The sequence below is a fragment of the Macaca fascicularis genome, chromosome 13 (genome assembly GCF_037993035.2).
Source record: "Macaca fascicularis isolate 582-1 chromosome 13, T2T-MFA8v1.1".
Lineage (NCBI taxonomy): Eukaryota > Metazoa > Chordata > Mammalia > Primates > Cercopithecidae > Macaca > Macaca fascicularis.
Genome location: NC_088387.1, coordinates 13,889,926 through 13,957,907, shown reverse-complemented (window position 1 = coordinate 13,957,907; position 67,982 = coordinate 13,889,926). Strand labels below are relative to the sequence as shown.

The following is a 67,982-nucleotide window of genomic DNA, read 5'->3' as shown; positions in this document are numbered from 1 at the left end:
ACCACCATTATGTTTACTCCCCTTTTTTCCATCCTGGGTCTGAGTGGATTTCATTTTGCATTTCTTTCCAATGCATTTTCCCTCTGTCCTTTCTGCTTGCGCCTCATGCCTCATTTGAACCGTTGTAAGAGCCACCGAATTGTTTCTCTGACTCATCATGGAATCCTTTCTACACTTCATGCCCCGCATTGCCATTGGAGCAATCTTTCCAAAACATGAACAAACTAACTTAAAAGAAATATCCCAGGTAGCCTTCCAAATAAGTATAAGCTTTCTGTTAGAAGTTTGACTTCTTGTCTATAGGGAACCCCAGGACTGTAGAGAGACGGATTTGCTGTCTGCATTTTAAGATCAGGCAGAAATCCCTGGAGGGGCCCATGTGGAATAGTGGCACAAATACCAGTTCTAGAATCAGAAGCCCTCATATCCTGGTTCTAACACTAGCTGGATGTTCTTGGGAAAGTTTTGATTTCATAACCTCAGAAACTCCATTTCTTAAGAAATGGAGATGGGAAAACATACTCAAGGGATCACACAAGGCTACTGGGAGGAGCAGATGAGGGGCATGGTGAACATGCTGTGTAATCCGTGAAGTACGTCGTATGTGTGAGAAGTGGAACTGTGTGGATAACGGTTCTGGAATCATTGTATGAAAACGATGGAAAGCACATTCGTAGTTCTGCCTGATGATACCACTGGGCACCTGTGTTGTACGTGACTGCAACATGGGTGAGGCCCGGGTCAGTACAGCTCACAGTTTGGTTTTCATGCAGTTAGAAAGGCCCGAGAGGACCCTTCCCCCCACCAGCTGTAGGAAGGAGGAGGCTGTCTCCTGCCTCTATTTGGTGGGATTGTCTGTGGCTCCTTAGGGACAGGAATGCAGGGAGTGGGGGAAGAAAGGCGGCCTGACTGCTAACTAGTCAGCCTTCCCCCAGGAAGGAGTGGAGGGGTCATTTCGTGGTAACTTGCCAAGTCTTTCTTAACCCATCTGCTCTTTGAAATGACGAGCATGACAAGTAAAAGACCCGTTAGAGACAGATGGGCTGTGTGTCCCGTGCGTTTATGGCTTTGTGGCCTCAGAGCTGCCAGAACGCGATAGCTTTCTGGGGAACGGTGGGTCAGCCAAGGGGCTGAAAATAGTAAGAGGAAGAAAATTCTCCCTCACTGCTCTGGTCTGGGAGTGATTACTGAGGAGAGCGGCATGGAGGGCCCAGCCGTGGGGTCCCTCTCAAACACACCCTCACCGCAGTGGGAATGCGGGTCTCAACCTCCCTAGGCCTCCGTGATTTTCGTCTGTCACATACTCACCTCCAGCAGGGATGTCTATGGTGATGAGATGAGGGAGCATCCTAGCACATGTGGCACTTAGTAGGCTTGTGGTGAGTGGACGCTGGCGTCAGTGGGACAGGAGACTGGGAGCTGCATGTGGACGCACTCACGTGCTGGTTGCATGAGTGGACAGAGGAGAGAGGGACGCTGTGCCATTCTCCTTTTGGTCTGTCACCCCCGCTGTTGTGAACAGAATCCGTGAGTGTATTCTGTTGCCCCAGTCAACTTGGTAGGCTGATTGCTCAATTTTTTGCTTCCACTTTTGATTTCTTAAGAATGGGAAAAGGAATACTTCAGTTACTTTTCTGGTTGATGGCATACATTCCTTGATATCACCTTAATGCTTTTTAATTTCTATGTATTTTGGATGCTGGAGCTTGCCTGACTTCTGTGTTTTTATGCCTCACCCTCGTGCATAACTGTTGGCCACACCAGGACCAGAGAGAAGTGACCAGACCGATTGGTAGCAGGGCTAGGACTGGAATTCTCCAGCCTTTTGATGCCCAGCAGGCTCTGTTTTCTGTATTGCACTGCTCTTCCCTATTTCGACCCCTGTTAGGACAGTGGATGTGAAATGTAGCTGGGCGCTTTTGGGGGTGTGCTAGGAGTGTGGCAGATGCCTCAAACTGGCATTTTCCCCTGATTCTGAATTCTCGTGGCTCAGAGTCAGTCTCTAGGCTACTGACCGGGAAGATACAGGAAGTTGTTTTGTATGACAAACTATGCCAGGGCATTTTTTTCACCCGGCAATTTATTTGGTTTGGACTGGAATAAATCTCTGATATTGGTTTCTTTGCCAATATTATTAGGGAGTGGAGCAACTTAGTCCGATTCATAGTGCTTAGAATCTCAGTGAGTGTGTGTTGAACGGAGCGGAAGTGTGAGAGCATCTTGGACAGTGGTTTGCAAACCTAGCTGCATCTGGGGGGCTGTGAAAAACACATGCGTGCTTACTCCAGACCAGTTGAAATAGAATCTGCAGGAATGGAGCCTGGGCAGCTCTAGTGCGGTTAAAAACCCCCAGGTGGTTCTGATATACCCTAAAGGTTGAGTAAAGGTTGAGATCCACTGATCCACAGTGAATTGGAGTCCGGGATCATAGACATGCCTTACGCTTTCACCAGCTTAGAATGGCTCTTGTGCTTTAGAACTGTGAAAAAGTGTTATGCAAACAAGTGTGGAAATAGCCTAAATGCCACATCCTGTTACTACCTGTCATGAAGTACATTGACCAGTTATTCACTCTATTCTGATCTCTACCCATTCCACCTTTTCTTCATGGAACAATAATTTGACAGTTGGTTATGCAGAAGCATTGTAAGTCCAGTTTGATTGGCAGGAAACGATTTTGGGTATGAAGTACTCTTTAGGCATTTATTGAACTCTTGTTTGTACCACCGCTGTGCTGGACAGTTTATAAATATTACTTCTTCAAACAAGGCCTATGGAGTCAGGCTGCCTGGGTTTTGCTAACTAGCTGTGTCATTTGGGACAAGTTTTTAAGCATATATAAACCTGACTTTCATCTATGAAATGGGATGACAAGGGGTCATTATCATCTCACAGGATCGTGCAAATGTGTGTGTAAAGTGCTTAGTTTGGTGCCTAACACATAGTAACTACTCAGTAAAGTTATTATTACACCATCATCATCATATTTAAATGTAAATATTAAGAGCTAATAAATTTGTAAAAGGTACTATACCTTTACCCCTTGAACCAAAGACTACTTTAGTTTTAAGCGGTTGGGTGAATTTATCACTTAAATATTGGCCTCTTGAATACCTTGAATTTCAATTGAACGTAGCCAGAGGATTTCATAATTGGACCGTTGCCTCTGGAAGTTGGAGTTTTGTTTGTTTGTTTGGTTTCACTTCCTACACTAAGCATGGGGCTGTACGCACCTTTATGATGACTTCTGGTACTGGGGAATCAAAGCTTCATTCGCTTCTTTGGAGGAGATGATCTTATGCTATATGAAGCACTCAGACTTTGTTAACTGTGTACCATCCAGACAAGAGCAGGTGCTTCCCATGGCAGCCTGTCCTTTTCTTAGCTCTCTCATCAATCTAGCCTGTTCCTTCTATTCCTCTTTATACTAGAACTTCTCTTTGAACAAGGAATGTTGTTTTGTCACTACTAGGTCCCCAGCAATTAGTAATGCCTAGCACATACTAGGTGCTTCCTGAATGTTAATAGGTGATAATCTAGCAGAACACAAGATAAATCCGCAGGTTGAGATTTAAGCTGAGTGGTACGAGCGCTGCATTAGCAAACTTATTAAATCAATTTTGTTAATACAAGTTTAACATATCTTAGTAACTGACTTAGTTCAGGAGTCATTTACTGAGTGTCTTCTAGGGCAGACATTGGGGACAGAAAGGTAATAATATATGATCCCTGCCTCATGCGCAGGAAGTCTAGTGTGATGGACAGACACGTGCCAATGGCTGCCATGGAATATGGTGAGCATTAAGATAAAGGGGCACCCTGTGTGCCCTTGGAGCATACAGCAGGGCTTGTGTTCTGGGAACATGGGCTCCATGTGAAAACACAATTTAAAATTTTTTTTTTTTTTTTTTTTTTTTTTTTTTTGAGATAGAGTCTTGCTCTGTGGTCCAGGCTGGAGTACAGTGGTGTGATCTCGGCTCACTGCAACGTGCTCCCCCGAGGTTCAAGCGATTCTCGTGCCTCAGCCTCCCGAGTAGCTGGGATAACAGGTGTGCACCACCATGCCCGGCTAATTTTTGCATTTATAGTAGAGATGGAGTTTCACCGTGCTGGCCGGGTTGGTCTTGGACTCCTGACATCAGGTGATCCTCCCGCCTCGGCCTTCCAAAGTTCTGGGATTATAGGCATGTAAGTATTCGTCCTTTTAAATATCTGCGGGTAGCACTTAACTTTAAATGGGTACTAATTAAACTATTGAATGACTTTAGTATGGATTGAATGACTTTGCTCAGGCCTCGTTTTTAATTTCCTTCATTAGAGAAAAAAAAAAAAATGCAGGTTGAATATCCCTCATTCAAACTGCTTGGAACCAGAAGTGTCTCAGATTTTTTTACATTTTTGGATTTTTGAATATTTGTATTATACTTGCTGGTTGAGCCTCCTGAATTCAAAAATCGAGTCTGAGCTGTTCCAATGAACATTTCGTTGAGCGTCACGTCGGCACTCAAAAGTTGTGGATTTTGGAGTTTCTGGTTAGGGAGACTCATCCTGTATGGGTGCTGGATTGTCGCAGGAGTTCCGGACCAGAGGTTGGGTGACTAGGGTTTGGTTTTCACTTTGTTACTAAACAGGTTGTTTTCTTCCATATGCTCAGCTTTAGATCCCCCGGTTGTCAAAGAAGGGAATGGGCCATCTCATGTTTAAGGCCTCTGTTAGTTCTGACTTGGAGACACCTGGCTTCAGTTCATCTTCCTTAGGAGTGGACAAAGAATGTGGGAATTTTGAAATTGTTAGTCAACATCTACAGGGTCGTTGCAGCCTGGTTTTGGGTAAAGGTCATCTTTAGTGAGCCCAGGGAGAAACAGTGGTTTAGCTGTCAGCTGAGAGGGGTAAGTGGTCCTATTAATTTTCCTCTGTGGTAGTGGAAGCATTGTTTAGGGTCACAGCGTCAGTGGAGCTGGCTGGAAAGAGGAGGGGAACTCACTCTTACAGGTTATATTGAATGTGTTTTCAGTCACTAAATGCTTTTTATGATATGTTTTTCAGGATTTACGTGTTGTATGATTTCTCTGTGTTAAGCACAGGAAATTTAACATCAGCAAAAAAGAATGCTCTTTTTTTCTTTTTTTTTTTTTTTGAGATGGGGTTTCCCTCTTGTCATCCAGTCTGGAGGGCAGTGGCGTGACCTCAGCTCACTGCTACCTCGGCCTCCTGAGTTCAAGCGATTTTCCTGCCTCAGCCTCCCGAGTAGCTGGGATTACAGGTGCCCGCCAGCATGCCCGGCTAATTTTTGTAGTTTTAGTACAGATGGGGCTTTGCCATATTGGCCAGGGTGTTCTTGAACTTCTGACCTCAGGTGATCCTCCTGCCTCGGCTTCCCAAATTGCTGGGATTACAGGCATGAGCTGCCATGCCTGGCCTTGAATGTTCTTTCTATGGGAATCTACAAAAGCCAGGTTTTGAGTCTAGTGGCAGAAAACCTCTTCTTCATTGTTGAGCTGTGCTGTGAGCTTGGAGGGCTTCAAGGCCAGCTGGAAAAGCTGTAGTATTTTATGTCAGTTGGCTGTCTTGGAGAACTTAATGAGCACTGGGCTGGAGTGATACTGTCAGAGTTCATGAGCGGTTTGAGGCTCTCAAAGCCTAGATACTGGGGTCGCCCAAATACATCGGCTGGACTCACTATTTCTCTCGGGAGTCGGGGGTTGGAAAATGCTGTGGTCTTAACTCTGCTCTTAATTTGATGGTGCTGTTATGAATGGTAAGAATGATTTCATACGTTTGCATTTTGCTTTGTAATTCACAGAGAATTTAAAAATCCATTATCTGATTTTATTCCCTCAGCAGTTCTGTGAAAAAGGCAGAGCAGTTTTCCTATCTTCTGTTTTCCCGTGATTCTCTTGTGGCTCACAGAAGCTAAGAGCCTTCACCAAGGTCACAGGGTGAATGAGTCGCAGAGCTGGGAGTAGAGGCTCAGGCTTCTAGGGACCCTGTTTCTTCCTCGAATAGCTCGCTCCCGTGGCGCTATGCTCAGGTAACGGCACATGCTCGGTTTGGTCTTTTGTAAATCCCTGCCCCATTTCGGGGGAGGTTCTTGGGAGGCTTCTGTTCATTTTGGAGCATTTAAGTATCTTGTCCTCTCTCCCTCTTCCCAGATGCATGAGCATTTCTGCAGGCCCCCAGGCTGGCCCTTGTGCGTGGGGGCGTCTCCTACCTCCACATTGCTTGCATGCCCTCTTCTGAAGGTGCTTTTCCCCGCATGGAACCCCCTCGTGCTGCCTCCACACTGCAGGCTGTTCGGTAAATGTTACTGACTGAGCATCGTTGTTTTCTAGAAACGGGACGGGGTACGGATGCCAAGTTCTTTTCTGTGTGAAGGCTGCGATTGTATCATCTTGCCTTCCCCGTGTGTGCTCCTTGAGGGTGTCGCTGTGCTGCGGTCATCTGTGTTCCCTAGGGTGCTTCCCTTGGAGTCCCGGCCATAGCAGACATGCAGTCAGTGTTCATGGCCTAAATGAGAGGAAGGCCAACAGAGCCATTAAATCTGGAAAAGGGAAAGGAATTTTTATTGAAGGCATGTGAAAAAGAAATCTTTTTAGAAAAGTTGACCTGTTTCTCAACTGGAGTTGAATTTCAGCTCAGAAAAGCAGCTGTGTGCCCAGAGGGCTTTGGGATTTCAGTTTGTGACAGATGAATTGAATTCGTTGTTGTATGAATGTATTATCCTTTTGTGGTTTTATTAGGCCTTTCTCCCAAATGGAATCGATTTTTCTATAAAAGTCTCACTTCCTTTTTGAGAAGTGTAACACTAATTGTATGGGATGGTCTCCCAAAAGATGACCTGCCAGGAACCAAACACTGCCTGAGACTCACGGCCCCTGGTTTCTGCCTGTGCAGCTGCAGGGCAGAGAGGCACGCTCGAGCTGAAATCAAGACGCATGTCTGCATCTTCCCTTTCTTGACTGCTGTTTCGTCTCTGAGCTGGCCTGCCTTCAACGTCTAGGAGCTTGGTGGGTGTAGACACATTACGGTACGGAGGAGGGATATGGTGTTACAACAGCCAGGAGACTCGCTGAACTCTCTGTTCTCTTCCTGCTCACTGCTCTGACTTTGTATAAGTCACATGTGTAGGGCTGTGCCCAGTGGCTTACACCTGTAATCCCAGCACTTTGGGAGGCCGACCTGGGAGGATCTCTTGAGCCCAGAGTTTGGAACCAGTCTGGGCAACATGGTGAAAGCCCATCCCTACAAAAAATAAAAATTAAAAAATTAGCCAGGTGTGGTGGCTCATGCCTGTAATCCCAGCTACTGGAGAGGCTGAGGTGTGAGAATCACTTGAGCCCGGGAAGTCGAGGCTGCAGTGAACCATCATCATGCCACTGCACTCCAGCCTGGTCAGAGCAAGACCTTGTCTCAAAACAAACAAAAGCAAACAAAAACCCATGTGTAATAGTGGCAGTAGTTAACTTTTGAAAGTTTGAAGAAAACTTCCTAAATCACCTGTGACCATGGACAACTTACTTAGCCTTTCTATGCCTCAGTTTCCTCATCTATGAAAAATGAGAGAATATGGTACTGATCTTGCAGGATTTCTTTTTTTTTTTTTTTTTTTTTTTTTTTTTTTTTTTTTTTTTTTTTTTGAGACGGAGTCTCGCGCTGTCACCCAGGCTGGAGTGCAGTGGCCGGATCTCAGCTCACTGCAAACTCCGCCTCCCGGGTTCACGCCATTCTCCTGCCTCCGCCCCCCGAGTAGCTGGGACTACAGGCGTCCGCCACCTCGGCCGGCTAGTTTTTTGTATTTTTTAGTAGAGACGGGGTTTCACCATGTTAACCAGGATGGTCTCGATCTCCTGACCTCGTGATCCGCCCGTCTCGGCCTCCCAAAGTGCTGGGATTACAGGCTTGAGCCACCGCGCCCGGCCAGGATTTCAATGAGAACTAAACGAGATCAAACTCAGAGCCTGGCACCTCGTGAGCCCACACTCAGTGTTATTATTTCAACATTTTAGAGGAAAATGAATGCTAATGGGTCATTATGGCTCAACATAGTCTATCACTGATGTTACTCATGGCATTGGAAGGAACGTGAATTCCATATAGATAGTGTGATGGAGAAAGTATTTTGGGCATTGGCAGTATTGATTCAAAGAACAAAGGACGTGTCTGTCCTGTGTGGAGAGCCGTTTCCACTTGTTTCTTTAAATGCTATGGGAAAAGCCGTGGACCCTGTGCTCTCTGCCCGACAGCTTCAGTCTCCGCATATTGATTTGGCCAATTGTCGCTTGCTGTCATCATGGCAGCAGCAGTTGAAGGGACAGTTTGTCTTGATTTGCATTTTTGTGTGTTTGTGTTATTTATAGACAATTAAGACATGGAAGCCTGTTTATGGCAAGCTGGCAAATTCAGCAAAACTTGGAGAAACCTGTTAGCACAGTTTGCACGTGTTTGGGCACAGAGCAGCCAAATAAACACACACGTTTTCCTGTATTTTAAAACTCTCTGGGAAAAAAAAAAAAAAAAAAAAAAAAAAGACATTAAACCATTGCCCAGATGGCTTCTAGAGCTAGAGCTTTTTCCTTGAAGTACATGAGTATGGCTGTCAGACATCTGAAACCCGAAGCCATCTTAAAACATCATTTTGATGCTACCCCCTATCCGCCTTTTTTTTCTGTTTGTAAGGGACAAGGATCCAGGAAGGAAAGTAACAGCTTACAAAGGCTTTTGTTACAACTAATCGTTCATGTTCTTTCTTTTGGTATCTTATTCTCTGTTTACATTTTTTTTTAATTTTTACATTTTTTGAGACAGATCCTTGCTCTGTCACCCAGGCTGGAGTGCAGTGGCATGATCTCAGCTCACTCCAACCTCTGCCTCCCAGGTTCAAGTGATTCTTGTGCCTCAGCTTCCTGAGTAACTGAGATTACAGGCATGTGCCACCACGTCCAGCTAATTTTTATGTTTTTAGTAGAGACAGGGTTTCACCGTTTTGGTCAAGCTGATCTTGAACTCCTGAACTCAGGTGATCTGCCTGCCTCAGTCTCCCAAAGAGCTGAGAGTACAGGTGTGAGCCACGGCGCCCGGCCGCTGTTTCCATTTTGTAACGCTAGCGTCACCCCAGTGTAGGGTGGCTAGGGGTATTCTTCTTTCCTGTTTCCTGGTGTATTTTCCTCTACAGTATTGATCACTCTTTAACATACTTTTTGGTTGTCTGTCTCTACCTACAAAAATGTATGTTCCCTGTTATATCACCAGTGATTGGCACGTAGATAGTTAGTCAATATTTGTTGAATGAATGAATGAATGAATGAATGGGCTGAAAGAACCTTATTCTTCTTTCTTCTGTCACTTCCCACCAAATGCTTTTGGAAAACGCTATGTGAACAGGGATCGTAAGCAGGAGAGGTTACACACATGGCTGTGGGATAGCCCATCATCCTCAGATACTTGTCTGGAAGGAGGTGGAGTACTTGAGTAGAAATGATACAAGATAACTTCTTCAGAAAATCAGCCAAGTGTCACAGCTTTTCACACAGGCGTGTGATATTTGTGTATGTGTGTATGAAGAGCTGTCGTGGCCTGGAATCACTGGCCTTTAGATCCCTTGTACAGATGGAAAAGTAAAGTCGGAGGCCCAGGAATGCTGTAGGCCACCGAGGTAGAGTCCCTGTCTGCCCTTCTCAGTGCCCAATCACTTCTCACTGCACTCCCCTCTTTACTGCTAAAGTCACATTCCCTGACTCTGAATGTGTAACCACGAGGGAGAAAATGTACTCCAGGCTCACAATTTGTGGAGAAAAAGCCCAGCAGCTGAAAATAACGTTCACAAAGTTTGTACCTAGAAAAAGTGGCCATTTCTATCATGTCTTTGAATTTCCTTGTTTCTTATACATTTTATAAACAAGACAGTAGAAGGAGATTCGGGAACAGCAACTTTAGAACAAGGGGGAAAAAATCGAACCTAAAGCGGTCCAGTTTCTGTTTTCTTCTCAGTTTAGGGCTGAGGCAATTTAGCTTCCTGTCTAAGGGACTACTCAAATCTGATTAGAAGCCATTGTGGGCTGGTAATTATCTGTAATTTTAGGAAGACAGATGCAGCACCAACTCTGTTCTCTAATAGCAGGCTTATTATTTTTAAATTTGCATGGCAGGAGAAGCAGATGGCGAGGTGGGATAAGCGTTCTGATGCTTGGTCATTGATAGCTTTTTACTTCCACGTATCACATGGGGATTTGGGACCCGGGAAGCCCGCTGAGAACTGATGATTGTCTGTCCCCTAATCAGCTGGGTTCTTTTTCATCCTGAGCTCAGAAAGATTGCTCCTACTGCAGCCAGGGAAGACAGGTTGTTGACTGGTTAGAAATCATGGCAGGTCATTTTCTCCACCCGCAGTTCGCAGTTGGAAAGCAGAGCTATCAAAAAGTGGTCTTCTCTGTTGTATTTCAAATCTGGGTGTTTAAAAAATTATGTAAGTAAATTAAGCATTTCTTTAACGGTAGTTGTGTGTGTTCTTTGAAGGGGTGGCCTGCCCCTCCACACCTGTGGGTGTTTCTCGTTAGGTGGAACAAGAGACTTGAGAAAAGAAATAAGACACAGAGACAAAGTATAGAGAAAGAAAAGTGGGGGCCCAGGGGACCGGCGCTCAGCTTACAGAGGACCCACGCCGGCACTGGTCTCTGAGTTCCCTTAGTATTTATTGATAATTATCTTTACCATCTTAAAGATAAGGGAGTGGCAGGACAATAGGATCATTGTAGGGAGGAAATCGGCAGTAAGACATATGAACAAAAATCTCTGTGACATGAATAAGTTTAAAGGAAAATGCTGTGCCTTGAGATGCATATGCAAACATCTCCATAAACCTTTTAGCATTATTGTTTCAGTCTATCACATGGGGAGAAACCTTGGACAATACCTAGCTTTCCTAGGCAGAGGTCCCTGCGACGTTTGGCCGTGTAGGTGTCCCTGGGTAGTTGAAATTAAGAGAATGGTGATGACTTTTAACCAGCAAGCTGCCTTCAGGCACTTGTTTAACAAAGACACATCCTGCACAGCCCAAAATCCATTAAACCTTGAGTCACCGCAGCACATGTCTCTTGCAAGGACAAGGTTGGGGGTAGGGTCACAGATTAACAGTATCTCAAATACAGAACAAAATGGAGTCTCTTATGTCTACTTCTTTCTATATAGACACAGTAACAGGCTGATCTCTCTTTCTTTTCCCCACAGTTCTTGATGCGAATGAGAGGTGCATTCCCTTGTAAAATCCCTGAGAATTAATAGGAGGCTGTGAGCCTTAGAAGAGAAGTTGCTTTTCTAGATGATCACGTAGGTATGATGCTGAGCACTAGACAAAGATGTTGATTGAAGCGATTTTAAAAAATTTTGTCTGAGTTCAGATTTTACACCAATATTTAGAAAATCAGCAAAAGAACTTGGAGGAATGTTCTCAGGCATCCAGTTCAGCCCCCTGCGCACATTGTCATAAAATCCGAGTGTGTGTACAGGGAGACGCATTCCTTTCTGTTCTCATCACAGGTAATTCCCTGGCTCTGCACCTACCTGTCATGCGCGTCCGTGTGAAGAGCCCACCAAACAGGCTTTGTGTGAGCAATAAACCTTTTTAGTCACCTGGGTGCAGGCGGGCTGAGTCCAAAAAAGAGAGTCAGCGAAGGGAAATAAGGGTGGGGCCGTTTTATAGGTTTTGGGTAGGTAAAGGAAAATTACAGTCAAAGGGGGGTTGTTCTTTGGTGGGCAGGAGTGGGGGTCACAAGGTGCTCAGTGTGGGAGCTTTTTGAGCCAGGATGAGCCAGGAAAAGGAATTTCACAAGATAATATAATCGCTTAAGGAAAGGACCGGTCATTTTCACTTATTTTGTGGTGGAATGTCATCAGTTAAGGTGGGACAGGGCATTTGCACTTCTTTTGTGATTCTTCAGTTACTTCAGGCCATCTAGGCATATAAGTGCAAGTCACAGGGGATGCGATGGCTTGGCTTGGGCTCAGAAGCATGACATTGCCCTCTTCCCGACCTTCCCTACCTTTTCCCTCCTGTGCGGTTCTCTCACAAAGTGAATGGCCTCAGCCACAGCTTCTCTGCAGCTGCATCAGACTGTGGAGACAGGAGTGGTGGCTCCTGCAGGGCCTGCTGTTCCCACGGAGCCCAGTCTTGCTTGCCGCTGCAACCTGGTCACCATTTTGCACCGAAAGTATGTAATTCTACGGAATGAGAGCCAACATGCTGGGAATGAAGGCGTCTTTATCACGGTGCTCTGCATATTTTAATCTTGGGTAGAAAGCATGGAAAAGTATGTGAAACCTGTGGTTTGATGTCAGAAGGACGTTGTGAACTTGACATGGACTGAGGATGTTCAGGTGCAACAGGCACCCCGGCTTCATTAAATGAGACTTCTCCATCTCCCTGCCAGGCACGCACAGGTGTATGGCCACATCTTATGTGTTATCCTTATCTAGAGTGTGCCTTGGCATCATGCTTAAAGTTACATGATGATATTCTTCCTCATAGAGTAGGTCCCAAACCACATTCAACACAGAAATGTACTCTTGCTGTTCTACATCGAAAGTGCTTTCATATACCAAGTGGGAGAGCAGTCCTAAAATCTGGGCTGGAATCACAGAAGGAAGGCTTTGGGAAGCAATAGATTCCCTAGTCCAAAGCTGGGTTTTGATGAACCTAGAAACAGGACCAAGAGAAGTGAATTTGCCTAAGGCCCAGACAGTGTCTCACGGTAGCATTTGAACGTAGCAGTTTCTTGACCTATTTCTTTAAATTATTAGTCATGCTTCCTCTGATTCCTATATAAACGTATTCCTCATTCATTCTTTTGTTTCAGTGAATTATCGCAGTGCTACCACGTAACAGTATTTGAGTCAAAATGTGGCAGTGTTTATCCCTTTCCAAGGTTTTTAGTTGCACAGTTTGTCAAAGTTGTGCTTACAGTTTCTTGTTGGTTGCAAGGTGTCCTTTCAGAAGCCAATTTTGTGGTGTATTTACATTGCTTGTTGGAGGTAGTTTGGTTAGAACCTACTTCGAGTGGCTGGCGTGGGCCTAGGGGACAATGACAGCTGCCTGCTTCATGGGCAGAGATGAAGTAATTGCTTCCTAGGAAGTACCATCCTCCTGGCCACACTCTCCAGCCCATTTCCTTTGTGGTGGTTTCCTCGCATCTGCACGTTTCTGGCTTCATGTGAGTCTCATTGATTTTAGCATATGACTTCAGGCTGTGGGGAAGAATGGCCATGTTAGCACAGAGATGCACACAAAGGAACAACTGGCTAAATGTGAGGGAAGACATTCTTACAGGGGGTTTCATTTCTTTTATTCTTTAACAGGCAGTCTGGGAAGCATTCTGGACACTTGGCCTGCACTGTCACAGCTCCTCCCTGCAGGATCGCAGATGTTTGGAGATTGTAGTGATAACTGTTATCATTGAGAATGCCATTCTCACAGGCTCTAATAAGTCAGGATTTATTCAGTGTTAATTTGTTAAAGACAACTGTGTTTCTACCAAATCCATGGGAGACGTTTCTCCTGGCAGTGTTGCTGGGGGTATTCCCGTGGCTTAGTCTTAGGGAAACACACGCCTTTGAATACTGCTGCAGCTGTGAGTACCCAAAGCGCACCACAGTACTTTTGCCATACGGGGTGTTAGTCACTGATACACGTCTCAGTCAGACCTGATGGATTCTTGACCTCTTCCTTTTTTAATTTTTTAATTTTTATTTTATTATTATTTTTTTAAGAGCACAACCCCTCAGGTGGCCACCATGAATCTCTGGTGTTTTCAGTTGGCTGCAGCCTATTTGCCGTCTCTGGTTCAAACATACTGGAAGCCTGATGATGCTTGCCTCGGTTGTTCTTCTACTGTGTGACCTCCGCGCCCGCAGGGTTCAAGACTGTCAGAGCTGGGAGCCACCTTCACAACTACCAGGGTTTCCGGAACCTCCTTTATCTAGCCCTGGGGATGGAAGAGATGTCATCAGAGGCGGAGGCTTATTAGGTTTACATGCCATTGATAACGAATGAGGAGGTTTTCTTTTATATAAGGGGAGCTTCTTAGAACGTGCTTTAGTAGGGTAAAGAAGCTTTTGAGGTTTGCTTTCTCTGGAAAGATAATTTGTGATCCTGCTGTTGCTTTCAACAAAAATATAATTTGCATACCAGTGCATGTTGTATTACTGAGCACTGGCTGACAAGTGGTTCTTAACTCGTCATTCACTCCGCCACTGTTTCTTGAATGGCATATGTTTGCCAGCTGTAGTAGGAACTTGCTAGGCTCTAGGACTAACCGTTATGAAACGAGGGTCCTGGGGGAAGCAAATGCATATAACTATAAAGGTTTGAGGGGATATCAGAGGGGGTGCCTATAGGTGGAAAACTTCGTTCATTCATTGTCCCATCTAGGAGGTTTTGTGTCTTAGCAACGTGTTCCATAGCAACACATCCCTCTATCAAAATATTCATCATATTAAATTGAAATTCTCTGCTTAGGTATGTATTTTTCCGACTAAGTTTAGAACTGCTTAAGGACAGGCTATGGGGTATGTATTATATATATCTACACACACACATATATTTATATATATACACACATTACCGTTGTAAATATACAATATATATTTATATATATACACACATATATATTTCTCCCTCTCTATATGTACATACAACCCACACATATATATGCACACACACATATATATGAAACACACACACACACACACACACTTCTACTGCCAAGCACAGAAAGTCAAAGCTAGGCAACATTTCTTTTAGTGTTCATGAAAAAATAGATGTGTTAGTTGAGAGCGTCCTTAAGTTGCCAGGGGAAAGACAGGATGGATTCACAAAGGGAGATAGTGTTTTTTTTTTTTTTCTTTGTTTAATTCTTCAATTCGAAATAATCCAGACTTATGGAAAAGTTGCAAAAATAGTATGGAGAATTCCCATATACTCTTCCCTCAGATTCCCCAAACATTTCACCCCATTTGTACTTTCTCTCTCTGTGGATATAATTTTTTTCTCTTCTGAAATGTTTTAGAGAGGAAGGTAGAATGCAGGGCAGGGTGAAAGGTGGAAGGAGAGAGGTGGGTTGGGAGGCTTTTTTTTTTTTTTTTAACCTCCTGAGATGGAGTTTTGCTCTTGTCACCCAGGCTGGAGTGCAACGGCACGATCTCGGCTCACTGTAAACTCTGTCTTCTGAGTTCAAGTGATTCTCCTGCTTCAGCCTCCCGAATAGCTGGGAGTACAGGCACCCATCACCATGCTTGGTTAATGTTTTGTATTTTTAGTAGAGGGGTTTCACCATGTTGGCCAGGCTGGTCTTGAGCTCCTGACCTCTGATGATCCACCTGCCTTGGCCTACCAAAGTGCTTGGGATTACAGGCATGAGCCACTGTGCCTGGCGATTGGGAGGCTTTTGCAGTAACTCAAAGTGCTATGATGAGGGCTGGACCTGGTTGGAAATGATGAGGAAGGTGAGAAGTGGTTAGGTCTGGCATATATTTTGAAAGGAGAGTTTAAATGGGTTGGATGACAAGAGAGAGAAAAAGAAGTTTTCAGGATGATGTCAAGGATTTTGGCCTGAGTAACTGGAAGACTAGAGATGCTGTTATTGGGATCGGGAAGACTATGGGAGGAGTGGGTTATAGCAGGGGGAATCAAAAGTGTGTTTTGGCATGCTAAATTTGAGGTCCAAAAAGAGATGTCAAGAAGTGTTGGCTGGTCGCGGTGGCTCACGCCTGTAATTACAGCACTTTGGGTGGCTGAGGTAGGCAGATCACCTGAGGTCAAGAGTTCGAGATCAGCCTGATAATTATTAAAATCGATCATTGATGTTTACTAATTAATCATATTATTGCTCCTAATACTGCAGGGGGTGTACACCTACCTGTGGTGTTGTTCCTAATAACCAGGGACAGAGAACATGATCTTAGTTTTAATATCACAGTAGGTGTACACTCACCCTGTGATACTGATCCTAATATCCAGGGGGTAGAGTATGACATGACTCCCAACATAGCAATGAATGGACAGCCACCCGGTGACATTGCTCCTAATATTCATGGAAGAAGCACATGATATTACTCCCAATATCGCAGGGAGGGTACAGCTCTTCTGTGATATGGTTCCCAGTATCCGGATGGGGAGAGGATGATAATAGTTCCAGTATTGCAGGCTGTGTTCACCCGCCCTGTGATATTGTTATGAGTATCCTGGAAGGGATATGACTCCCCATAGAGCAGGAGGCGTACATCCAGCCTGGGATATTGTTCATAATATCCATGGAGAGGAGAGGCTGATATTACTCCCAATATGGTAGGGGGTGTACATCCACCCTGTGATATTCTTCTTAATATTCCAAGGCTGAGAGGATGATATTACTCCCAGTATCGCAGACACCGTACACCCCCGTGTGATACTCTTCCTGATATCCAGAAGGGGAGAAGATGGTATTAATCCCCATATCGCAGGAGGTGAACACCCACTCTGATATCTTTCCTAGTATGCATGGGGAGAGGGGATAATATTATTCCCAATATTGCAGAAGATGTACACGCCCCCCCGTGATATTGTCCTTAATATTCCAAGGCACAGAAGACGATGTTACTCCCAATATCGCAGAAAGTGTACACCCCCCAGTGATGTTGTTCCCATGATCCAGGAGGGAAGAGGATGATATGACTTTCAACCCTTGCACCCTGCAATGCTCTCACCCTGCAACACCGACACCAGCTCAACCTGACATGGGAGCAGAGGTGCTGGCTGGGGGTGTTCATTGCTTCTCTTTTCTCCCTTGCCAGACTCAGTAGAGGAAGCTGAGACCGAACAGCCACAGGAACAAGGTGGGTTTTGCCAGTGGCTCAGGCTTCCTCTGGTTATGAGTTGGGCCTTGGGGTAATGCCGGGGGAGGGGACAGAGCTGAGTACAGTGGGCATTGGATGCGACAGTCACCCCTCTGTGGTGCGGGCTGGGGGCTTGGGGGACGTCGCCTGAGGTGGGCCTGAACCTCCCGTCTACTCTGGCACTGGAGGCTGTGGGGTCCCACACTTCTTCCAATGAACATGCTGACCAGCGCCTGGTCCCCGACCGAGGTGGGGCATCCTTTCCACTGCTGGGGCCCACACGTAGCTGTGGGTTCCTTTTTCATGACCTGGAGAAGCTGCAGCTTGCCCTGTGCTCTGCCTCAGAGATGGGAGGCCACACAGCCCTCAGCGGGGAGCAGAATTCAGAGCCTTAGGTTGCAGGGGCCTCGACTGAGGTCCCTGAAGGGTCTGCTCCTTCCTGAGGGGCTGATTCAGGGAGGCCCTCCCGTCTCCCCTGTGCGACTCTGTCGCTTCCCCTCACACAGGGCCCGCATGTGGACAGCCTGGTGATGTGGATGCACCAAGGGCCCTTGGAAGTTCCCTGGGAATGGGATCCATCCCAGTACATTTGGGATGCAGGCACAAGGTCCCAGAGGAGGCCCGGGAAGCCAGTGGGGAAGGGAAGGCTGTTGTAGGTTTGCCTCGGGGAGGGGGTGGTTCCACTCTCTGCCAAAGTCTCTGGAGCAAAGGCACGTGGCTCTCCAGCTGCCCCGGAGGCCAGGGTAGTGGCTGGGAGGGGCTGTGTGCCTCTGCCGGGTGGGGGAGATTTCTTAGCTCATCTAGTGTAGTCAAGTCACATTTGCCTCTAAATCATATTTATTTATTTATTTAATTCCAAGGCTTTACAGATGAATAAGGAGACAGTTTGTATTGAAAATAGTTTTTACATGTGAGCTTGAAACAGAGAGTCTGTTTAAATCTAGTTTTTTCCTTCCCAGTAATGCCTCCTTTCATCCCAGGTGTTCCAACAGGAAATGCGCTTGTTTGCTCACCTCTGGGAGGGGGCTTTGGCTAGGAATCCACCAAAGCCAGCAGACACCAGTGGGCTGCTGGAGCAGTCTGGCCTTTGTTAACCCTTTAGGAACTGTGGGCTTCAGGTTTTCAGACCATCCAAGGTGAAAGTGGCCACAGGGGCCTGGAAGTTTTCCCATCCTTCCTGCAGGGATGGTCCGTTTCCCTGCACGGAGCTGGGTACATGGGTACAACACCCCTGTCCTGTGCCGTCGGTGGCTTTACCAATTTTGCATAGCAGCTTTTGAGCTGATCCATAGCTCTGATTGGCTGTTGAGGATTTCATGGATTCCTGTACCCCACCGGGGGGCCCCAATATGCTGACAAAAGTTAAATTTGTAGTTGTTGTGCTGCATATACATGGGTCCAGTTAGAAGGCTTTGATTCTTTCTAAAGGGAAAGGCATCTCTGAGGGATCACTGAGCTGACATAGTCTCCTAAAATCATGCTGTGAGGTGGCGACAAAGCAGGACAGAAGGGTGATTTTGTAGGAGAGTCGGGCCACGGGCCTGCGTGTTCTGTGTGTCCCCGGAGTTCGTACGTGCTCCAGACCCCGGGTTTGCCTTGCGCATAATTCTCAAGGGCTCATGGCAAGCTGCGCCAGGGACACAGAGGACGGGGATGCGGGGATCCTGCCCCAAGTGGACCAAGGACTCACTGTTGGACTCTAATCTGTCTAGGTGTTTTTGTGACTTGCAGAAATACCTCCACCTTGCCTGGGCCTGGAGCCACAGGAGACCCTGCCGAAGGTGAAGAATGTTCTGGAACAATGCAAGACCTGCCCAGGCTGCCCCCAGGAGCCAGCGTCCTGGGGTCTCTGTGTAGCATCCAGCAACGTGAGCTTGCAGGACCCCGAGGAGCCCTCCTTCTGCTTGGAAGCTGAGGACAACTGGGAGGATCCAGAGGCCCTGAGATCACTGCTGCTGTTCCTGAACACCTCTGGATTCAAGGCCAGCTTCTGTGGCCTGTACAACGTGGCGCTGCCATGGCTGAGCAGCATGTTCAGCAGCTTTAGCGACGAGGAGGAGCTGACTGGGCGCCTGGCACAGGCCCCAGGGGCGGCCAAGAAAGGTGGCCTCCTCATGGCCCTGGCCAGGTTCTGCTTCCTCCTGGGGCGGCTGTGCAGCAGGAAGCTCAAGCTGTCCCAGGCCCGGGTGTACTTGGAGGAAACACTGGGGGTCCTGGAGGGCAGCTTTGGGGACCTATTCCTGGTGGTGGCTGTGTACGCCAACCTGGCCAGCATTTACTGGAAGCAGAACCAGGAGAAGTGTACACAGGTGGTTCCCAAAGCCATGGCCCTGCTCCTGGGGACGCCCGGCCACATCTTCAGCACCGAGGCAGACGGGGAGCTCCTGCAGCTGGTGCTGCAGTGGGCGGTGGGTGGCCAGAGCCAGCAGGCCTAGGCCCGGGCCTGCTTCCTGCTGGCCAGGCACCACGTGCACCTCAAGCAGCCTGAGGAGGCCCTGCCCTTCCTAGAGCAGCTGTTGTTTTTGCACAGGGACTCGGGAGCCCCAGACGCTGCGTGGCTCTCAGACTGCTGCCTACTCCTGGCTGACATCTACAGCCGCGAGTGCCTGCCCCACTTGGTGCTGACCTGTGTCAAGGTGGCCTCATTGAGGACACAGGACTCGCTGGCTGGTTCGCTGAGGAACGTGAACCTGGTGCTCCAGAACGCCCTCCAGCCCCACAGCCTCCCCACCCAGACTTCCCACTACCTCAGGCGAGCGCTGGCCTCCCTAACCCCAGGCACAGGCCAGGCACTGCGCGGCCTTCTCCACGCCAGCCTGGCCCAGCCGTACAGCCACCATGGCTACCATGGCCCAGCCATCACCTTCATGACACAGTCGGTGGAAACCAGTGCTGTTGCCGGAGTCCGTGCCATCGTGGACCCCCTGGTGGCCCTGGCCTGGCTGCATGTGCTTCATGGGCAGAGCCTGGTGGCCCTGAACATCCTGCAGTCTGTCCAGGATGCAGTGGTAGTCAGCGAGGACCAGGAGGGTGTGATTGCCAACATTGGTGGCCGTGGCTCTGAAGAGGACGGGACGGACGAGGCAGGCAGCCGAGGGCTACTACCACGCCCTATGGGTGGCTTGGGACCTGGGCCAGCGGAGGAACCAGGCAGTGTTGCTGGCCAACTTTGGCACCTTGTGCCTGCACGCGGGTGCCAGCAGGCTGGCCCAGCACTACCTCCTGGAGGCTGTACGTCTGTTCTCGAGGCTTCCCCGTGGGGAGTGTGGCCGGGACTTCACCCACATACTCCTGGGCTACCTCTTCACCCACCAGGGCCCGGCCCAGCAGTGCAAGGGCTACTACGAGTGGGCCCTTCTGGTTGCCGTGGAGATGGACCACGTGGAGAGTGAGTGCCCCAGTTCCTCCTGTGCGCCTTCTGGGACCACTTGGGTCATGGCACACCTAGGGTTTGTGATTCGGAAACAAGTGGTGGTTTTTCCACCATCGAAAGTGCTGAGTCATGGCCAGCAGCAGATGTTGGCAAACGCCCTGGAGACAGGCCGTTCCCATGCAGGGCCAGGCCCTCTGTGCCCTACTGAAGCAGCCAGTTCTTCCTGGTTTGCCCAGGGACCATCCTGCCTTGAGCATGGAAAGTCCTGCATGCTGGGAATCCCTAGACATAACCCTGGGATCAAGGCATGTTGTGCTGAGCTGGGACTTGGGGCCCCTCCATGAGCCAGGCCCTGAACGCCAGTTCTTGTGCCTGTGTTTGCTTGGAATCTCGGCAGCCCTGTGTACCGGTCATCCCACTTCACAGAGGACACGGGGCGGGTGATTGCCCAAAGCCACAGAGCAGTTCACGCAAAAGCAGCTTGTGCTGAGTGTGCCAGGCCACACCCACAAATGGGGCTTGTGGGGTCCTCGGGAGGGAGGTGCTGAGCGTGGGAATGTGAGCTTCAGGCCAGAGAAGCCACAAAAGGGTGAGTGGCGTGATGGCGGGGCAGCACTTGGCCCCGGATGAGGGAAGCCTCTTTAGTCTGGGACCAGAGGGTTGAGAGGATTTAGTCAAGTAATAGGTGTGGATGAGGGGCTGGTGGTGTAGCCTGTGTGAAGGCCCAGGGGTGAGAGAGTGGGGGTGAGTCAGCGAGGATGGGTGGGGTTTGAGTGGTGGTGAGTGAGCGGGAGTGTGAGTGGGGATGAGTGGGGTGTGAGTGGGGGTGAGTGAGTGGGATTGTGAGTGGGGATGAGTGGGGTGTGAGTGGGAGTGAGTGAACGGGAGTGGGAGCGGGGATGAGTGGGGTGTGAGTGGGGGTGAGTGAGCAGGGCTTATGCAGGGAGGTGCAGAGTTGGGAGTAGGTGGGCTGGGTGCTGGATAGTGAGAAGCTCTTCTGGAGAGCTAAGCAGGGTCTGGGGCCTCAGGCTGTGGCTTGGCCTTTTCCCCAAGAGCACTGGGGAGCCATGGAGTGCTATCGAACAGTCAGTGCAGACCGAGCAGTGAACGGACAGTAGGTGGGCAGGGCTGTCCGAAATGTAGGCCGCAGAGAATAGATGAGGAAGTTGAGTGCAGGGAAATGGCTGAGACAAGGGATACTGTTGACTCCCCTCTGCCTTGCAGCGCTTTGTCATGGCATAGTGAGACTACTCAGAGGTGCCTCCTGTGGCCTGGACCAGAGCTCCAGGGGCTGTGCCCAAATCTGAATGTGCTCATTTCCCAGCACAGGCCTGGCACCCACTCTTGGCCCTAGGAGGGATGAGATTTTGGAAAGGACCGTGTGAAGGGGCCCCGGTCCCACACATCTGCCCAAGGAGGGTTGGGGGGTTCAGACCCAGGCTTCTTCCCCAGGGGCATTCTGTGACTGGAAGGAGACCCTCCAGGAACCCAGCGCCCCAGCCCCCGCTGCAGCCTCCGGTGGCTCCTGGCACAATAGCCTGTGGCACCTCCTCCTACGAGGCCCTCCCCTGGGTGCTGGGGGATTCAGACTTGGAAATGCAGGCCAGGGAACGGGGATCATGCTTCCCTGTCTCCCCACCCTGCGCTGAACGGTCGAGGAGACCGAGGGCGGGGCTGACACCCCACATGCTTCCTTGGGGTCATTTTTGAGTCACTTTCGGTAGTTTGTGTCCTTCTAAGAGTTTGGCTGTTGTGTCTAGATGGTCTGGTTTCTTGGTGTACAATTGTTCGTAGTGTTTTTATGGAATCCTTTTATTTCTGTCAGGTCGGCAATAATGTTTCCTCTTTCATTTCTGATTTTAGAAACTTGGGTTTGTAATTGTTTATTTATTTTTATTAGAGATGGGGTCTTATCATGTTCTCCCAGGGGGGTCTGGAATGCTGGCCTCAGCGATCCTTCCCCCTCGGTCTCACAAAGTGCTGGGATGACAGGCGTGAGTCATGGTGCTCAGTCTCTGATTTTAGTCGTTTGTGCCCCATCTTTGTTTTCTTGGTCAGTCTGGTGAAAGATTTGTCAATTTTGTTATTATTTTCAAAAAACCCACTTTTGGTTCTGTTGATGATCTCTTTTGTTTTTCCATTCTCTGTATTTTTACTTCCCATTTCCACTCTCACGTTTATTATTTTCTTCCTTTTATTCACTTTGGGTTTAGTTCATTTTCTAGTTTCTCAAGGTGGAAAGTTAGGCTTTTGATTTGAGATTTTTCTTCTTTCTTTGAATGTAGACATTTACAGTTATAAATTTCCCTTTCAGCACTGCCTTAGCTACATCTTGGTGTTTTTGATACACTGTGCTATTTTTTTTCTTTTTAAAGTTTTGCTCTATTGCCCAGGCTGGGTTGCAGTGGTGCAATCTTGGCTCACTGCAACTTCTACCCAGGTTCAAGTCATTTTCATGCCTCAGCCTCCTGAGTAGCTGGAATTACAGTTGTGCACCACCACACCCGGCTAATTTTTGTATTTTTTTTATAGAGACAGAGTTTCACCATGTTTCCCAGGCTGATCTCAAACTCCTGGACTCAAGCGATCCTCCCGCCTCGGCCTCCCACAGTGCTGGGATGAGAGGCGTGAGCCACCGTGCTGGCCCGGGCTGTGCATTTGTTTGTATTCTTTTCAAATTAATTTTCAGTTTCCCTGATGGTCTCTTCTTTGACTCACTGGTTGTTTAGGAGTATGTAGTTTCCACATATTTTTGAATTTCCCACGTTTCCTTCACTGTCGATTTCCAGTTTCGTGCCAGTACAGCTGAAGAACACCTCTGCTTTGGTCTCGGTCCTTCTCCCTTCACCGAGGCTCATTTTGTGGCCTGGCACATGGTCTGTCATGGGGAATGTCCCATGGGCGCTCAAGAGGACTGTGTATTCAGCTGTTGTTGGGGGGCGTGTGTGACAGATGTCCATTCGGCGTACCTGGTTTCCAGTGTTAATGTTCGGAATGTTTCTGACACTAGAATATCAGAAGGTTTCCACCGTTCCCAGCGCCCTGGCTTTGGGAGAGGCCAGCGAGCCTGTGGGTTTGGAGCGTGGTTGCATGAGAGAAGCATGTGTGGAAATGCCAGGGGCCGGCTTTGAACCCCATTCCCCCAACATGATGCCATGTGTGGCAGACATGACGCTTGGCTTTGCTCTCTCAGGGTTCCATCTGTGACAGGGGCTACTTGTGCCCCTGGTCTCATCATCTCAGGCTGAAGACGGCCCTGGTCCTGGCCAGAGGGGCTTTGTGAAGCAGAAATAGATGGCCTGGTGCAGGGGCCGAGCCTGGCCAGGACCTTGGCCCTGGGAGTTGTAAAGAAGGCCAGCCTGTACCATGAGCATGTGCACCAAGCTGTGCCCATGTCACGGTGTGCTCGGCGCCTGCCCTTGCACAGGTGCATGGCCTGTCTGAGCCCAGGCTCCCCGCCTATGGGGCCCAGGTTCACAGAGGTGTGAAAGAGACAAGCACAGAGCAGGGGTCTCCGAACCCAGCCAGCCTCGCTTCGATGCTGGGAGGCTGACGTCTTCCATTTTGTCTTCTGCCCAGGCCAGCTGCGGGCCGTCCAGCGGCTGTGCTACTTCTACAGTGTCGTCATGCCCAGCGAGACCCAGTGTGTCATCTACCACGAGTTCCAGCTCTCCCTTGCCCGCAAGGTGGCCGACAAGGTGCTGGAGGGGGCAGCTCCTGGAGACCACCAGTCAGCTCTACCGGTCCCTGGGCACCGAGCGGTGAGGGCTGGCTTTGCAGTGGTGGGGGTGTGGAGGGGGGCAAGGGGGTTGGGGGGGCTGGGAGGGGGGCACAGGGAAGCTGGCCCAGGGCCTCCTCAGCCCCTTTCCTTTGGATCATTTGGTTCCTTGGCATCAGATGCTTTGAGCTGGTGGGTCTGGGGTCGTCCCAGGGCTGCTGCTGGCTTGTGAGTCCCAGCTTGAGTCTCCCTTGTTGGGTCAAAGGTCATCTCAACCCCAGCAGAGACAGTACATGCACACTGGGCTGTTCTTCCTACTATGGTGGCCTTTGTCATCTGACCTCTGCCTGCCCCGAGTCTTCACTCCTGGCCTTCATCTGTCCCCTTAAGTGTGACCACAGCAGCCACCTGTGGCTTCTCTCCCACAGAAGACAGAGCCAATTGTGTCACCTGCTTCCCTGGGGCAGGGTTTCAAGGTCTCACGTCCCATATGTGGCCCACTGGGCTTCCCCCGAGCATGCTGACCTGGTGGGGTAACCATGGCCCTGGCCACCCCACCCACAGGGCCTGGTGACATTGCTGCAGTCACAGCCCCTCAAGTGTTGGACTTACTGAGAGAGCAGGGAAGGGGCCAGATTCCATGGGGACCCGGGAGACTGGCTCCAGTCTTGGCCTCAGGTTCACAGAAGGAAAATGGGCCAGTGTGCTAGAGCCATGCTTCTCAAAGTGTAGTCCCTGGACCAGCAGAGCAGCATCCATGTCACCTAGGAGCTTGTGGCAAGTGGGAGTTCTAGGGCCTGCCCCAGGCCTGTGGAGCCGGAAGCTCTGGGGGCAGGGCCAGCAAGCTATAAGGACAGTCCTCCGGGTGACTGTGATGCCTGCACACCTTGAGAACCATCGGCCTAGATAGCCTCTGAACACTAACGGCTCCTGGTGCGTCTGGAGAAGACACAGGCCATGTCTGGGAGGCAGGGGAGATGGACTAGCACACTCCTCCTGCCACAGGGCAGCATGATGCTCGATTCCCTCAGAAGGATGTCCTTCATCTTTTCCATGCCGTGTGTGTTCACCCTGGCCCTCCCAGCAGCCTGGGAAGGGCAGAACACTGCACACACAAGAGGGCCGTTCCCAGTCACCACATGCCAGATTCATCTGTCACCAGACCCACGGGAGGAGGCAGACTGGTTCCAGGAGGATGAGAGCCCTTGTTCTGACACCTGTGTCTGATTCCAGTGATTCCAGGGCCTACAAATCTGCTCTGGACTACACCAAACGAAGTCTGGGAATTTTCATTGACCTCCAGAAGAGAAGGAGGCGCATGCCTGGCTGCAAGCAGGGAAGATCTATTACCTCCTGCGGCAGAGCTAGCTGGTAGACCTGTACATCCAGGTGAGTGGCAAGGGATGCAGGAGGGCCCCTGTGCTGTTCGCTCTCTGTCCATCCACCCATCCACTCATCCTTCCATCATCTATTTACCTGTTCATCCTTCCATCCATCCATCATCCATCCATCTGTCCTTTCATCCATCCATCATTCATCCATCCTTTTATCATCCATCTATTCACCTGTCTATCCATCCATTCATCCTTCCATCATCTATCTGTTTACCTGTTCATCCTTCCATCCATCCACCAACTATCCATCCATCCATTCTTCCATCATCTTCCCATACACCTGTGGGTCCTTCCATCCATCCATCCATCCATCCTTCCATCATCCATCCATTCACCTGTTCGTCTTACCACGCATCCATCATGCATCCATCCATCATCTATCCATCTTTTTATCCAGCTATTCACCTGTTCGTCCATCCATCCATCCTTCCATCTATCTTTCTGTCATTGATCCAACTGTTCATCTGTCATTCATTAATCTGTTCACTTGTTCATCTATCCATTCACCTGTTTGTCCATCCATCCATCCTTTCATCCATCCTTCCATTATCCATCCATTCAGCTGTTCATCCTTCTATCCATCCAACCATCTTCCATCCATCCATGATCCATCCATTCACCTGTCCATCCATTCACCTGTCCATTTATTCATTCATCATTCATCTTTTTATCATCCATTCATTCACCTGTCCATCCATCCATTCATTCACCTGTTCATTCATCCATTCACCTGTTCATCCATGCCTCCATCCATCCTTCCATCATCCATCCATTCACCTCTTCATTCTTCCATCCATTCATCCTTTCATCATCTATCTACTCACCTGCTCATCCTTCCATCCATCCATCCTTTCATTATCTATCCATTCACCTGTTCATCCATCCCTCCATCCATCTTCCATCCATCCTTCCCTCATCCATCCATTTACCTGTTCATTCTTCCATCATCCATCCTTCCACCATCCATCCTTCCATCATCTATCCACTCGCCTGCTCATCCTTCCATCCATCCATCCACCCATCCATCATCCATCCATTCACCTGTTCATCCTTCCATTCATCCATCCATCATCCACTCATCCATCCATCATTCATCCATTCTTTTATTGTTCATCCATTCAGCAACCATCCATCCACCTGTTCGTCCGTCCATCCTTTCATCCATCCATCCTTCCATCATCCATCCATTCACCTGTTTGTCCTTCCATCCATCCATCATTCATCCATCCATCATTCATCCATCCATTTATCCATTCGTCCATATATCCATCAATCTATCATCCATCCATCCTTCCCTCATCCATCTACTCACCTCCTGTTCATCCTTCCCTCATTCATCCATTCATCTATTCATCCTTCCATCGATCCATCCGTCCATTTATCCATCCATCCATTTATCCAACCATTCATCCATCATCCATCCCAGTGTCCATTCATCCATCCATCATTCATCCATCCTTTTATCATCCATCCATTCACCCGTGTATCCATCCATTCACTTTTTCATGTGTACATCCATCCATCCATTCATCCTTCCATCATCCATCCATCCATCCTTCCATCATCCATCCACTCACCTCCTGTTCATCCTTCCATCCATCCATCGTTCATCCATCTATCCATCCATCCATCCATCCTTCCATCATCCATCCATTCATCTGTTCATGCTTCCATCCATCCATCCATCATCCATCCATCTGTTCATTCATCCATCCATTTATCCATCCATTCACCCGTCTATCCATCCATTCATCTGTTCATCCATCCATCCGTCCATTCATCCTTCCATCATCCATCCATTCACCTGTTCATCCTTCCATCCATCCATCATCCATCCTTTCACCCATCCATCCAGCTGTTCGTCCATTCATCCATCCATCATTCATCCATCTACCCACCAATCTACCTATTAATCCATCCCTGCATTCATCTATCTCTCCATTTGTTTATCCATACATTCGTCTATCCACCATCTATCCATCCACATGTACATACATCATCTACCCTCCACCCATCCATACATTGTCTATCCACGCATACATACATACATACACACATCATTCCACCCACCCATCCATCCATCCATCCATCCATCCAAGCATTAATCTATCCACACACCCATTCATCCATCCATGTGTCTACATCTCATCCATTCATCCGTCCACCCACTCATTCGTAAGCCACTGCTGAGCACCTGTTGTGTGCCTTTTCCCTTCCTCCAACTGGTTCCCTCACATCCTCCCCCGGTGGCCAGCATCTTCTCCCTGAGGGCAGAGGCGCGGCCCCTCACAGTGCACAGCACCTGCTGGTATACAGCACATGCTCAAATAATGTGACCACTCAATTAACACACAGAAGAACTTGCTCCAAGCGACATGTGGCACATCTACTTACAAAATGAATCTATCATAGTGGCTGTTTTCAGAGGCTTTCCCAAACACAGTGTGATCTGGAACAAATTGTGAAGCCCACGAGACTGATGAAGCTTTCATTATTGAGCACCTGCTGTATATCTCCTTGAGCTGAGGAGAGGGATGAAGAGCTTATGGCCAAGAGGGGACCAGGCCCACCCACAAACACTGCTGATGTGGCAACGCAGAAAGGAGCCAGGGGCTGGGCTCCCAGCAATCTGGGAGCCACGGAGACTGGTTTGAGTGCAGGGGGAGTGGGCTAGGGCTAGCCCTGGTGGTAGGATTCACAGGTGTCGGGCCTGTGGGCTGCAGCTGCTCAGTCACTTCCTAGCACTCAGGAGCATCAGTTCATTGTCCTCATGCCAGTGGTGGGGGCAGCCCTCATGCATAGGTTCTGAAAAATGCTCAAGTGTACCTGTACTGTGTGAGAGGAAGGAGCCTGGCAAAGATGCGCATAGCCACCTCGCCAGGTGTGGGTCTTGAGGGATCTTCTGTCTCCTCTCAGGTGGCTCAGAATGTGGACCTGTACACAGGCGACCCCAACCTGGGGCTGGAGCTGTTTGAGGCAGCTGGAGACATCTTCTTCAATGGGGCCTGGGAGCGGGAGGAAGGCATGTCCTTCTACTGGGTGAGCTGGCCTGTGGGCTGATGTGGGTGGGCCTCAGTGGGGAAGCTGGAGGGCTGAGGCACAGGTGTGGCAGGGTAGAGGCCTCCCAAATGGAGGCAGGGCCACCCATGCACATGATGAGTTTCCAAGTGGTCTGACCGGGAATGATATTGACCATGCCCCTGCCTGGGACAAACTCTCGGGGCCTGGACGTGATAATGGCTCTACCCTTGTACCTGATGACCTCAAGCAACCATGAGTGGGAAGTCCTGTCCCCATCTTCCAGATGAGGAAACTGAGGCTCAGAGAGGCACAGGGACATGTCAAAGGACACACAGCATATCAGTGGGAGGCCCAGGTCTGCACGCATCCCGAAGTGGGACGGCTTCTCCCTTCCTCTGAGCTCACGGTGTGGCTCAGCCCTGGGCACAGATGAATGTGGTGTTTTTAGAGCAGAGAGGAGTGCTGGCTCCCCCCAGTCAGACCTCCGGTGCCCAGGTGGGAGAGGCTGGTCTGCGGCTATCGGGTGTAGCTGGATGGGCCTCAGGTGACTCTTCAGCCCCCAACTTGGATGTCTGAACTGTGTGTTATCCCAGAGCACAGAGCTGTGTCGAGGTGCAGGGGTAGCTGGGGTGTGGGAAGCTCGAAGCACGTGTTTGAGCTCTGAGGAGGGCGCTGGGCAAGGTGGGTGCTGCGGGAAACCTGACCCCACCTGCCTGTGTGGTAGGACCGGGCTCTGCCCCGGCAGTGACTACGGGCAACCGCAAGGTGGAGCTGCAGCTACAGCTGTGCAACAAGCTGGTGTCACTGCTGGCCACACTGGAGGAGCCCCAGGAGGACTTGGAGTTTGCTTACATGGCCCTAGCACTCAGGATCACTCTGGGTAAGTCCCCTGAGCCCCCGCCCTGCCAGGACCCACACTTTGCCAGAGCCCAGCCTCCAGGTCTGCAGGCCAGGAGCTGAAACAGCTGCTGGATTTTCCTGGTCTCCTGTCCAGGCAGGCAGATCTGCGCAACTGGCTTCCCCGTCCGGCTGTGGGGCACAGCCCGAGGTCTCTCACGCAGTGCAGAGCTCCCTGCCTGACTGAGCTCTACTTCCTCTGCCTGTTCCCGCTGCTGACCACAAGGGCCGTCCAGTGTGCCCTCTGCCTTCCAGACATGCCAGGCATCTCGTTGGTCCCTGTATGTGCCAGACTGAGTGGCACATTCCCTTTCTCTTGTGCCCTTCCCACCCTCATCAACCACACGGTTCTCTGGCTGATAAAATCCCAGTTCCCCTTCCAGCAGTCTGCCCCTTAAGGCCGTGCATCCCCTGGTGCTGTGCCAGGGTCGTCTGTCCTCCTCCAGAGACAGGGAACCCTAGGCAGGCCACATGCTTCAGCGCCTTGTGCCCCGTGGCCCAGTACACAGTAGGTATGCAGCTGACTCCCCAAGGTAGGGGGCTCTGATCATGAGCTCTGATCCAGGAGGAGTCGGATGTCACGTCTGTGGGTTGCCTGGAGCCGGGGAGCCCGGGAGCACCTGCACTGCATGGCTTTTGGGCTCCCCTGGTTAAACCAGTGAGCAAAGGCAGGTGGCTATGTGTAGGCACAGAACTGGGCCATCCAAGTCCGACTTTGCCAAAGCCTCTCAGTAGACAGGGGCAGGCCTTATTAGTTCTGCTTTGCAGATGGGAAAGTGAGTCTGGGAACCTGGAAGGGAATGGCCAGAGCTGCCCGGGTGACCACAGGTGCCTGGAGACAAGTCAGGTGTGCTGCCTGGGATCTGTATACCTGCTCCTGAGGGGCTTGTGCCCTCCCTGCCCCAGGGAGCCACATCCTCACACCTGCCCCTTTGGCCTGCACCCCAGGGGACCGGCTGAACGAACACGTGGCCTACCACCGGCTGGCCGCCCTGCACCACCGGCTGGACCATGGCAAGCTGGCGGAGCACTTCTACCTCAAGGCCGTTTAGCTCTGCAACTCGCCGCTGGAGTTCGACTAGGAGACCCTCTACTACGTGAAGGTGTACCTGGTGCTCGGTGACATCATCTTCTACGACCTGAAGGTGGGTGGGGAGGAGCAGGGCTCGGGGTGTTCCTGGCCCCCTTGGAGTGGGATCTCCACCCGGACCCCAGAGGCCTGGGTTCCAGCCTTTCTTAGGAATGGCCCAGTGGCCTCCCTCGAGCTCTACACCCAGCTGGAGGAGCCGGCAAGGTTAGCAGGTAAAACCCAGCTCCCCAGATGGCCAGGCCCCACCCTCAACTCAGTCTCAGCCAGGGAGGCTGCCACATGAGTGGGCAATGGTGGCCTCTGGGTAAAGAAGGGGGATTGTAGTCAGGGGGCCCTCCTGGAGGAGGTGACACCAAAGCTGAGTCTTGACAGTCAAGTGTCAAGGTGCATTTAACAAAGAAAACAGGGTCGGGAGAGTGACATTTCAGAGGACGGCATCATCCTCACATTGAATCCACGTTGCAAGATCCAACCCAAATCCTGGCGCCTCCTCTAGGAAGCCTGCCCAGGGTGCCAGCCTGCACTGAGCAACTCCTTCCTGGAGTCCCGAGACACCTTGAATCTTCACATCACCCAGGAAGGGTGGGGTGGGACCAGTGTCTTACCATTGGGTTCACAGATAGGGAAACCCCAGCTCAGGGCAGGTGCAGTGGGGCGGGGCCCCAGCCAGCCAGGCTGAGGCCTTGTTAGGTCGGGTGTGTCTCGAGGGGAGGTGCTGTGCTCCCTCTGCCCCCAGCCCTGTAGGGGTGGAGAGCTGAGATTGGCAGACTGAGACCTGTGGTGTCTCCACCCATCTGCCCAGCAGGCACCGCCCCTCCTTAGCATCACACCAGCCTCGTGTCAGTGCTCCTTACGGGCTGAGGGGCCAGGGCACTCCAGTCCAGGGACCGAGATCTTGGGGGCCTTAGAACAACATGAGGAGCTGGGGCAGCCCTAAGACCCTGCCCCGTATACCCCACCGCAGGCCTGGGGCTGCCCGGGAGGCCCCCGCCCAGTACTGGCGACACCTGGTGGTCAGACGTGGTTTCTGTGGCCTCCCAAGTCCCAGCCAGACAGGGAGGTGCCAAGTATCAGGCCCAGGGGGACGCTGCTCACCGCTCAGGGGCTCGCCTGGGACCCAGGGGGACGGACCTCCCAGAAGAGGCCTTTATCTCTCTTGGTCAAGCCTGCCGCCCACTCCGCCCGTCCAGGAGAAAGGAAAGCGCCAAGTAGTACCTGAGAGGCCAAAGTCCACGGTTGGGGTCGAGGGACAGAGGCCTCCTTCACCTCCTTCCCATGTACAGCCCTCCTTCCCATGCACAGTCCTCCTTCCCATGCACAGTCCTCCTTCCCATGCACAGCCCTCCTTCCCATGCACAGCCCTCCTTCCCATGCACAGTCCTCCTTCCCATGCACAGTCCTCCTTCCCATGCACAGTCCTCCTTCCCATGCACAGCCCTCCTTCCCATGCACAGTCCTCCCTCCCATGCACAACCCTCCTTCCCATGCACAACCCTCCTTCCCATGCACAGTCCTCCTTCCCATGCACAGCCCTCCTTCCCATGCACAGTCCTCCCTCCCATGCACAACCCTCCTTCCCATGCACAACCCTCCTTCCCATGCACAGTCCTCCTTCCCATGCACAGCCCTCCTTCCCATGCACAGTCCTCCTTCCCATGCACAGTCCTCCTTCCCATGCACAGTCCTCCTTCCCATGCACAGCCCTCCTTCCCATGCACAGTCCTCCTTCCCGTGCACAGTCCTCCTTCCCATGCACAGTCCTCCTTCCCATGCACAGTCCTCCTTCCCGTGCACAGCCCTCCTTCCCATGCACAGTCCTCCTTCCCATGCACAGTCCTCCTTCCCATGCGCAGCCCTCCTTCCCATGCGCAGTCCTCCTTCCCATGCACAGTCGTCCTTCCCATGCGCAGCCCTCTGGGCCTCATCGTGACTATGCTGTCAGCACAGGCCAGCTTCCCAGAGGGAGGCCCCCTTGGAATTCCCCAAGGGCGGCTGTCTTTCCAAGGCTACACACTCTTTCTTGTTTAGGAGGCTCTGGACCCAGGGCCCAGAGGAGTGGGAGAAAAAGCCAGGCTGGATGGGACCTGGAAGGCTGGCAGAGAAGCAGGGGTAAATGAGCATCTTTGCCAATTGCCTCTAAAATGGGGTCCCCTGTAGTCTACACATGAGAGTGAGCCCTGGAATAGGGTGTATTAAGTGTTCACTGGCTCACGCTGTCACTCCCTAGCTGCAGCACACACTACAGGCACATGGAAATTCACACGCAAATGCACACAGGCACACGCACACGCACACACAGGCGCGCACACACAGGCGCGCACACACAGACATGCACACACACAGGGACATGCACGCACAGGAACACAAACACGCACATTCACATGCAAAGGCACACGCAGAGACATATGTATTGCCTGGCTCCTTCCTGTTTAGTTGGGAAGCCCCCACCCCTTCAGGAAGCCTTTGCCTTCCACCCCCGGCTGAGTCTGGGGCCTCCTGGGCTTCCCTCTGCCACAGCCCGGGCCACCCTGTGTGGTCAGTGTTCACTCCCAGGTCCCTCAGACCGGAAGCAAGGACGTTAGGCTCAACCATGCACCCAGCACAGAGTCCAGTGTTCGGCTGGGCCAGGGGGCATTGGATGAGCAGTGGCGGTGACTCGGGGCCTTCTCAAGACCCTGCTCCGTGTGTGGGGCGGGGCAGTGAGGGAATGGACTGCTGCATCTTGGACTTTGTCATTGGCCCTGGGAGCCATCTTGAGATGGTAAAGAGGGACAGGCCAGGCATGGGTCTTAGGTCCCTTGGGTGACCGCCATGTGGAGGAGGTGCCTGGGGAGAAGCCGGGTGGGGGATGGGAGGGTGAAGGAGGAGGTCTGGGAGGCGGCATCCCAACCCAGGGATGGTGAGTTTGAGCCAAAGACGCATTGACAATGGGAGTGGATGTCTGGGGAGTCACGCTCCGTGAATATTTCAGGGAACATTGCCAGAGAGGACACCTGTGAGATGGTTTTGTACCTGGCCTGGCCCGTGGAGGGCCTGGAAATGGTCAGCATGGACAGGGGCCAGAGGGGAGCCTGGGTCACTCAACACCGTGCCCCTGCTGTGGCTTGGAGCCACGGGTCCTGCATGGAACTCTCAGAGCAGGCAGGATCTGCCCTGACCTCAGCCCATGGGGAAAGCAGCCACTGCCTGCAGAGAGGGTGGCGCTGGGGCAGGAGGCTTGGGGTGAGTGGGGCGTAGGGACAGTCAGGAAGGCTTCCAGGGGTGTCAGGGTCATCCCCACCTCCTGCAGCTGAGACCACAGCAGTGTCACAGGCTTCGGGGCTCCTGGGGCGAGCCAGCATCGGATGGACATGTGGAATGACCTGGAGACAGGAACGGCCTCTGGGAAGACGGGTTCCGAGTCCCCCTTTTGCTGACCATGACCTGTCCCCTTCAGGACCCGTTTGATGCAGCCGGGTACTACCAGCTGGCACTGGCAGCCGCCGTGGACCTGGGCAACAAGAAGGCACAGCTGAAGATCTACACGCGGCCAGCCACCATCTCCCACAGCTTCCTCCTGGACTGCGAGAAGTGGCTCTTCTTCTACCAGAAGGCCAGGACCTTCGCCACAGAGCTCAGCGTCCACAGGGTCAACCTACCTCCTCTGCTACTCTGCGGGTGGGCCCCCTGGTTGGCCTCCAGCCACCCTCGCTGAGGACAGTATCCGAGGGAGTGGGTTTTGTGCAAGGAGGATGATCTCCTGCCTCTCCTGGTGTCTCCCGTAGCTCATTTTCTGGGTAATGGAAGCATAAAAGCAGGGTTCAAATAGCAATAAATGTTTTTTTGTGTTTTTTTGCAAAAACATACCGAAGTCCCCATGGCATCCTTCCCTGTGTGCTTCCTGGGCTGTGTCTAGGGGCCAGCTCCTTCCCTAGTGGCAGCCCTCTGATCTTGGGGATGAGAAGGACCGTGAGTCCAACAGACCTGGGCCAGGTCACCATAAGCCTCGGTTTCCTCGGCGGCCAGAGGGGAGATGGTGATTGAACTCTGGGCAGCTCCCTGCTCTCCCTGCTCAGAGTTCTTGCTGTAGGTCTCGTGCCACCCTTGCCTTTAACCTTCAGGCCACTGTGCCCAGATGTGGGAGCTGCTAGTGTCCCTGTTCGCCATTGAAGAAATAGAGGCCCAGAGAGGTTAGGTGTCTGGCCCACCGTCACACAGCAGGTAGAGGCGGACACGCAGAGCCCAGTACACTGACCACCACACCACCCTGCCAGCCTGCAGCCAGGAAGGTGTCCCCCATTAGGACCCAAGGTCAGCTCCTGGACCTCTCTCGTGGTGTCAGGAGAGCCACAGGCCAGTGAGGGTGGCCCCGGGGATCCCTCACTCAGTGTCCTTTGCTCCCAGACTTGGTTGGGCCGAGCCTGGCCAGTCCCACCTCTGGCCACTGGTCAGCCCTGCGGGAAGTGAGATGCAGGGATCTCCGCCTGTGTAGACGCTGCTACCCAGTATTGAAAGCCTTATCTAGGCTGTCCCCCAGCTGTCCCCACCCACCCCCTCCCCTTCCGGACCCCGGCCCTCATCCCAGTCCCAGGAATCCCAGGTTTTCCTTCTTGGAATCTCTTGGCCCCAGGGAATACAGTTCACACGGTCTCTTTGCCAGTTTACGCAAGGAAACTGACGTTCAGAGACTGTGGGGGTCCCACGTGATTCTCACATACACTGCACTCTCCCAGACCCCTCTTTTAAACACTTTAAATGAGGTGATTTTCACATCTCATGCAATTAACTATTTCAACGCAAATAATGCGGTGGCATTTATACATTCACAGTCCTGTGCAACCACCCACGCCATCTAGTTTCAAAATGTATTCATCTCCCCAGAAGAAACCTCCCATCCTCACTAAGCAGTTACCCCTCCTTGGTATCCCCCAAGCCCCTCGTTGAATGGAAGGAGAAGCTGAGGCCCGGAGAGAGACTTGCCAGTGGGCAGCGCTCTGATAATAAGGAATCAGGCACCCATCTGCTGCTTCAGCCCTGGGTTGGTTTTCCACCCAGCAGAGGTGACAGAGCCAGGAGGTTCTGGGAGCGCCACAGGTGTCACTGGTTCAGTCCTGGGTTGGTTTTCCACCCAGCAGAAGTGACAGAGCCAGGAGCTTCTGGGACCCCATGCTTGCAGCCAGAGCCCTACCCTAAGCCTCCCCACCAGGGGGCAGCAGAGAGCTTTCCAGAACCGGCCACGGGGCTGGCGGGAAGCAGCGGGTCAGAGCTGCTGACAAACCTCACGTAGACCCCAGATCGCTGTCTCTGTGGGTTGGGTTTGGGAATTGGAGGGGAGGCCGCATGATTGGAAACGTGAAGACAGCACGGCCTGGCTGGAGCAGCCGGAAGCGCCGTCACGTTGACTGAGGACACAGACCTCCTGCCCGCTGGGCCGGGCCTGCAGCCATTCTTCTCGGGGTGGGGCCCGTAGGTCCGGGTTGCTCTTGGTCCCTGACCTGCTTCAGAGTCCGGGGGGCTTTGGAACTCTGCCTCCCCATCTACGCCCACCCTGGCTGGTGCCATGAGGGGCCTGGATCCTGGGATCCTGTTCCTCTTGGGCAGCAGAGACTGGGGGACCAGAGGAGATGATGGGTCTTCAAGCCCCACATTCAAACCCCAGCCCACCACTGACAGTCTGGGGGTTCGGGATGAGGGAGTTGATGTCTCTGAGCCCCAGTTTTGTCACCACTAAAATGAGGCCGATATAATGGGGCAGAGTGCCAGCCCCCGGGCTAACAGAGAGGCCTGTTTCCTACTGACAATACCTCTTACTCCTAGGAACAGCTCCAACAACCACACACTAGGGAACACTCAACCCAGGCCAACTTGTCAAAGGCACGTGAACCAGAGCGACTGCATCTTGAATGGGGGCTGGGTAAAGGGAGGCTGAGACCTGCTGGGCCGCATTCCCAGGAGGCTGAGCATTCTTAGTCACAGGATGAGATAGGAGGTCGGTACAAGATACAGGCCATAAAGACCTTACTGATAAAGCGGGTTGCAGTAAAGTCGACCAAAGCCCGCCAAGCCCAAGATGACCACGAGAGTGACCTCTGATTGTCCTCACGGCTCATTATGTGCTAATTATAACGCATTAGCTACTACAAGACACTCCCACTAGCACCGCGACAGTTTACAGATGCCATGGCAACATCTGGAGGTTTCCCTACATGGTCTCAGAAGGGAGGGCAGAAACTCTCATTTCTGGGAATTGTCCACCCCTTTCCTAGAACACTCATGAATAGTCCAACCCTTGTTTAGCGTATGATCAAGAAATAACCATGAAAATGGGCAACCAGCGACCTTTGGTGCCTCTCTGCCTATGGAGCAGCCATTCTTTATTTTCTTTTTTCTTTTTTTTTTTTTTTTTGAGATGGAGTCTCGCTCTGTTGGCCGAACTGGAATGCAGTGGCGTGATCTTGGCTCATTGCAACCTCCACCTCCTGGGTTCAAGCGATTCTCCTGCCTCAGCCTTCCTAGTAGCTGGGATTGCAGACACCTGCCACCACGCCCAGTTAATCTTTTGTATTTTAGTGGCGACAGGGTTTTGCCATGTTGGACCAGGCTGGTCTCGAACTTCTCACATCAGGTGATCCACCTGCCTCGGCATCCCAAAGTTATAGGATTCCAGGAGTGAGCCGCTGCGCCCGGCCAGAGTAGCCATGCTTTTATTCCTTTTCTTTCCTAATAAACTTGCTTTCACTTTATGGACTCGCCCCGAATTCTTTCTTCTGTGAGATCCGAGAAACCTCTCTTGGAGTCTGGATGGGAACCACTTTCCAGTAACAAACTTGCTTAACCTCTCAGACCCTTCGTCTCTTCATCTGTAACCAAAGACAAAGCCTTCCCCGAGGTTCCAAAAGTGTGGAGAGAACGCATGGGAAACGAGGGGCACAGAGTTGGTGTGCAGAACCAATATCACAGACTGGGTGTCAAGCCACTGTCATACTGGAAGTAATATCATGCTCTCCCCCAAGTTATGAGGAACAATATCACAGGGGGGTGTGTACCTTCTCTGGTGGTGGGAGTAGTATCATCATCTCTTCCTTTAGATGACAGAAACGATGTCACAGGGTGGGTGTACACCCCGTGTTTTTGGAAGCAATGTCATTCTCTCTTCTTCTAGGTTTTACGATTCACATCACAAGCGGGATGTACACCCCTTGTTATATTGGATGGAGTCTCATCCTCTTTCAACCTGTATCTTTAGAACAATATTCCATGGGGGTTGTATATCTCTTCAATATTGGTAGTAATACCATCTACTCCTTTCCTGGATATAAGAAACAGTATCACAGGAAGGTGTACACCCCTTGCAATGTTCGTAGTAATCTCACCTCTCCCCTGTGGTTATTAAGGACAAAATCCCAGGGTGGCTGTACGGTTCCTACGTTATTGGGAGTAATAACATCCATTCACCCCCTGGATATCAGGAACCATATCACAGAAGAGTTGTCCACCCCCCTCGATATTGTCAGCCATGTCATCTTCTTCCCGCTTGGATATTAGGAACGATACCCCGGGGTTGGGGGCGGTGTACACCCACTGCAATATCGAAAGTAAAATCAGCCTCTTTCCCGCTGGATATTAGGAACTAAATCACAGGTGCGTGTGCACCTTCTGGGATATTGAGAGTACTATCAGCCTCCACCCCGCTGCATATGAGGAACAACATACAGGGGGCAGGGTGGTTACAACCCCTGCGATATTGAGAGCAATATTCTTCTCTTTCCCCTGTACATTAGGAACTACATCACAGGGGTCTGTACACCGTCAGAGATACTGGGATTCATGTTATCCTCTCCCCAACTGAATGCCAAAAATGACATCACAGAAGGGTGTACACCCCCTGCAATATGGCCAGTAACATCATCGTCTCTACCTTTAGATACTAGGAACAACATCACAGAGGATATGTACACTCCCCTCAGTATGGAGCATAATGTTATCCTCTCTTCGCCTGGATATTAGAAACGATATCCCTGGTGGAGGGAGGTGGAGTACATGAAGAACAACATCACTGGGGGGTGTACTCCCCCTGCGATATTGGGTATAGTATCATCCTCTATTGCCTAAGATATTAAGAATAATATCACAGGAGGGGTGTACAGCCAAAGTCCCTGCGTTATTGAGAGTTACAGCGTCTTCTCCCACTCTAGATATAAGGAACAATATTTCAGGGATTGTGTACATCCCTTGCTATATTGGGCATATTGTCATCGTCACCCAACGTGGATATTGGGTGCAGTGTCTTAGGGGGGTGTACACCTTCTTCGATATTGGGAGTAATATCATCCTCTTCCCTCAGGTTCGTAGGCTAAATATCGAAGGGGTTTTACAACTCGTGCGATATGGGCAGTAATATCCTCCTATCCCCACCTGGATGTTAGGAACTATATCACAGGCAGCTGTACACTTCTTGGCATGTTGGGAATCTTATCATCCTCTCCCATCTTGGATATTATGAAAAATATTAGAAACGAGGTGTACACCCGCTGAGATACTGAGAGAAATATTATGCTCTCCTCTTCGGATATTAGGAACAGTATCACAGGAGGTGTGTACAACCCCTGCGATATTGGGGGTAATATTCTCTCCCCTTGAATATAAAAAACAATATCACAGGAGGGTGTACCCCCCCTGTGATACTAAGAGTCATATCATCTTATTAGGAACAAAAGCACAGTGGGTGTGTAAAACCCCTGCGATATTGCCACTAGTATTATCTTGTCCATCCCAGGATATAAGGAAAAATATCAAAAGGGGATGTACATCCCTGTGATATTGGGGATGATATCTTCCTCTCCCCGGCTGGCTATTAGTAATATCTTCCTCACCCCTGCTGGATGTGAGGGAAAATATCAAAATGGAGGTCCAGGCCGCTTGCGATATTGGGAGTAATATCATCCTCTCGCACCCTGGATAGAAGGAATAAAATGACCGAAACGATGTAAAAACACTGCGGTAGATTCAATTATGTCATCCTCTACCCCCTGGTTATTAGGAACAACATCATAGAGGAATGTACACTTTCTGCGATATTGGGAGTAAAATCATCTTCTCCACATCGGATATCAGGAAATGGTCCATTAATTATTAATATTAATAAATATAATAAAATTAATACTAATGATTGACATTAACAATGACAATAAAGATACAAACTATTAATAGGGATTAAAAATTTTAATATTAGTATTAATAATTAATATTAACACTATTAATAATAAAATAATGATATCAACAATTCATGTTACTTAAATCAAAACTAAGTGATACTGCAAAAAATAATTAATATTACGAATTAATATTAATAAATGACATAATTATTAAAAATTAATTTTTGACATCCATCATCTAATTAAAATCAATATTAACAGTAAAATATTAATTGATAGTATTATTGATAATTATTACAATTGATTATTGATATTTAATAAATAATTATATCGTTTTCTGTGCAATACACTAAAGATGCACACACGTCAGTGAAATAGTTCATTATTTGCAGAGGACGAGACGATACTACTCATAATATTCTAAACGGGCTGTGAGACCACCATGGCTCCCAATAGCCAAGGGGGGGAGAGGGGGGTGGCTATTGGTCCCCACCTCGCGGGGGGTGGCTCACCCCCCTGCGAGGTGGCTCCCAATAGCCAAGGGGGGGAGAGGGGGGTGGCTATTGGTCCCCACCTCGCGGGGGGGGGTGGCTCACCCCCTGCGAGGTGGCTCCAATAGCCAAGGGGGGGAGAGGGGGGTGGCTATTGGTCCCCACCTCGCGGGGGGTGGCTCACCCCCCTGCGAGGTGGCTCCCAATAGCCAAGGGGGCGGGAGAGGGGGGTGGCTATTGGTCCCCACCTCGCGGGGGGTGGCTCACCCCCCTGCGAGGTGGCTCCCAATAGCCAAGGGGGGAGAGGGGGGTGGCTATTGGTCCCCACCTCGCGGGGGGATGGCTCGACCCCCCCTGCGAGGTGGCTCCCAATAGCCAAGGGGGGGAGAGGGGGGTGGCTATTGGTCCCCACCTCGCGGGGGTGGCTCACCCCCCTGCGAGGTGGCTCCCAATAGCCAAGGGGGGGAGAGGGGGGTGGCTATTGGTCCCCACCTCGCGGGGGGTGGCTCACCCCCCTGCGAGGTGGCTCCCAATAGCCAAGGGGGGGAGAGGGGGGTGGCTATTGGTCCCCACCTCGCGGGGGGTGGCTCACCCCCCTGCGAGGTGGCTCCCAATAGCCAAGGGGGGGAGAGGGGGGTGGCTATTGGTCCCCACCTCGCGGGGGGTGGCTCACCCCCCTGCGAGGTGGCTCCCAATAGCCAAGGGGGGAGAGGGGGGTGGCTATTGGTCCCCCACCTCGCGGGGGGTGGCTCACCCCCTGCGAGGTGGCTCCCAATAGCCAAGGGGGGGAGAGGGGGGTGGCTATTGGTCCCCACCTCGCGGGGGGGTGGCTCACCCCCTGCGAGGTGGCTCCCAATAGCCAAGGGGGGGAGAGGGGGGTGGCTATTGGTCCCCACCTCGCGGGGGGTGGCTCACCCCCTGCGAGGTGGCTCCCAATAGCCAAGGGGGGGAGAGGGGGGTGGCTATTGGTCCCCACCTCGCGGGGGTGGCTCACCCCCCCTGCGAGGTGGCTCCCAATAGCCAAGGGGGGGAGAGGGGGGGTGGCTATTGGTCCCCACCTCGCGGGGGGTGGCTCACCCCCCTGCGAGGTGGCTCCCAATAGCCAAGGGGGGGAGAGGGGGGTGGCTATTGGTCCCCACCTCGCGGGGGGTGGCTCACCCCCCTGCGAGGTGGCTCCCAATAGCCAAGGGGGGGAGAGGGGGGTGGCTATTGGTCCCCACCTCGCGGGGGGTGGCTCACCCCCCTGCGAGGTGGCTCCCAATAGCCAAGGGGGGGGAGAGGGGGGTGGCTATTGGTCCCCACCTCGCGGGGGGTGGCTCACCCCCCTGCGAGGTGGCTCCCAATAGCCAAGGGGGGGAGAGGGGGGTGGCTATTGGTCCCCACCTCGCGGGGGGTGGCTCACCCCCCTGCGAGGTGGCTCCCAATAGCCAAGGGGGGGAGAGGGGGGTGGCTATTGGTCCCCCCACCTCGCGGGGGTGGCTCACCCCCCTGCGAGGTGGCTCCCAATAGCCAAGGGGGGGAGAGGGGGGTGGCTATTGGTCCCCACCTCGCGGGGGGTGGCTCACCCCCTGCGAGGTGGCTCCCAATAGCCAAGGGGGGAGAGGGGGGTGGCTATTGGTCCCCACCTCGCGAGCGGGGGTGCTCACCCCCCTGCGAGGTGGCTCCCAATAGCCAAGGGGGGGAAGAGGGGGGTGGCTATTGGTCCCCACCTCGCGGGGGGTGGCTCACCCCCCTGCGAGGTGGCTCCCAATAGCCAAAGGGGGGGAGAGGGGGGTGGCTATTGGTCCCCACCTCGCGGGGGGTGGCTCACCCCCCTGCGAGGTGGCTCCCAATAGCCAAGGGGGGGAGAGGGGGGTGGCTATTGGTCCCCACCTCGCGGGGGGTGGCTCACCCCCTGCGAGGTGGCTCCCAATAGCCAAGGGGGGGGAGAGGGGGGTGGCTATTGGTCCCCACCTCGCGGGGGGTGGCTCACCCCCCCTGCGAGGTGGCTCCCAATAGCCAAGGGGGGGAGAGGGGCGGTGGCTATTGGTCCCCACCTCGCGGGGGGTGGCTCACCCCCCTGCGAGGTGGCTCCCAATAGCCAAGGGGGGGAGGAGGGGGGGTGGCTATTGGTCCCCACCTCGCGGGGGGTGGCTCACCCCCCTGCGAGGTGGCTCCCAATAGCCAAGGGGGGGAGAGGGGGGTTCGGCTATTGGTCCCCACCTCGCGGGGGGTGGCTCACCCCCCTGCGAGGTGGCTCCCAATAGCCAAGGGTGGGGAGAGGTGGGTGGCTATTGGTCCCCACCTCGCGGGGGGTGGCTCACCCCCCTGCGAGGGTGGCTCCAATAGCCAAGGGGGGGAGAGGGGGGTGGCTATTGGTCCCCACCTCGCGGGGGGTGGCTCACCCCCCTGCGAGGTGGCTCCCAATAGCCAAGGGGGGGAGAGGGGGGTGGCTATTGGTCCCCCACCTCGCGGGGGGTGGCTCACCCCCCTGCGAGGTGGCTCCCAATAGCCAAGGGGGGGGAGAGGGGGGTGGCTATTGGTCCCCACTCGCGGGGGGTGGCTCACCCCCCTGCGAGGTGGCTCCCAATAGCCAAGGGGGGAGAGGGGGTGGCTATTGGTCCCCAACCTCGCGGGGGGTGGCTCACCCCCCTGCGAGGTGGCTCCCAATAGCCAAGGGGGGGAGAGGGGGGTGGCTATTGGTCCCCACCTCGCGGGGTGGCTCACCCCCTGCGAGGTGCTCCCAATAGCCAAGGGGGGGAGAGGGGGGTGGCTATTGGTCCCCACCTCGCGGGGGGTGGCTCACCCCCCTGCGAGGTGGCTCCCAATAGCCAAGGGGGGGAGAGGGGGGGTGGCTATTGGTCCCCACCTCGCGGGGGGTGGCTCACCCCCCTGCGAGGGTGGCTCCCAATAGCCAAGGGGGGGAGAGGGGGGTGGCTATTGGTCCCCACCTCGCGGGGGGTGGCTCACCCCCTGCGAGTGGTGGCTCCCAATAGCCAAGGGGGGGAGAGGGGGGTGGCTATTGGTCCCCACCTCGCGGGGGGTGGCTCACCCCCCTGCGAGGTTGCTCCCAATAGCCAAGGGGGGGGAGAGGGGGGTGGCTATTGGTCCCCACCTCGCGGGGGTGGCTCACCCCCCTGCGAGGTGGCTCCCAATAGCCAAGGGGGGGAGAGGGGGGTGGCTATTGGTCCCCACCTCGCGGGGGGGGCTCACCCCCCTGCGAGGTGGCTCCCAATAGCCAAGGGGGGGAGAGGGGGGGTGGCTATTGGTCCCCACCTCGCGGGGGGTGGCTCACCCCCCTGCGAGGTGGCTCCCAATAGCCAAGGGGGGGGAGAGGGGGGTGGCTATTGGTCCCCACCTCGCGGGGGGTGGCTCACCCCCCTGCGAGGTGGCTCCCAATAGCCAAGGGGGGGAGAGGGGGGGTGGCTATGGTCCCCACCTCGCGGGGGTGGCTCACCCCCCTGCGAGGTGGCTCCCAATAGCCAAGGGGGGGAGAGGGGGGTGGCTATTGGTCCCCACCTCGCGGGGGGTGGCTCACCCCCCTGCGAGGTGGCTCCCAATAGCCAAGGGGGGGAGAGGGGGGTGGCTATTGGTCCCCACCTCGCGGGGGGTGGCTCACCCCCCTGCGAGGTGGCTCCCAATAGCCAAGGGGGGGGAAGGGGGGTGGCTATTGGTCCCCACCTCGCGGGGGGTGGCTCACCCCCCTGCGAGGTGGCTCCCAATAGCCAAGGGAGGGAGAGGGGGGTGGCTATTGGTCCCCACCTCGCGGGGGGTGGCTCACCCCCCTGCGAGGTGGCTCCCAATAGCCAAGGGGGGGAGAGGGGGGTGGCCATTTGGTCCCCACCTCGCGGGGGGTGGCTACCCCCCTGCGAGGTGGCTCCCAATAGCCAAGGGGGGGAGTGGGGTGGCTATTGGTCCCCACCTCGCGGGGGGGGTGGCTCACCCCCCTGCGAGGTGGCTCCCAATAGCCAAGGGGGGAGAGGGGGTGGCTATTGGTCCCCCCACCCTCAGCCGGGGGGGTGGCTCACCCCCCCTGCGAGGTGGCTCCCAATAGCCAAGGGGGGGAGAGGGGGGTGGCTATTGGTCCCCACCTCGCGGGGGGTGGCTCACCCCCCCTGCGAGGTGGCTCCCAATAGCCAAGGGGGGGAGAGGGGGGTGGCTATTGGTCCCCACCTCGCGGGGGGTGGCTCACCCCCCCTGCGAGGTGGCTCCCAATAGCCAAGGGGGGGAGAGGGGGGTGGCTATTGGTCCCCACCTCGCGGGGGGTGCTCACCCCCCTGCGAGGTGGCTCCCAATAGCCAAGGGGGGGGAAGAGGGGGGTGGCTATTGGCTCCCCACCTCGCGGGGGGTGGCTCACCCCCCTGCGAGGTGGCTTCCCAATAGCCAAGGGGGGGAGAGGGGGGTGGCTATTGGTCCCCACCTCGCGGGGGGTGGCTCACCCCCCCCCCCTGCGAGGTGGCTCCCAATAGCCAAGGGGGGGAGAGGGGGGTGGCTATTGGTCCCCACCTCGCGGGGGGGTGGCTCACCCCCCTGCGAGGGTGGCTCCCAATAGCCAAGGGGGGGGAGCAGGGGGGTGGCTATTGGTCCCCCCCCACCTCGCGGGAGGGGTGGCTCACCCCCCTGCGAGGTGGCTCCCAATAGCCCAAGTGGGGGAGAGGGGGGTGGCTATTGGTCCCCACCTCGCGGGGGGTGGCTCACCCCCCTGCGAGGTGGCTCCCAATAGCCAAGGGGGGGAGAGGGGGTGGCTATTGGTCCCCACCTCGCGGGGGGTGGCTCACCCCCCTGCGAGGTGGCTCCCAATAGCCAAGGGGGGGAGAGGGGGTGGCTATTGGTCCCCACCTCGCGGGGGGTGGCTCACCCCCCTGCGAGGTGGCTCCCAATAGCCAAGGGGGGGAGAGGGGGTGGCTATTGGTCCCCACCTCGCGGGGGGTGGCTCACCCCCCTGCGAGGTGGCTCCCAATAGCCAAGGGGGGGAGAGGGGGTGGCTATTGGTCCCCACCTCGCGGGGGGTGGCTCACCCCCCTGCGAGGTGGCTCCCAATAGCCAAGGGGGGGAGAGGGGGTGGCTATTGGTCCCCACCTCGCGGGGGGTGGCTCACCCCCCTGCGAGGTGGCTCCCAATAGCCAAGGGGGGGAGAGGGGGTGGCTATTGGTCCCCACCTCGCGGGGGGTGGCTCACCCCCCTGCGAGGTGGCTCCCAATAGCCAAGGGGGGGAGAGGGGGTGGCTATTGGTCCCCACCTCGCGGGGGGTGGCTCACCCCCCTGCGAGGTGGCTCCCAATAGCCAAGGGGGGGAGAGGGGGTGGCTATTGGTCCCCACCTCGCGGGGGGTGGCTCACCCCCCTGCGAGGTGGCTCCCAATAGCCAAGGGGGGGAGAGGGGGTGGCTATTGGTCCCCACCTCGCGGGGGGTGGCTCACCCCCCTGCGAGGTGGCTCCCAATAGCCAAGGGGGGGAGAGGGGGTGGCTATTGGTCCCCACCTCGCGGGGGGTGGCTCACCCCCCTGCGAGGTGGCTCCCAATAGCCAAGGGGGGGAGAGGGGGTGGCTATTGGTCCCCACCTCGCGGGGGGTGGCTCACCCCCCTGCGAGGTGGCTCCCAATAGCCAAGGGGGGGAGAGGGGGTGGCTATTGGTCCCCACCTCGCGGGGGGTGGCTCACCCCCCTGCGAGGTGGCTCCCAATAGCCAAGGGGGGGAGAGGGGGTGGCTATTGGTCCCCACCTCGCGGGGGGTGGCTCACCCCCCTGCGAGGTGGCTCCCAATAGCCAAGGGGGGGAGAGGGGGTGGCTATTGGTCCCCACCTCGCGGGGGGTGGCTCACCCCCCTGCGAGGTGGCTCCCAATAGCCAAGGGGGGGAGAGGGGGTGGCTATTGGTCCCCACCTCGCGGGGGGTGGCTCACCCCCCTGCGAGGTGGCTCCCAATAGCCAAGGGGGGGAGAGGGGGTGGCTATTGGTCCCCACCTCGCGGGGGGTGGCTCACCCCCCTGCGAGGTGGCTCCCAATAGCCAAGGGGGGGAGAGGGGGTGGCTATTGGTCCCCACCTCGCGGGGGGTGGCTCACCCCCCTGCGAGGTGGCTCCCAATAGCCAAGGGGGGGAGAGGGGGTGGCTATTGGTCCCCACCTCGCGGGGGGTGGCTCACCCCCCTGCGAGGTGGCTCCCAATAGCCAAGGGGGGGAGAGGGGGTGGCTATTGGTCCCCACCTCGCGGGGGGTGGCTCACCCCCCTGCGAGGTGGCTCCCAATAGCCAAGGGGGGGAGAGGGGGTGGCTATTGGTCCCCACCTCGCGGGGGGTGGCTCACCCCCCTGCGAGGTGGCTCCCAATAGCCAAGGGGGGGAGAGGGGGTGGCTATTGGTCCCCACCTCGCGGGGGGTGGCTCACCCCCCTGCGAGGTGGCTCCCAATAGCCAAGGGGGGGAGAGGGGGTGGCTATTGGTCCCCACCTCGCGGGGGGTGGCTCACCCCCCTGCGAGGTGGCTCCCAATAGCCAAGGGGGGGAGAGGGGGTGGCTATTGGTCCCCACCTCGCGGGGGGTGGCTCACCCCCCTGCGAGGTGGCTCCCAATAGCCAAGGGGGGGAGAGGGGGTGGCTATTGGTCCCCACCTCGCGGGGGGTGGCTCACCCCCCTGCGAGGTGGCTCCCAATAGCCAAGGGGGGGAGAGGGGGTGGCTATTGGTCCCCACCTCGCGGGGGGTGGCTCACCCCCCTGCGAGGTGGCTCCCAATAGCCAAGGGGGGGAGAGGGGGTGGCTATTGGTCCCCACCTCGCGGGGGGTGGCTCACCCCCCTGCGAGGTGGCTCCCAATAGCCAAGGGGGGGAGAGGGGGTGGCTATTGGTCCCCACCTCGCGGGGGGTGGCTCACCCCCCTGCGAGGTGGCTCCCAATAGCCAAGGGGGGGAGAGGGGGTGGCTATTGGTCCCCACCTCGCGGGGGGTGGCTCACCCCCCTGCGAGGTGGCTCCCAATAGCCAAGGGGGGGAGAGGGGGTGGCTATTGGTCCCCACCTCGCGGGGGGTGGCTCACCCCCCTGCGAGGTGGCTCCCAATAGCCAAGGGGGGGAGAGGGGGTGGCTATTGGTCCCCACCTCGCGGGGGGTGGCTCACCCCCCTGCGAGGTGGCTCCCAATAGCCAAGGGGGGGAGAGGGGGTGGCTATTGGTCCCCACCTCGCGGGGGGTGGCTCACCCCCCTGCGAGGTGGCTCCCAATAGCCAAGGGGGGGAGAGGGGGTGGCTATTGGTCCCCACCTCGCGGGGGGTGGCTCACCCCCCTGCGAGGTGGCTCCCAATAGCCAAGGGGGGGAGAGGGGGTGGCTATTGGTCCCCACCTCGCGGGGGGTGGCTCACCCCCCTGCGAGGTGGCTCCCAATAGCCAAGGGGGGGAGAGGGGGTGGCTATTGGTCCCCACCTCGCGGGGGGTGGCTCACCCCCCTGCGAGGTGGCTCCCAATAGCCAAGGGGGGGAGAGGGGGTGGCTATTGGTCCCCACCTCGCGGGGGGTGGCTCACCCCCCTGCGAGGTGGCTCCCAATAGCCAAGGGGGGGAGAGGGGGTGGCTATTGGTCCCCACCTCGCGGGGGGTGGCTCACCCCCCTGCGAGGTGGCTCCCAATAGCCAAGGGGGGGAGAGGGGGTGGCTATTGGTCCCCACCTCGCGGGGGGTGGCTCACCCCCCTGCGAGGTGGCTCCCAATAGCCAAGGGGGGGAGAGGGGGTGGCTATTGGTCCCCACCTCGCGGGGGGTGGCTCACCCCCCTGCGAGGTGGCTCCCAATAGCCAAGGGGGGGAGAGGGGGTGGCTATTGGTCCCCACCTCGCGGGGGGTGGCTCACCCCCCTGCGAGGTGGCTCCCAATAGCCAAGGGGGGGAGAGGGGGTGGCTATTGGTCCCCACCTCGCGGGGGGTGGCTCACCCCCCTGCGAGGTGGCTCCCAATAGCCAAGGGGGGGAGAGGGGGTGGCTATTGGTCCCCACCTCGCGGGGGGTGGCTCACCCCCCTGCGAGGTGGCTCCCAATAGCCAAGGGGGGGAGAGGGGGTGGCTATTGGTCCCCACCTCGCGGGGGGTGGCTCACCCCCCTGCGAGGTGGCTCCCAATAGCCAAGGGGGGGAGAGGGGGTGGCTATTGGTCCCCACCTCGCGGGGGGTGGCTCACCCCCCTGCGAGGTGGCTCCCAATAGCCAAGGGGGGGAGAGGGGGTGGCTATTGGTCCCCACCTCGCGGGGGGTGGCTCACCCCCCTGCGAGGTGGCTCCCAATAGCCAAGGGGGGGAGAGGGGGTGGCTATTGGTCCCCACCTCGCGGGGGGTGGCTCACCCCCCTGCGAGGTGGCTCCCAATAGCCAAGGGGGGGAGAGGGGGTGGCTATTGGTCCCCACCTCGCGGGGGGTGGCTCACCCCCCTGCGAGGTGGCTCCCAATAGCCAAGGGGGGGAGAGGGGGTGGCTATTGGTCCCCACCTCGCGGGGGGTGGCTCACCCCCCTGCGAGGTGGCTCCCAATAGCCAAGGGGGGGAGAGGGGGTGGCTATTGGTCCCCACCTCGCGGGGGGTGGCTCACCCCCCTGCGAGGTGGCTCCCAATAGCCAAGGGGGGGAGAGGGGGTGGCTATTGGTCCCCACCTCGCGGGGGGTGGCTCACCCCCCTGCGAGGTGGCTCCCAATAGCCAAGGGGGGGAGAGGGGGTGGCTATTGGTCCCCACCTCGCGGGGGGTGGCTCACCCCCCTGCGAGGTGGCTCCCAATAGCCAAGGGGGGGAGAGGGGGTGGCTATTGGTCCCCACCTCGCGGGGGGTGGCTCACCCCCCTGCGAGGTGGCTCCCAATAGCCAAGGGGGGGAGAGGGGGTGGCTATTGGTCCCCACCTCGCGGGGGGTGGCTCACCCCCCTGCGAGGTGGCTCCCAATAGCCAAGGGGGGGAGAGGGGGTGGCTATTGGTCCCCACCTCGCGGGGGGTGGCTCACCCCCCTGCGAGGTGGCTCCCAATAGCCAAGGGGGGGAGAGGGGGTGGCTATTGGTCCCCACCTCGCGGGGGGTGGCTCACCCCCCTGCGAGGTGGCTCCCAATAGCCAAGGGGGGGAGAGGGGGTGGCTATTGGTCCCCACCTCGCGGGGGGTGGCTCACCCCCCTGCGAGGTGGCTCCCAATAGCCAAGGGGGGGAGAGGGGGTGGCTATTGGTCCCCACCTCGCGGGGGGTGGCTCACCCCCCTGCGAGGTGGCTCCCAATAGCCAAGGGGGGGAGAGGGGGGTGGCTATTGGTCCCCACCTCGCGGGGGGTGGCTCACCCCCCTGCGAGGTGGCTCCCAATAGCCAAGGGGGGGAGAGGGGGTGGCTATTGGTCCCCACCTCGCGGGGGGTGGCTCACCCCCCTGCGAGGTGGCTCCCAATAGCCAAGGGGGGGAGAGGGGGTGGCTATTGGTCCCCACCTCGCGGGGGGTGGCTCACCCCCCTGCGAGGTGGCTCCCAATAGCCAAGGGGGGGAGAGGGGGTGGCTATTGGTCCCCACCTCGCGGGGGGTGGCTCACCCCCCTGCGAGGTGGCTCCCAATAGCCAAGGGGGGGAGAGGGGGTGGCTATTGGTCCCCACCTCGCGGGGGGTGGCTCACCCCCCTGCGAGGTGGCTCCCAATAGCCAAGGGGGGGAGAGGGGGTGGCTATTGGTCCCCACCTCGCGGGGGGTGGCTCACCCCCCTGCGAGGTGGCTCCCAATAGCCAAGGGGGGGAGAGGGGGTGGCTATTGGTCCCCACCTCGCGGGGGGTGGCTCACCCCCCTGCGAGGTGGCTCCCAATAGCCAAGGGGGGGAGAGGGGGTGGCTATTGGTCCCCACCTCGCGGGGGGTGGCTCACCCCCCTGCGAGGTGGCTCCCAATAGCCAAGGGGGGGAGAGGGGGTGGCTATTGGTCCCCACCTCGCGGGGGGTGGCTCACCCCCCTGCGAGGTGGCTCCCAATAGCCAAGGGGGGGAGAGGGGGTGGCTATTGGTCCCCACCTCGCGGGGGGTGGCTCACCCCCCTGCGAGGTGGCTCCCAATAGCCAAGGGGGGGAGAGGGGGTGGCTATTGGTCCCCACCTCGCGGGGGGTGGCTCACCCCCCTGCGAGGTGGCTCCCAATAGCCAAGGGGGGGAGAGGGGGTGGCTATTGGTCCCCACCTCGCGGGGGGTGGCTCACCCCCCTGCGAGGTGGCTCCCAATAGCCAAGGGGGGGAGAGGGGGTGGCTATTGGTCCCCACCTCGCGGGGGGTGGCTCACCCCCCTGCGAGGTGGCTCCCAATAGCCAAGGGGGGGAGAGGGGGTGGCTATTGGTCCCCACCTCGCGGGGGGTGGCTCACCCCCCTGCGAGGTGGCTCCCAATAGCCAAGGGGGGGAGAGGGGGTGGCTATTGGTCCCCACCTCGCGGGGGGTGGCTCACCCCCCTGCGAGGTGGCTCCCAATAGCCAAGGGGGGGAGAGGGGGTGGCTATTGGTCCCCACCTCGCGGGGGGTGGCTCACCCCCCTGCGAGGTGGCTCCCAATAGCCAAGGGGGGGAGAGGGGGTGGCTATTGGTCCCCACCTCGCGGGGGGTGGCTCACCCCCCTGCCATACTTGGAGTAATGTCAGCCTCTCCTCTCCATGAATATTAGGAACACTCTCCCAGGCTGGGTGTACGCCTCCTGGTCTATCCAGGGTCATATCATCCTCTCTCTCCCAGGGTATTAATAACAATATCACAGGTCGGGTGTACACAGTCTGTGACACTGGAATTATTATCATCCTCTCTCCCTCCGGGTACTAGGAACCATTTCACAGAAGAGTTGTACTCTCCCTGGGCTATTTTGAGCAATATCATACGCTTCTTCCGTTATTATTAGGATGAATATCAGGTGGCTCTTGTTCGTTGTTATGTTTGGTGTCATGTCATACTCTTTCCCCATAGATATTTGCATTATTATCACAGCTTTAGTGTACACCTACTGCGATATTAAAACTAATATCATAATCTCCTTCCCTTGATATTGGGAACGACATCACAGGTAGGTGTACACCCCTTGTGGTATTAGGAGTAATAATATGGTTAATTATTAAACATCAATGATCGATTTTAATAATTATCAATGACACTATTAATTAATAAGATACCATTATTAATTTTGGATAACTATTTTATGTATATGATTATACACGCTTAGAATTAATTATTAATATTAATGTCATTTAACAATATTATTAATTGTTAATAAGAATCATTATTTTATTACCAACATCTCTTGGTAATGATTTCAGTGACATTAATTGATGATATTATTATTTTATTAATAATGATATTAGTATTAATTATTAATATTAGTAATTAATGTTTGTAACGAGTATTAATTTTTACTATCGTTATTATGATTATTAATATTCATAATTATTATTAATTTTATATTTATTAATATTAATAATTAATAAACTTGTTCCTGATATCCGTCGGGAAGCAGATGATATTACTCCCAACATTGAAGAAAGTGTACACCCCTCTATGATGTTATTCCCAATAGCCAGGAGGTATAGGATAACATTTTTCAAACTATCACAGTGCGTGTCTATCCCCTCAGTGGTCTTGTTTCTTATATTCTGGGTGGGAGAGGATGATATGACTCCCAATATCCCAGTGGGTGTAGACCTCCCCCGTGATCTTCTCCCTAACATCCAAAGGTGGAGAGGATGATATTTCTTCCCATTTCGCAGTGGGTGTACACCACCCCTGTGATATGATTCCTAACATCCAGCGAGAGAAATAGTCTCAATATTGCAGGAGGTGTACACTGCCGGGTGATATTGTTCATAATATTCAGGGATGGAGAGGATATCACCCCCTATAGAGCAGGGGGTGTTCACTCCTTCTGTGACATTGTTCCTGATAGCCAGCGGGGGAGAGGAAGACATTACTCCCAATATTGTAGGGGGTGTACACCACCTTGTGATATTGTTTCCTATATCCTGGGAGGGAGACGATGATGCCAGTGGTAATATCGCAGGGGGTGTACACACCCACTGTGATATTGTTCCGAATATCCAGAGGGAAAGAAATTGATATGACTCCAAATATCACAGGGGGTGTACATCTTCCTGTGATATTGTTTCTTACAATCAGGGGGAGAGGATGATATGACTGCCAATATGGCAGGGGTTGCACACACCTCCTGCGATATTGTTCCTAATATCCCGAAGGGGAGAGCATAATATTTCTCTCAATATCGTAGGGGGTGTACACCTACTTTGTAATATTGTTCTTAATATCCACGATGGGAGAGGATGATATGACTCCCAATATCACAAGAAGTGTACAGCCACGTGTGATATAGTTCCTAACATCTGGGTGGGGAGAGGATGATATTACTGCTCATACCGCTCGAGTTGTAAAACCCCTTTGATATTTTGCCTGTAATCCTGAGGGGAGAAGATGATATTGCTCCCAATATCGAAGAAGGCATACACCCCCCATGACACTATGCCAAATATCCACTTTGGGAGACGATGGCACTACGCCCAATATCTCAGGGGATGTACACCCACACTGGGATATTGTTCCTTATATAGAGAGGGGGAGAAGATGCTATTGCTCCCAATAGCGCAGAGACTGTGGCTGTACACCCCTCCTGTGATACTGTTCTTAATATGCTAGGGACGAGAGGATGATACTACACCCAATATTGCAGGGGGAGTACACCCACCCAGTGATATTGTTCTTAATGTACTCCACCTCCCACCACCAGGTATATCGTTCCTAATATCCAGAGGAAGAGAGGATAACATTATGCCCAATACCGCGGGGCAGTGTCACACCCTCTGTGATGTTGGCCAGACGATGATGTTACTGGCCATATTGCAGGGGGTGAACACCCTTCTGTGATATCGTTTTTGACATTCAGTTGGGGAGAGGATAACCTGAATCCCAATATCACTGAAGGTGTACAGACCCCTGTGATGTAGTTCCTAATGTACAGGGGAAAGAGAAGAATATTGCTCTCAATATCGCAGGGGGTGTAACCACCCTGCCCCCTGTATGTTGTTCCTCATATGCAGCGGGGTAGAGGCTGATAGTACTCCCAATATCCCAGAAGGTGCACACACACCTGTGATATAGTTCCTAATATCCAGCGGGAAAGAGGCTGATTTTACTTTCGATATCGCAGTGGGTGTACACCGCCCCCAACCCCGGGGTATCGTTCCTAATATCCAAGCGGGAAGAAGATGACATGGCTGACAATATCGAAGGGGGTGGACACTTATTCCGTGATATGGTTCCTGATATCCAGGGGGTGAATGGATATTACTCTCAAAAAAGTAGGAACCGTACAGCCACCCTGGGATTTTGTCCTTAATAACCACAGGGGAGAGGTGATATTACTACCAACATTGCAAGGGGTGTACACCCCTCCTGTGATATTGTTTTTTATATCCAGGAGAGGAGAAGATGGTATTACTACCAATATTGAAGGGATGGACAGCCCCCAAGGGATATTGTTGTAAAGATACAGGTTGAAGGAGGATGAGATTCCATCCAATATAACAAGGGGTGTACACCCCGCCTGTGATATGAATCGTAAAACCTAGAAGAAGAGAGAATGACGTTGCTTCCAAACACTCACGGGGTGTACACCCACCTTGTGATATTGTTCCTGTCATCTAAAGGAAGAGATGATGATACTACTCCCACTACCGGAGGAGGTACATACCCCCCTGTAATATTGTTCCTCATAACCTGTGGAGGAGAGCATGATATTACTTCCAGTATGACAGTGGCTTGACACCCAGTCTGTGATATTGCTCCTAATTTCCAGTAGGTAAAGTACAATGTTCCTGCCAAGAGAGTAGTGGGTGTACAGCCGCCCTGTGATATGTCTCCGAATATTCAGGGAAACACAGGAGGACATATACCCCAAATCTCCCAAAAAGCGTACACCCATTGTGTGATATGGTTGCTAATATCCGGAGGTGCAGAGGATGGTATTCGTTCTCCTGTCGCAGGCTGTGTACACACAACCTGTGAAATTCTTCCTAATATCCTGAACAAAAGAAACTGCTAGTAATGGACACACATTGCAGGGGGGAGTAATTGGCTATTACGATCCACATCGCAAGGGGTGAGGAACTCCCCACTATATGGGGAGTAATATCAACCCCCTCTCCCCGCTGGCTCTTACGATCCACATCGCAGGGCAATTCAGGACACCAGCCCTGCCCCAAACTTGACCCAGACAGTGGGTGTCATGGGACCACCTCAGGGTGGGTGGCAGCTCAGCTCAAAGGTATCCTTGCTGCCAAAGACCAACTGCTCCTGCTAGTTTGAATCTGGATACAGGGTCTCTGTTGGTGAGACAGATGACCATGAGGCAGACACCCTGAAATCTAGCACGACAGAGCTCAACGCCCCATGAGAGGCACCATAGCACGCAGACTTTGCAGACATAGTAGCAAAGGCCACAGCAGGCCCTGAGAGAGGAACAATCTGACCAAGATCCTGGGGTCCTGCCACACAGCCCTTAAACCAGGGACTGGAAACTGTTTCCCTAAAGAGCCAGGAGTCAGTATTTTCAGCTTTGCCAACTGATCTTTGCCTCCAGGATGCAACTCTGCAATAGCTGCACGACAGCTGCCTTCTGCAGGTGGCCTGTGAAGAGATGGGCATGACTGCACCCCCATCAAACTTTACTTATGGACATGGAAATTTCTCAGTGTCATGAAGTGTTAGTTTTTTATTTGTTCAACCATTTGGAAATGTAAAATCTGTTCTTGATTCACGGGCCACAAGAACAGGCAGGGACAGGCTGCCCCTTGCCGACCTCTGGAATGAGCTTAGAGAAGGAACGGACAGGCTGGGCCAGCGCAGCCTCCTCACAGGGGATTCGCTGCAGGAGGGTCCTTCGTAGCAACCACTTCTCATCCTTCGTCTTGGCTTCAAGTGCAGTTCAGGTGGAGAAAGAGAACAGAACCGGCCTCAGCAACAAGAAGGAAGGAGATGCAGGGTCAAGCAGCCGTGTGGATCCATCACACTCAACATTCACACCAAGCGGAGCACAGGCAGGACCAGCCCGGGGGACCGAAGTGGAGGCTCTCTGGTGGGGGACCTTTGGGTGCGCAAGATTCTCTACCTAAAAGTCAAATAGAAGATCTACACAGCAGTAGTTCCAGAAAACGCACGCTAAGAAAAAGGCCAAAATAAAAATAGGACACCAAGTTTGGCCAACCGGGTCTCACAAGCCAGTAGGTAAGAAAGCCCAGGAGGGCCCACCAGAGGCGCTGGGGGTGGGTTCCTGCCTGCAGGGGGCCTGGGACACCCCATTCCCACAGAGGAGGACCCAAGCTTTGGGGAGGAAGCTGTCAGAGTCACCCAGTGAGCTGCTCAGAGCTGGAGCCACAGAGCAGGGGAGGAGCCCTGGCTACGTCCCCGTGTGCGCTGAGAAGCTGGGGTGGGGGCACACCCCCAGGGGCCAATGCAAACAGTGGACCGCTGGCCCTCCTCCTGCCCAGAGGATACTCAGCTCCCAAGGGACCACCAAAGCCTGGAACCCAGGGACACACCACCTGACCCTTATGCCCAGGCCTCCTGGACCAGGCAATGTCCAGTACAGGCAGGCAGTCTGGGCTTGGGGCAAGGATAGGGGTGGGTGGTCCTGCTAGCCAGGCCTCCTTCTCCCTACCAGCTGGGCTGGTGGCACTGTAGTTTTGGTTCTGGCAACATATTGCTGCCCTCTTTGGCCACACCAGTCCCCTGCTCCCTGGATAGACCCAGTGCTGTCCAACCCACCTACACAGGTCCCACACACCCAGTGCCCAGCAGGCTCCTGTCAGCCAGGAGGACCCGTGCTCATCCCCTGAACTATCTGTGGGAGCCTGCATCCCACAGGGACCCACAGCTCGGGGCCAACCTCCATGGGGTTTTCTTGGTTGTGGTGGAAGGGGTGGGGGGGTGTTGACCTCCAGCCCTCCCATCCTGGCCACTGTGTTTTATGGGAATCATTCAGTCCTGGGAGCCTCCTGGGGACCCCAAAAGGAAGAGAACAGGGTGGCCATGGCAGCCTCAGCCCCAGGCTCTGCGCCCAAGCGCAACAGAAGGAAGAGAGCAGAGTGGTCATGGCAGTCTCAGCCCCAGACTCTGGGCCCAAGTGCAACAGTCTTCCGGTTCTGGTTTGATCTGGGCGGTAACAACAGGTGAAGTCATTCACACAAGGATTGGCTTCAATATAATGCATCAAGGGACTGTGGAGGACACAGATCAGCCTCCAGACCAGTTATACCTGGTGACTTACCCAGTGCAGGCTGGGGAGTGGAAAAGCTGACCCCCGACCTCCCCACCTATCCTACCCACCAGATGCCAGTAGCGGCCAGGGATCCCTGACGTCAGACGGAGGCAAACAGCACAGTTGCTGCCTTCTTTGATCCCATCCCAGGGCCCATAGGGCCTGGAGAAACCTGGCAGGGGCTGAGTTGGGAGAATCAGGCAGGGAGATGCCAAGTGAAGAATGTGAGGGACTGGCTATGAGGGGCACTAGGGCACAGGGTCTGCTTCCCCTGGGGAGGTGGCAGTGAGACATATAGTAGCCAAACCTCCACAGGCACCACCCTGCTGCCAGGCACGCGAGGTTCCCATAACAACCCCAACGGCTGCAGGAAGGTTCTTCATCAACAAAAGGAGAGGACGCGCCCACATCCACATAGGCATTGGTGCCCACACACATCAGAGAAGAAAATTGCTGCTGTGCCCAAGGTGTGGGGAAAGGGGCAATGTCCCCTTCCTTCCCTTGGTGGGTCCAAAATTACCTGTTCCTGCCAGCACCCCCACCCCCAACTCCACAAGCTGCTGACCTCCACCACAGTGCCATGCCACATGCCAGGAACAGCTCAGCGGTACATCCCAAAGGGTGCTATCCTGGAGTGGCTGTGCTGGGCAAGGGACACATTTCCTAGTCACAGAGGTTTTCTTTCTTTACCGCTCACCGGCCCTGTGTCTCGGTTTCCCCCACTGTGGCACAATGTAAAAATCCCATCTTGAAGGCTAGGAACCCAGAAACGTCACCACACCTGGTGAAATGGGGGGTGAAACTCCCTGTCTTGGACCTCTTGCTCCAGGACTGATGTCCATTGGGACATGGCCAGGCCAGCATCCTGGGGAGGGCTGCATTCCCTGCCTGGGGAACCTTGCTCCCAGTTAGGGATCACAGGAGTTGAGGCCCCTAATGGATTGGGGGAGGCACAGGGGTAGAATGGAGGTAGCCCCATCATACAGGCCTGTGTAGACCCCAGAAAACAAGCATTGAGTTCAGACTCTTCTCTGAAGTTGGCCACCTGAAAGTATTTGGGCTTTGGGGTGTGATGAGGGCCTGGGGTCAGGGAACAAAGTGTTCTGGTTTGGACACGCAGGAGGTTCTCTGTAACTCTCTCAGGTATAGCGTATGTTGCTAAGTATATGCTTTTAAAAACCCTAGGAGGAGGGGGCACCTAGAAGGGGCCCTGAAGTCAAGGGCATGGTCCAGTCTTTCCACCTCCCCAGCTGAAGACAGGCTGCCGGACAGTTCTCCAGAGTTTCCTAACAAAGGAGAGAAAAAAGAAATCAAAAAGACCTGGAGGATAGGCAAGCTGATGAGGACTGACTGGGATTACCCTGCCTAATCCTCAAAACAAGCCTTCCCTATCTGTCCTTTGGGCCAGGTGAGGAAAGAGGTCATAGTAGGACATTCAGACCCTGGGCAGACAGCTGGCAGCCTGGAGCCCAAGAGGTGCAAACACATTTTCACTAAGGCACGTCCTGCAGAGCCCTAAATCCATTCAACCTTGCGTCAATACAGCACATGCTTCTGTGAGCACAGGGTTGGGTCTAGGGTTACAGATTAACAGCATCTCAAGGCAGAAGAATTTTTCTCAGTACAGATCAAAATGGACTTTCTTATGTCTTCGTCTTTCTCCATAGACACAATAACAGTCTGATCTCTCTTTCTTTCCCCCACACAGAGAGTGTCACCACTGTATGTCAGCCACCGGGGGACAGGCTTCAGCTTACACCCACCTTCCAAATTCCACCCTCTCACCTTGGCAGAAGCTGGCCAGGAATTGGGGCCAATGGATGGGTGGGGTCTGCAACGACACCGTGTTCAGGTCCCCATGACGGCTTCATACATGGGTGGTGGCCCTGAAGTTCCAGGTGCCACACACACGCCAGCCCCTGCTCGGGTCCTGATCTTTGAGGAGGGGGAGCAGCAGAACCCGGGCACTGACCCCACAGTACCACTCACATCCACAGATGATTCTGCAGACAGGCATCAGGTCTCGGTCCTGGCCACCACCCCCTGCAGGGCCTCAGCTCTCTCCCAGGACTCACGTGGTCCTTCCTCACATGCAGCTCTGGTAGGATGCATTGATCTGTACACTGGGGCTCTGAGGTGACAATGGCCACGGTCATGCAGAGTGCAAGGGCACAGGCTGGGTGCCCATTGTGGGGACCCTGACTGCAGCACTCCCAGACTATCACTGGGCATGTTGGCCCCCAGGCTTAGCTAGGGCACCAGCAGTAGGAGTGCACTGCTCTGGACTCTGCAGGAGGAGGACAACTGTCACCGCATCTTCATGTTCTCCTGCTGGTGTCACTCTGTGCTTCTCATCTCCTGGTTGTAAGGGCAGACTCTCTGAACACCTTGTGAGGAACAGCAGAGTCCAGCAGAGAAGAGGAGAAAAGCCCCAGTTGCAATGATAAAAAATTGGCATGTGTGACATGGGCCCCCATTCAGATTCTGTATTTAGATGAGGTCTTCCGGAACACCTGCTCTCATTGGATAATACTTCAAATAAGAATGTATACATAAATATTCATATACACATACATATATATATATATATATATATTTTAGACAGAGTCTCACTCTGTATCTCACGTTGGAGTGCAGTGGCATGATCTCGGCTCACTACAACCTCCGCCTGCCGGGTCCTGGTTCAAGCAATTGTCCTTCCTCAGCCTCCCGGATAGCTGAGATTACAGACATGCACCCCCATGCCGGGCTAATTTTGTGTACTTTTAGTAGAGACGGACTTTCACCATGTGGGCGAGGTTGGTCTTGAACTCCTGGCCTCGGGTGATTCACCCACCTTGCCCTCCTAAAGTGCTAAGATTACAGGCATGAGCTACAGTACCCGGCCCATTGTGGCAGCTTAATCACAGAGGAAAAGAAGGCCTGGACCCAGCACGAAGATGACGAAAAGGGGTAAGAGCAGCTCTCTCACCTATGGTGTTGCCAGGTGCTTCCAACTTTCAACATAAGGGACACTAAATAGCTTTCCCAATGAAAACAACTGAGATGTTGGGTAAAACCTACCAAAATGCATCTTTGTAAGTGCATTACTGAGCTGGCATTGAAGGATGGAATCCACAGCAGTCAGTAAAGAATTGGCAGGAACCAAAGTGGCATTTTTGTTTCTGTTTAGACAGTTGCACAGAGGATGGGGCATCAGAAACAAAACTGTATGTCTCTCCAAAATGAGGTCAGAAATCTGACATCTTAGACTTAAAATGAAAGCCCACCTCAGAGCAGGAGCAGCGAGGAGAGCAGCTGTCCCTGCATTGGTGCTGGGTGGAGGGAAAACCCTGACCCTGAGAACCGACGAGAAACAGTCCTCCAGGAGTTCATACTGGAAGACCTGGAGAGCATGGATCAAATCGACGTGGCACCAGGCGGCTGCTCACTTCACCTCTACCCCATGTGAGTGAACATCTTTGCTGAAACAATGCAACCCTGTCCTCAAAATATCTCCCCACATAAAATTCCAAGGAAGATAAGTCCGCGTGCAAAAAGTTACAAAACTTAAGTCAACAAAGTACTGTGGATACATCCAATAATTCAAGAAACAAATTCAGCAGAGTCACAAAAATCCAAAAGGTGGAAAAGATCAACTGGTGGCAAAGGATCCACTGCTGTTGCTCCTGTTAAGAGACTGTATTTCATCAAAAGCTAGACACGCCCCTCTGTGGCTTCACACTTGCCTTGTCAGGCATGTCTGCCCCAGAAATGCCCTTGCACTATCTTCTCCAAGAGAAACGTATGGGACAAGAATATTTAGGCAGTGATTGTAGAAATAGAAAACACCTGAAAGCCATCCAAACACACTTCTATCAAGGAAAAAAGCTGGCATAGTCACATTGTGGAATATGATACAGCTGTGAAAATGAACTGCAGTTAGAAGCATCAACAATGAAAAATTACAGTGAACAAAGGAAATTACTGAAAAATACACTGCTATTCCATATACAGTTCACAAACTATAACATATGACATGGCTTCATAATATACAGAGAAATGATAAACCTTATGAAAAGCAAGACAAACATTAACACATTAGTCCTATCTCTGGGTGAAGAAGGGAGACCCAGGTGATCAAGGAAGGGCATATTGTAGCCTTTCAAGACAGTTGATGCTAATGGATGATGGCATCAGTGCAATTATTAATCTTTGGTATTCTGCATTCAGTTTTGTTTGTTGGTTGGTTTTTGAGGCAGAGTTTTGCTCATGTTGCCCAGGCTAGAGTGTAATGGTATGACCTCAGCTCACTGCAACTCCTCTTTCCCGGGTTCAAACAATTCTCCCACCTCAGCCTCCTGAGTAGCTGGGATCACAGGTGCCTGCCATGATGCTCAGCCAACTTTTTGTATTTTTTTAGTAGAGACGGGTTTCACCATGTTGGCCAGGCTGGTCTTGAACACTTGACCTCAAATGATCCACCTGCCTCAGCCTCCGAAAGTGTTGGGGTTACAGGCATGAGCCACCGTGCCCAGCCAAATTTTATAGACTCTTACGTGTCATATATTTCAAAATTAAACATAAAAAATAAAATATTTACTGTAGTTTGTAAATGAAAGAGCAATAAAAAATGTTGCAAACTTTTAAACATCAAACCTGTCGTATAGCTCATAGTGACCCTCGTATTAAGCTGTGGTAAGTTCCAAGCTGCATTTCACTGTAATTTTCTAAAAACTAGGTGAACAGATGAAAAACAGAATTCAGTTTTAAAACAAGATATTAAGATAATGTTACTGGTTGAAGGTTTCCAGGTTCTTGGTGCCTTGAACCAAGACTCAGACACAACGCAAAAATGGAGCAAGGAAAGAATGAAGCAGCAAAGCAGAGATTGACGGAAAATGAAAGCACACTCCACAGGGTGGGAGCGCCTGAGCACAGGGAGCCCGTTGCTGAAGTTTCTGGAGTTTGAATCCCCTCTAGAGGTGTCCTTTGGTTACTTGGTGTGCACCCTATGTAAATGAAAAGGAGGAAGTACAATTACAATGTCATGTACTCGGTGTATGCCCTGTGTAAATGGAGAGGATATTTCCTGTGATAGCCCAAGAGTTTCCATTTGATTTCGTTCTCCGAAGTCAGGGTGAATCAGCCTTATGTTCCTGCCTGCAGATCCTTTTCTCCTGCCTCCGTGGAATGGATGGCAGCACATGGAAAAGTGTTCTGTCCAAATGACATGCCCCAGAGCACTGGCAGCTGAGGACGAGAGAGAACCAGTTGGCACCACTGAGGAACGCTCGCCCGTGTCTCCACACCGCACAGAACAAAGTGAGTGTCCTTGTCCTGAACCCTCTGAAGTGGGTATCTCGCCTCAGGGTTTTCACGAAACCCTTTTTAGGAGAGGCTCCTTCTCTCTCCTTCTGCAGCCACAAGGCAGCAGGGATAGCTCCTCTCTCGCTGAAGTTCTTCTAAAAAAACCAAAGAGAATAAAAGAATAGAATTAATGTAATGAATAATAAAATAATGAAAATGAAACTTTTTTTACAGAAGCAGCTCTGGAATTTCATGTATTGGTGGCATTAAAAGCAGAAAATGGGCCTATAGGCGTGGTGGAGTGGCTCATGCCTGTAATCCCAGCACTTTGGGAGGCTGAAGCGGGAGGATCACGGGGTCAGGAGATTGAGACCATCCTGGCTAACACGGTGAAACCCCGTCTCTACTAAAAATACAAAAAATTAGCCAGGCATGGTGGCGGACGCCTGTACTTCCAGCTACTCAGGAGGCTGAGTCAGGAGAATGGCGTGCACCGGGGAGGCGGAGCTTGCAGTGAGCTGAGATCGCCTCACTGTCCTCCAACCTGGGCAACAGAGCAAGACTCTGTCTAAAAAAAAAAAAGAAAGAAAAGAGAAGAAAATGGGCCTATTATAGAGCTCAATTTAATGGCAAAATTTAAAGAAAGAATAAAAAGACTGCTAATAATGACGACATGAGGTGCTCATATTGTCATTTTCTCTGGGAACCAATATTGGGGAGGAGGTGGGACCACCTGCCACCAGGCTCCAGGTGATTTTCAGGCTGTTCCCCAAAATCACTGCAGCCTCTTCCCTGCTCGTCCCTTGATGCTGCTGCCGTGCCGGGCGTCCTGTGTGGCAGGACACACCTCGGCAGCTTCCAGTGGGATAGGCTTGTGGCATTCTGAACCTGAATGCCGTGATCACTAGGAAGTGAGGAGACACAAGCAGGAAGAGTTCAGGGATGGAGCGGCCGCTTCTCAGGGATCAGTCTCAGGCCTGAGCTGGGAAGAATCCCCTTTCAGGACAATGGCTCCAGGCTGAGGTCAACGCTGTTTCTGTGCATTATGATGACTGACCTGCATCCACAGGGAAGCGTATCTGGGCTCCTTTTTTCCAGGCGATGTTGGGAACACCTTGAAATGGGCACTGGTGGATTTCAATTCCAGCCTTCCAGAAGCCACTCCAAATGGAAATTGAGCTAAGGGATGTAGCTGGAGTAAGTAAACAACTTGAGATCCTGAACAACAATTTTCACATACAATATAGTATGCAGGGAAAAATGAAGCCTCAGGACCCTAATTCACAGCCAAAAAGAAAACAACGTTAAGCTGGAAGCTGAATCATGCAAGAAACTGCCTTTCCTTTTGTTCCTAAGCAGATAGCTACAGATAAAGGTTTACATATCTCCACAGGAAGCTGGTCTATGTTCACCTTATCTTATGTAAAGGACTTATTTACCGCATGTGAGATGAAGACATAACTGACCATTCCCCACCTGCTCTCTTTCTCTTGCAACCTGAGGACGACCACAGGCTCCCTCTTTCCCCTCCAGCCCGCCCTTCCCTCCAGCCCACCCTTCCCTCCAGCCCACACTTTTCCTCCAGCCCACCCTTCCCTCCAGCCCACCTTTCCCTCCAGCCCACCCTTCCCTCCAGCCCACCCTTTTCCTCCAGCCCACCCTTCCCTCCAGCCCACCCTTCCCCTTTAACTACTGAAGCCCTCAAAATCATCTTGGGAGGAAGGCACAGACCACAGATTGTTTCTGTGATTCCATGTTTTTTTCTTCCAAGCATGTCCTTAACCTTGGCAGAATTATCTTTTAAATGGATTGAGATTGGTCTCAGGTACCTTTTGGTTTACAATCGCATGCCTCAGCCATCACAGAGCTCCCTGGCTTTTGTCCTCTTTTACCAAAGGAGGAGGGTGAATTCCATGATCCTAAAACCCCTTCAGCTCTCCATAGGTTTCTGGGGGGACACAATTACCTAAGAGATTAGAGAGAGCATCCTAAAATATAAGTAGACGGTGTGTGGTAGTTAGGGTTAAGTTTGGCTGCATAAAACAGAAGACACAAGCTAACAGAGGCTCACACATAGAAAGGTCTGTCTTTTCACATGAAAGGAATCTGAAGGCAGGCAGTCCTCCCCTGTGCACTGGATCTGTGATGTTATCAGAGAGCCCAGCTTCTCCTATCATTCCCTCAGGCACTTTGACTGAAGGTGGTTGTATCTTCTAGATCACCTCACACCCCAAGAGAGCAGCTTTGTTCCTGCAATCACAGCTGCATTCAAAGCAGCAGGAAAAAGAAAAAATAAAACAATGTCATACTCAGTAGTTTGGCTTCTTTTAAGTCCTTTTGGATGTCCTACTCAACAATTCCACTTATATCACATGGGCCAGAATGCACCAACATGGCCACATGGGTGCACAAAGACAGCTGGGAAACGAAGCATTTAGTGCGGAGCCTTGGTCAGAAGAGGAGGAAGAAATGGATGTTGAACCAACTGTTTCTGTCACATGGCGTTTTAGTTGAGCTTGGAAGGATGAGTGGGTTATTCACAGACAGGCTTGGAGAGAGACACAAGCAAGGATCGTGTGTGGAAGAAGCGCGCTGGGAATTCGGAGGATAAAAAGAGTCTCCCCCTCACTGCAGATTCTTCTTGCTAAAAACTCAAGGGCTTCTGAATTATTTCCATACTTTTTTTTCTTTCTGAATTTAGAAGATTTACAATTCAGTTATATGTAACGCTGAGACGTCGTCTTCTTGGGGATTGTTTAAACACTAGTCCGTTTGGGTTGGGAAAGAGAAACCTAAGACCCAAGTGCAGGGGAGGGAGTTTCAAGGTTCCTGGAACAAAATGCTGGAAGGAATTCAGGCAAAATATGCCATGGTCTTCTGATTGCTCTCTGGTGCCTGTTGTGAAGTCTAAAAGCTGTGATGCTCCCCAGGAATGGCTGTGTTCTGAAAGCTTTTCCAGGAAACTGTCTTGAGCTGGGCTACATTGTTAGCTCTCTGCTTCACAGAAAGAGCCTTCTGGAAGTCCAGAGGGCACTTAGATAAGACAGATTACATGGCACTCAAGGTTTCCTCCGTGGTTTTCTTCCAGACATCTCTGAGGCATCAGAAGCAAGGGTCAACAACTCAGTGTCATAGAGATTTTAAAATGAATAAAATATTTGGATGGAAGGAGAAACCTTCAAAATTATGCCTATTATTTAGCATTTTATCTTCCACAAAGCAAAACAAAGCTATAAACTTCTCACTGCAACTGTGAGGGAAGAGAATCCTAAAACATTTTGTCTTAGCCTGTTTTCTGCTTCTCTTAGCAGAGTGCCTGAGACTGGGTAATTTACAAAAACAGAGATTCACTTCTCACAGTCCTGGAAGTAGGAAGTACAAGGTGAAGGGGTGGTGGGCATCTGGCAAGGACCTTTGTGCTGTGTCATCCCACAGGAAGGTGGAAGGGCAAGAGAGCATGAAGGAGTAAGAGGGGTCAAACTCACTTTTGTAGCAGACCAATTCTTGTGATAAGGAACCCACTCCCCCAATAACAACATTAGTCCACTCACCAGGGCGAAACCCTCATGACCTGATCACCCCTTAAACATCCCTCCCCTCAGCACTACTGCATGGGGGATTCAGTTTCCAACACTTGAAATTTGGGGGACACTTTCAAGCCATAGTAAGAAAGAAATGGCAAAAATAAATTACTTAGACAGTGTTTATCACTAATAATAAGGTATGCACAAAACATCATTTATAGTCTATATTCACTATAATATGTTGTGCTCTATTTTCATGTTACTTTATGCAAAGAAATAAAAAACAAAGAGAAAGATTTTTGAGAGAAGTATTAAGAAACAGCACCATAACTTTAGTTAAACTGAGAAACTGGTGGAAGTAATTGTTTTAAAAACCTTTTTTATTTGTTGGTTGTTTGGAAGTCAGTGGTGACATTTCAAGGAGGAGTTGTTATTGGGAAGGCAGATTTCAGGAGGCTTTCGTAAGAGTGCGTGAGGAAGATGGGCAAGGAAGGAGGACAGGTGACTTAGAAAGATTCTTGGTGGCAACTGGAAGTGCAGAAATAGAATGGTGACTTCAGGGAGAAGCAATTCAAGGAATGTTGTGCTTTTGCTTCCCTCTTTCTGTCCCTCTCCCCATCTCTCTTTCCATCTCTCTCTGCCTCTCACTTTGTCTGTCTCTGTTTCTCCCTCTCTGTGCCTCTCTCCTGGTTGCTCTGTCTCTCTTTGTCTCTTTTCAAGACTCTGTGTGTGTCTCTGTCTCTCTCTTCCCCTCATTTCTTTCTCCATCTTTCCATGTCTCTCTGTGTCTCTGCTTCTCTGACTTTTTCTGTCTGTCTCTCTCTCTGTCTCTCTCACTTTCTTTCTTTCTTTCTTTCTTTCTTTCTTTCTTTCTTTCTTTCTTTCTTTCTTTCTTTCTTTCTTTCTTTCTTTTTCTTTCTTTCTTTCTTTCTTTCTCTCTCTGCGTGTGTGTGTGTCTCACTCTCTTGGTTTCTCACTCTCACTCTCCATCTCGCAGCTCTCTTTGGTTTCACTATGCAAGCTGACTTTCCCCACCTGATGATCCAGTAGTATTAGCAGGAACCGGGTGGACTACCCCCACCACCCGCCTCCTGTGCCCATCCATGAACTGGGGCAGAGGAGAGGACTGATCTCGCTACTTGGCCTGGCTGGACATGTTGACCCTCAGGATCACAGGCAGTGGAAGGAGCAGCTCCTGGAAGGTCAGAGTGGGTTCTGTGATGGATGGAAATGACAAGTATGTTGAGCAACAAAAATGACCAGCACTTGGTCTATGGCAGCAGGAGCTCAGAAGTGAGGAATCCTAGGGCCTTAAGTGAGTGGCTCATTGTGGCAAAAACTTTTTTAACAAAAAAAAAGCCCCTTGGGCCACGCGTGGTGGCTCAGGCCTGTAATCCCAGCACTTTGGGAGGCCGAGACGGGCAGATCACGAGGTCAGGAGATCGAGACCATCCTGGCTAACACGGTGAAATCCCGTCTCTACTAAAAAAAATACAAAAAACTAGCCGGGCGAGGTGGCAGGCGCCTGTAGTCCCTGCTACTCGGGAGGCTGAGGCAGGAGAATGGTGTAAACCCAGGAGCGGAGCTTGCAGTGCGCTGAGATCCGGCCACTGCACTCCAGCCTGGGCGACAAAGCGAGACTCCATCTCAAAAAAAAAAAAAAAAAAAAATAGCCCCTAAGGAGTGTTCCAATGACCACCTCTTAAGCAATACAATTGACCCGTGAACAATGCAGAGATTCGGGCACCAAGCCGCCACACAGTTGAAATTTCTACAATAACTTTTGGCTATACCAAAAGGAATTTACTAATAGCCTATTCTTGGGTGGAAGCCTCAGTGATCACGCAGAGAGTCGGTTAACGCACATTTTGTGTGTTGTATGTATTGTATAGTGTATTCTTACAGTAAAGTAAGCTAGAGGAAATCATAGGAAAAATGTGTTTACTATTCATTAAGTGGCTCATCATAGAGTTTCTTCTCCTCATTTTTGCATTGAGTAGGCTGAGGAGGAGGAGGTGGGAGGAGAGCAGGAAGGATTGGTCTTGCTGTCTAAGGGGTGACAGAAGTGAAAGAAAGTCCAAGTGTAAGTAAGTGATCCACGCGGTTTAAACCCTGTTGTTCAAGGGTCAACTGTTTGAACAGGGAAGTTTTGAAGTGACCTCTTTTCTTTTCTTGAGACAGAGTCTCACTCTGTTTGCCCAGGTTGGACTGCAGCGGCGTGATCTTGGCTCACTGAAATGGAAGTGACTTCTTTTCAAATAGGGCATGGCAGGGAAAGGGGGCGGAAAATGGCAGAAGTCTGCCCCACAAACTCAGGACCAAGATCCCCAATTTCTTCACTTGGTGAGTGGGGCTCTCATCCCCTAGACCACAAAGTCTATTTGGGTTCAAAGATCACCTAGGCTCTGGGCTTGGCCTTCCAAGAGAAGAGGTATCTGGGTCCTCCCAAGAATGCAGAGCTGTCCATTCCTGGATGAGTGACCGCAGCTCTGACCCTGTCCCTGGTCTGGGCTTCACTCCTCCTCCTGTAGGCGGCCGCGGCCACAGGCTCAGGAGTTCTCTAACCCAGGCAACACGTGGTTGTGGGTGGGCGTGCTTGCAGGCAGAGGAAGAGGTCTGGGGCTTACTTGAGAATCTCAATGCTGACACACAAAAAAAGGTAAAAGCTCCTGCAGGATGCTGGCATATACAGCTAACAAGATAACACTGTGGGTGTACATCCTGGCACACAGGAAGAGCATTCTTGTTCATGGCGGTGGTTTCAAATATTTCAGTGAGTTCTCCCTTGAATGCCTCTGTCGGGAGCCACTTCAGTTCAGCGTGGGCAGCAAGGGAGCGTCAAGGACTGGTAGTTACGAATTCAAGCTTGTACACAGCGACAGGTCACAGGTCTCTGGAAGATGCCTGTCAATCAATATTCAGAGGTAGCATTCCATAACTGAAGCATAGGGCATATCTGACCTCATCTGACATGGCTAA

At 52.9% G+C, this 67,982-nt stretch overlaps 1 pseudogene; it reads left to right on the top strand.

The window, feature by feature from the left end:
• Positions 1 to 8,204: 8,204 nt before the first annotated feature.
• Positions 8,205 to 34,168, top strand: LOC135966721 (SH3 domain and tetratricopeptide repeat-containing protein 1-like; annotated as a pseudogene).
• The last annotated feature ends 33,814 nt before the right edge of the window (positions 34,169 to 67,982 follow it).